General features: G+C 42.7%; 1 protein-coding gene across 1 annotated transcript; it reads right to left on the bottom strand.

The window, feature by feature from the left end:
• Positions 1-29,443: 29,443 nt before the first annotated feature.
• CRISPLD2 (cysteine rich secretory protein LCCL domain containing 2) lies at positions 29,444-71,352 on the bottom strand. The gene is made up of 15 exons (XM_042438747.1): positions 71,197-71,352; positions 59,323-59,648; positions 52,318-52,436; positions 49,661-49,793; positions 49,137-49,252; positions 47,260-47,360; positions 46,103-46,231; positions 45,388-45,448; positions 42,862-42,928; positions 42,617-42,747; positions 41,575-41,618; positions 39,277-39,349; positions 38,338-38,413; positions 32,806-32,939; positions 29,444-31,432 (listed from the first exon to the last, which is right to left on the bottom strand). Exons 2-15 carry the CDS (start codon positions 59,569-59,571, stop codon positions 31,378-31,380), a joined length of 1,488 nt encoding a protein of 495 aa, XP_042294681.1. The 5' UTR covers positions 59,572-59,648; positions 71,197-71,352; the 3' UTR covers positions 29,444-31,377.
• Between the last annotated feature and the right edge of the window lie 737 nt (positions 71,353-72,089).

Raw genomic sequence — 72,089 nt, 5'->3', positions numbered from 1 at the left:
CTTCCATGCCAGCATTCTCTGAATGCTGGCACATATATATACTGCGCACACACACATATATACTGTGTGACCCCTTTCCAGATCCTCAGGAGTCACACAATACACACACACACCCCACTCTCTTCCATGCCAGCATTCTCTGAAGAGGCCAGCCACAGATCTTGCCAAAACACCAGTAATAAACTCTTCTAGAACATAGTCACATAGCCCCAAAACCCCACAAAAAGCGATGGGTGTTGGCCATGAAAGCCTTTGACTTCACAGTGATACCTTTATTGGCCAACTGAAATGCACCAAATACTTGTTGCAAGCTTTCGAAGCTCCACTGGCTCCTTCATCAGGCAAGATGTTACAAATCAAACAGGAGAAAAATTGGAGATGTTTGTAAGATGCCTGCATGCTGCTGTTTCTGTCTTTAGTTAAGATAGTATGGGGAGGGCATCTTTTGCAAGCCTTGACTTATTTATTGCCAAGGATGCTCCAGTATCCGGCAATCTTGGAACGTTCCCCAGACCCATTTCAAGATGATGGTTTTTCTAACTAGTCAAAGCCAGGAAATTCATTTCCATGTACAAAATTTGACCGGCCATGGAGCATTTCACAAGCCATGGCCACATCTGTTGTTTGACCTTTCGTTGCTGAGTCCAGCTTTCCTTTAGTATTAACAAAGCCATTGAGGAACAGGGGTATTATATCGGGGGAAAGGAAACATCATTTTGAGAGGAGGGGAAATACTGCATCAGATCTCACTTACAATGTTTCTCTGTTTAAAAACACAAAGAAATAAACACCTTTTTATTCAGTAAAACCACAGAGCCTCCAACACAATTGGTTCAGTTTTTCCGAGAGACTGGTTTCTTTTGTTAACTTGGAGAGCAATCAAAGGACGAGAGGCTGTGGACAAATTTGTATATTTCTCTCTTCTTCTTCTTCTTCTTCTTCTTCTTCTTCTTCTTCTCTCAATCCTTTATTCTTTCTTTTTCCATCCCTCACTTCTCTCTCCAGTTTTTAAAAGATGGATTGTATCTTGGAATCTAAGTGGAGAGGATGCTTTCTCCCCCATTTTTATCATCTTTCCTCTTATAGAGTAGTGTTTCTACTCACTTTTCAGTTAAGCAACATAGGATGGTTTATATACATCTATATATGTTAAATTAGTTTAACCTAAGTATTTTATATTTTACATGATATTTTATATATGATATTTTATATATTATATATTTTATAGTTGTTTCTCCAGCATTTCATATATATATCCTAGTCATCTGGTATAAAATATCACCACTAATTCTTTGTAAGAGTCTATCTAGTTTTCCATGTCCAACAATGCTATATCATGGAATGACTGGTGGCTCTTTTATGCCCATTTCTTTTAATAATAATAATAATAATAATAATAATAATAATAATAATAATAATAACTGGAAAACAAAATAAAATAAGTGCTTAATATTCAAAGTGGACGTTTCCATATGATCCTCATGACTGATGATTCTCAGATCCTAAGAAAATTCATAGCCAAGACTATGGGTGCATCTACACTGTAGAAATAATGCAGTTTGCCACCACTTTAACTGCCACGGTTCCATCTTACTGAACCTTGGGATTTGTAGTTTTGTGTGGCAGGCACCAGCACTCTTTGGCAAAGGAAGCAGAAGACTTTGTAAAACTGCAAACCACAGGGCTCCAGGGGATGGAGGTACAACACTTAAGTTGGTATCAAACTGCAGTATTTCTGTGATGTACTACTGGGGAACATCAGCAACTGAATCTGGGATCCTCTGCAGGGCAAAGTACATGAGCTTTTTCAAAAATGAAATGCTGTTTGTACTCATGTATAAGTCTAGAAATCTTAGTACAGTGGTACCCCGGGATACGAATTACCCAGCTTACGAATTTTTCGGGATACGAAAAAATCCCATAGGGATTTATTGTTTCGGCTTACGAAGGTTTTTTCGGGTTACGAAAAAACCTCGGCGCTATTTTCCGCCACCGGAGGGCAGCAGAGAGCTATTTTTTCCATTAGCGCCTATGGCAATTCAGGTTACGAAGGTTTTTCGGGTTACGAAATTAGCCGCGGAACGAATTAATTTCGTAACCCGAGGTACCACTGTAAAAAAAATTGACCCCAAAATCCAGAGTTGACTTATCAATGGGTCGGTGTATGTATTGCATTTTAATTCATATTAAAAAATGAGCTATCCCCTGGTGAAAGGCAAGAGTGATATCTGTCCTGGAAGCACTGACCCTCCTCTACTTTCTCATCCATCCAAGTTTATTGTGAGCTTGCTGGAATCTTGTAAATTCTTTAGCGTTCTTTTCCTTGCTCCATCCTTTAAGATCCATTGTTACATGCCTTTAGGTTTTACCCTTGACTTATCCATGAGTCATATCAAAATCCATCATTTTGGGCCCCAAAGCCTGCTCTCGACTTATACATGAGGTTGACTTATAGTTGTGTATATACAGTACTAATAGGAAGAGGACTATCATTCCTAGCACTTTGGGCTGCTTCCGCACTGGGCAGCAATGTGGAATAGCTGTGCACTTTTCAGTGCTGTTTAAGCACCCAAGGAAACATGATCTCCTTCAAACAGAAGGACCTCTTTGAGGGATGACATCTGGAACTCATGCAGTGAATTAGGGGAAAGAAACACCTTTGCATCTCTTGTGTTATAAAGGGACCATCTGGAGTGACCACAGGCTTTTACAAAATCTAAGCTACATCCATTATGGCAGGAAACGTTAACAGCAAGGTAACTTAAGAGAGACTCGTAAAGCATTATCTTCATTATTTTGCTGTTCCAAGTTAGAAGAACCAGAGACAGAGTGAACATTTATCTTCTCTTTAATCTCATCTCTAGCGTAAAGGTTCACGCTTTGGAGCGTTTCCGTCTCCAGACTTGGCTGAGCAGGCACTTTCCTCTCTTAAGCTTGGGAGGTTATTTTTTCATGCAAACAGATTAAAAATGCTATTGTTCCTTTCCCTGCTGGAACTTTTCCTGCAGAGGATTAAACCTCAACACGGATGTATTAAACCACGGATCCAGCTTTGAGGGTTCTTTTATGGAGGTTGACATGAATGGAACGGAAAAGGACACTGATATCCGATTCTCATTCAGCAGATAAATATACACCCCTGCTAAGTTGTGTTTTGGTCAACCTGTTATATGACGAATGGGTTGGAAGACGCACTGTTTGTTACAGGAATAACAAAGAGGTAGTGGCAGCTTAAGGCCTAACACATTGTAATTGGCAAAAGCATGGTTGGTTTTGTTTTCCTGTGTGGTTTGCAGCCCATTTTATCAGATGCGTGTTGCCTCACTTCATAAAACATAGCCCTGTGACTCTAACATCATCACTCTTCTTCTCCTGCATGAGTTTAAACATCTTTTCCTGCTAAAGAAGACATTGAAGCTTGGAAAGATTGCATGGTGTATTTTGTGCATTTTGCTTGGCCAACAAAGGCCGTGCTGTTTTGCATTTGGATTTTGTTGTGTTTCACTTCCCAATATTTACGCTTGAGTGGGAAGGGGATGTGGTGGGTTTGTAACAAAAAGGGTGCAAACATCTTGATAGTGATCATCTAACAGCCAGCCTTTGGGAAGTAACCTAAGCAGATTCACACATCTATTGTGATGAAAAGCTTGGGTCTAATCCAAGCATCAGAGACAGAGTTTAAACTTTGCATGAACTTTTGTGGGATGGTAGTCCACAGGAACAGGCAGAATGTAAAAATAACAATGAAATTGTCTAAATCATAGTCATTTAGCAAAGAAAAAATGGTGTGCTATTCTGACATTCCTGAACAGATGAGCTGTCGTTTTTGTTCTTGTGTGCCTTCAAGTCATTTCTGACTTATGACAGCCCAAAGTCATGAGGTTTCTTTGGCAAGATTTGTTGAGAGAGTGTGACTTGCCCAAGGTAACCTAATGGGTTCCCATGACCAAGTAGAGACTCTAACCTTCCAAGACCTGCCAGTATCCCTGCTATCAACATCCTTGCTCAGGTCTTACAAACTTAGGGTTCATTCTTTGAGTCTATCCATCTGGAAGTTAATCTTCCTCTTTTCCTTCTGCCTTCTCCTTTGCCTTTTTTAAAACAAGTCAAGTCTCTTCATGATATGTCCAAAGTATGACCATCTCAGTTTAGTCATCTTGGCTTCGAGGGAGAGTTCAGGCTTGATTTGCGCTCATACGCATTGATGTTGGTCTTAGTGGAACTTCCCACCTGCACAACAGAAGAGCCAACCATAGATTTCACATGATCCAACATCACTCCCTGTCTCCATTTTGTGAGGGACTACAGAGGAAAATGGAGATATTTGAGCTTGCTGGGGAAGGGCTGCAGAAGAATTGGCCTCTGGGCCCCATGCAGTTGTCCATCCGTGATGTAAAGGAACAACACTGCATGCCACATTGACATGGCTCCTTTTCAGAGGCTCTCAACCTTTGATCCTCCAGCTGTTTTGAACTTCAATACCTAGAAGTCTTTGCCAGCATGACCAATGATGAGGGAATCTGGGAAATGAAGTCAAAAGCATCTGAGAACCAGATGTTGAGAACCACTGCTTTACATGGGCATTCCCAGAGCAATGGAGAATCACACCATAGAGAAGTGGACTCCCCACACATCCAAGTCTGAGCATCAGTGTGGTTTTTGGAGAAGTTTAATGAGATCACTGCGATGGAAACTGAACTACTCATCCTTGGGAGAAACCATGTGCTGAACAACCAGCTTAGTCTGCACCAGTCATCATGTGGGTTTAATCATCTAAAAGCAACGTTGAGCTCAAAAGGCCATAATCTTCCCCTAAGTGTTCTGAGTCATGCGGCTGAACATCATCCATGGTGAACTATGGGGCCTCTTTCTTGTAACGTAAGCAGTGGAGGCTCACAAGAGAATCCCAGGGAAAATGAGAGAAGCCTCTAAAGACTAGGAATATTTCATTTTAATCATCTGTCATGTTTATGGAGAAATTATGACACCAAGGAATTATCGAATGCACATTTTCCAGGAGCAACGATGAGTTTTTCCTCCCTAGCAGTTTCTCAATACCTCTTGTTCAAGAACCATACTGTTTGGTGCCTTAAAAAAAAAGTAGTATATCTCTTTCTTTCTTCTCATTCTAGTTCTTTCCGGACTCTTCTCTCTTCTCTCCATTCCCCCCCTAGAAGATGAATTATTGTATAGAAGAGAGACAATACATCCAATCCATGAAGGCCGCAGGATTCTGTGAGTTGCAGTATCATTTTTCCAGGATGTGTCCTCAAATCATTTCTGACCTATGGAAACCCTAAGGTTTCCTATCATGGTGTTTTCTTGGCGGGATTTGTTCAGAGGGGGTTGTTTGCCTTCCTCTGAGAGAGTGTGACCTGCCCAAAGTCACCCAATGGGTTTCCATGGTTGAGTGGGAATTCGAACCCAGGTTTCGTGGTGTTCTGGTCCAACACTCATGACACTGGCTCTCTTAACAGTATATCATGCAATTCTCCAAATGCTATAGCCAGTTCTTAAGGAAGCTTGGTTTTCCCTGGAGACTATGGTGCTGAATGGACAGCTCAGCTTTGCCTTCACTCTGGCAACTGCAACCTTTACATGAGTGAATAGTCATGTATTTTGTCATCTTCAGTGAGTCTTTTCAGCAGAAAAGAGAATATGAACAGTTTTGCAAAAAACACAGCTCATACCAATGTGCAGCCCTGGCTAGCTGCTAATAACCCTGATGTTGTCATGTAACCAGTCTGACTTGGATATATGATGATTCTGACTCTGTATAAAATAAATCTAATTTAGAATGAGAGAAATGAGTCTTCAGGATTGGTCTTACTCTGAAACAGTTTCGGTTTGTCCTTCGAGGCATCATGATATAGTCAGACTGGCTACATATTACACTCGTCCCTCCATATTCACTAGGGTTAGGGGCATAAGACCACCGTGAATATAGAAAAACTGCAAATAACAAAAACACCATGTTTTTACCTGAGAGGACACCTCTCTAGGAGTCTTTAGGTCCTCCAGGACAACTCTGTGGTCAACATCAGCCAGACATTGACCATAGAACTGCACCGGAGGAGCTACAAAGGCCTAGTAGAGTCTTCTCTCTAGGAATCTCTAGGTCTTTCAGTGCAACTTTTAGTTAAAGTTGACCATAGAGTTGCACTGGAGGACCTAGATATTCCTAGAGAGAACATATAATAATATAATAATAATCTTTATTTGTATACCGCCCTCTGGCAAACCAATCCGGGCGGTTAACAACAGTAAAATATAAAATATGACAATTAAAAACACTTTATCCCTCCCCCCCTTAAGACAGTATTAAACAGTATAACATATTAAAAACACAATGTCAATGCATAAAAACAACAATTAAAAACTAAAAACCCTGATATCCCTCTGTTGATCCTCAACCATCTCTAAGATGGGGCCACGGGAGGAATGAGGGAATCAGGGAACCTGGGAACCTGGGCCGGGATGGTTAATCTGGAAAGGCCTGCCGGAAGAGATCCGTCTTGATCGCTTTTTTAAAGCTGTCTAATGATGTTATCTGACGAATCTCATCCGGCAGATCGTTCCAGAGTTTGGGGGCGACAGCAGAGAACGCCCTCTGGGAGGTCGCCGCAAGCCTAGATTTTAGAGGCTGTAGTAAGTTCCTCCCAGAGGACCGGAGAGCACGGGGAGGATTGTACGGGAGGAGGCGGTCCCTAAGATAGCTTGGACCCAAGCCACTTAGGGCTTTAAAGGTGATAACCAACACCTTGTACTGGGCCCGGAATCAAAGCCATGAATAATCAAATCCGCAAATATCAAATCTGCAAATACTGTTATTTCTCTAACTGAGCCAGCACAGTCTAGAGGTTTGAGCATCAGACTCCGACTCCGGACGGAGCAGGGTCTGATTCTCCATTTGGCCATGGAAGCCCACCGAATGGCCTTGGGCAAGTCACACACTCTCAGCCCCAGAAAACCCCATGACAGGTTTGCCTGAGGGTTGCCCTAAGTCAGAAACACACAACAACAACAACAACAACAACAACAATGCTGTCTTACAGCCAAGATTCAGCTGCTAGTCTGGTCTGGTTTGAGCCATCCAGTGATAGCGGGTGCCATCTTGCTCTTTGTCTTAAAGAGAAAAATAACTTGCTCCTGAACACCCCCCTCAAAAATGTGATTTACCAATTTATACTGCAATAATTACCAATCTCTTGCAATCAGGCCATATTTTATGTAAATATACATCACAGTAGATCTTGAATACTTCTCTTTTTCTTTCTCTATGTCTCTATCTCTCTTTCTTTCTTTTGTTACTAATGTTGATGCAAGTATGTGGTTTGGGGTTTGGTCTTTTTTTCTTTACCATGGTTGGAAGGTGGAAAAATTTAACTGAATCGCCCATATAGATTTCTAAGAAAAGATTCGGAAGGCTCCAAGATGCTGCCGTCAGAGTCCTCAAAAAGATCATTTCAGCCTCTGCCAGACCACCATGAATAAAGTGCTATTGAAAGAACAGAATTCCCCAACCCACCTCTTGCATTCTGCCAGTTGGAGTGGATCAGATATTCCCGGAACATGTCTAGGATTCAAAGGAAATATAGAAATGTGTTTTTTAACCTCGGTGCTATTGTAGAGAGACATTTCTCCACATCATGGGTTTCCATTCCAGAAGCTAGAAGAATTTAATTCAACAGCTGCTCCCCTGGAAAGAAAGGATTTAACTGAAGCTGAGTTCACACATGCATGATCCATGTTTGCCAGCTTCAAGAAAGGCTTTACGTGTCTACGGTAGCCATGCCTGACCAAATTTTACAAACAGAGCTTCCCTGATGTCTTTGAAAGCTGAGCCAAACCATTTGTCCATGTAGCCGAACATTGTCAACATACATAAGACACAGGTTGTCAGCCATGTTGCTCAAATGATGTTGAAGATGCCAGCCACAGATGCTGGCAAAACATCAGGAATGAACTCTTCTAGAACATGTCTACTTAGCCCCCAAACCCTACAAAAAACTATGGATGCCAGCCATGAAAGCCTTTGACTTCACTTAACCCATTAGTTAGTCTTTGTGACCATCCAACCTCAGCACTCTTCTCCAGCACCGCATCTCAAACTCAAAGGGTCACCATAATTCAAGGCTGACTTGAAGGCAGTTAGCATACACTCATGCTTCTTCATGCCAGATACTTGAGCACAATAACAGGCATAGTGCTCCTGTCCTCCTTGTGGGATTCCTAGGGGCATCTAGCTGGCTACTGAGAAGAAGAGAATGCTGAACTAAAAAGATTGCGTTGAACCACCAACATGATCCACAGGCTGCATATGGTGCTCAGGCTGTATTTGTAGCCTCCAGAGTCACTCACCAGCCTTTGCCACTGAAATCAGTGGCAGATTTGCCCCAGGATTTGGCATCAAACAACCCTGGTGAATAAGGAAGGGGGAAATATGTAGAAGCAAGCATTGCTTGTAGCAATCTGTCACCAAAAGTTGGCAACCTAGAGGAAAGTTCCATGGCTGTTTTCAATGGCTTGTTGTGCTTTCTCTCCCTGCAGATATTGGTAATGGTGGGTGAATTTGGGGAGAGCAAATTAGCTCCCAGATTCATAACATTGTGCACCCTGTGACAGATCTCTGGACTTCATCCAAGCAAGTTCTTTCATGATGTGAATTCCAGTGGCTGAGAGGAGCCATGACTCACGAAAGGCCATTCACAAGGCTTCCATTTCTCCATCAGCAAGAGGCAATGTTATTCCAAATCATCCAAGCACATGTCTGTCATGATTTATCAAGGGAGCAGTGATGGTGGGGAGTTGTCCCATGGCCAAGACTTTCGAACTGGTTGATTCAAAGTCCTTGTCATAGGTTGGTGTCCTTCATCTTACAGGTGTTTGTGAGGATGCTACATATTTGCACTTCTGTGCTCTGTCATGAGAGGAGGACATCACAAAACCACTTGGAAAAGAATATTCCCCCATGGAGACACTGGAAATGAAAAATCAACATGTTCTTCTTTACTTGCTAACAGCTGTGCTAACCATCTGCAGCATTATTGGGAAGGTTTAGAATTGCCATTCCAAACTGTGCACTCATGGAAAGAAGGGGGGAATTTTCTGCAAGTATTCATATATTTTGGTAATATTTTTTTTAAAGTTGGAAAATAATAAATATTGCAAAGCAAAATAATTGCATTTGATTTTGCAAATAAATGTAGAAACCTCAGAGGAAGAAAGGAAGGACATTTATCATCACTGCACAAAGCCTTTTGCAAAGAGTAATGTTGTTTCCTTTGCAGCACAGACATAGTTCATCAGAGACAAAGCCTGGAAAAGTTACTTAAGGAGGATCTTGTCCTAGATCCCTTTGTTAGTCCTGACTAAAGTGAGTTGTTAACTGCCTTCAAGTCGACTTTGACAAACTGCGAACAGTGGGAAAGGAAGAAGGAGAAAGAGAAGGAGAATCTATCAGTTAGTTAGTTAGATAAATCCCATTGAGCTAATAGGTTTACTTTAGTTGGGGCTAGCCAACAGGATTCCATTCATTATTATTATTAGTCTGCAAAAATAAAATTTGGCACAAAATTTTTAAAATGTGAACAGCTAAAAAGAGATGCAGTATTTAAATATCCAAACAACCTACAAATATTTCCAGATCAAGGCAGAAACCATTCTTGGACATTTCATTCTATTCTAGAAACCATTATAAAAATCATTCTGGAGCAGAATGAAATGGAAAATAATTCTGTTGGCACTGAGAGTCTCGTAGAAGGTATCTCTTTTAAATCTGCCAAGATGTATTGAGAGAAGAAAGGTGTGCCTTACCTTTGAAAGTCCCATGAACAGCCATAGTTGTGGAAGTGGAAGGGCACATGCAGTGCTTTTGCACATGGCTCTGCTGCTGCACATGGCAGCACCTAAACATTTGTTGGTGCATTTGTTTGCACATTGACATCCTGGTTCAGTTGTGCAACCTTACCATTCACCAGCACAAGAGTTGCATAGCACAAGTAACACCTATTTCCACGTGTGGGGATATATGTTATGGCACCGGATGTAGGATCTCAGCCTATCTGTCTCAATCCGAAATGAGCAAAGCGTGGGAAAATAATTCAGGTAGGATTCTGTGAAATTCAACACGGTTAAGACTGAGAAATTTTTCTGTCTCTAATCCAGAGTTTTGGCTGACTGGCATTTATTTGATCTGGAGGTCTGCCTGGGCTGCATCTGCACTAGAATCAATGTAGTTTGACACTGCTTTTATTGCCATGGAATCCTGAAATTGGTAGTTTGTTGTGGCACCAGAGCTGTCTGACTCTATATCTCACCAAACTACAGTTCCCAGAATTCCATAGCATTATGCCATGGTTGATAAAGCAATGTCAAGCTGCATCATTTCTGCAGTGCATATGCAGCCATAATCTTCCACCAACCTATTCCTGATCCACTCAGTTATCAAATGGGAAATGTATTTTGGTGTCTATCCATGCCAACAAGCATCCCGACCTTAGGTTTTAGTCAGTCCGATTATTGATGCTTTATCAGGTTCCTAGCAGCCGTTTGTTTTCATCAGCAAGGGATGGTTGTGTAATCCATCACAATCTGACACCGTCAAGCCTGCTGAGGACCATTATTCAACTTTATGAACATAGTCCCTCTTAACATTTTGTTCACAAAAGCATGTGCATGACTTTCCTCTCCCTCCGCGCCCCACTCCTTTCCACACAAGAACAACATTCATAAGAACAAAAAGAGAACTTTGAGCAGATGTTGAGGAGAAACGCTTGGAGCCAATAATACAAAAATTACGCAAATGCCATAAATCCAGCAAGAAACGAGGCATAAAATGCACTGTTAAGAAAACATCATTGAAGCTATAACCGACCTGAATTTATGGGTGGTTACTTCTGCAAATGATTAAATGCATGAATCTTACATCAAATGCTACCCAAAGCTGTATATCCATGCAGAGTGCGGCCGTAAAACCTCTCGCTCTGTGTATATATTTCACAGATTGAAAGAGTTTGCATGTGAAAACAAGGGATTTTTTCCCCTCCCGAACTGCCACAGAAAGAAATATACATGAGTGGAAAGGACATCTGAAAATGGGGGGAAAGGACACCCTGTAAAATAAATAAAGTGACAGAACATTTGCAAGGTTTCTGTGGAAGAGCTGCTAATGAAACCTCTGGCTGACTTGCACAGGCTGGAAGGCCGCATTGGTGTTTTATGGCAAATTAAGCTCTATGGCCGAAATCCAAGCTGTGTGTACATACAAAACAGCCGGACCTGCGCATGGGTTTTGTTTGTTGTTGTGTGCCTTCGAGTCATTTCTGACTTAGGGCGACCCTAAGGCAAACCTCTCATGGAGTTTTCTCTGCACTGTGGGTGCAGTGCTAAAATAATACCCAAAACCTTTCTAAAATTATTATTCAGAAGCATGTGAATATAGACACATAGGACATCTCCTCCACTACTCTCTCCTCATATCTAACTGCAGAGAAAACATGCTTTTTGTTACGTCAGACTAGGTCCAGGTTGCTCTTCAAGATCTACAGCAGATACAGGGCAACCTCAGAAAGAGGAACGTCAAGGCTTGGTATATACAATCAGACCTTCATATCCATGGATTCAACCATCCATGCCTTAAAAGTATTCCCATAAGACATAAATTCCGGAAAGCAAATCTTGATATTGCTATTTTATATAAGGATACCATTTCATTACACCATCATATTTAATGGGACTTGGGCATCTACAAATTTTGGTATCCACAGAAGGTCCTGGAACCGAACCTCATCAGATACCAAGGGCCCACTGTAATAAGTGCCTCTTGGCTGCTTCTAAACTGTCATGAGCTGAACTATTTTGTGTCTTTTCTGCTGCTGTTACTCATTATTTCCTTTATTCCTGAAATGTATTATTTCCTTTATTCCTTTATTATTTCCTTTAGGTACATCCATTCCTCACCTGGAACACCGTATCCAGCTCTAGGCACCACTGTTCAAGAAGGATATCAACAAGCTGGAATGGGAAGTCGAAGGCTTTCATGGCCGGCAGCCATAGCTTTGTGTGGGTTTTTCAGGCTATGTTGCCATGTTCTAGAAGAGTTTATTCCTGACGTTTCGCCAGCATCTGTGGCTGGCATCCATCTCACAAAAAGACTAAGCTGCAATGTGTCCAGAGGAAGGAGACCAAGATGATCTGGAAATTGCAACCTTCTGAAGAACAAGTGAGGGAGCTGGATATGTTTAATTTGGAGAAATCTGAGAGATGGCGTGACAGCCTCCTTTTAATATTTGAAGGGATGATATGTAGAAGATGTAGTAAGCATGATTTCTTCTGCTCCAGAGACTAGAACATGGACTAATGGATGCAAAGTACTGTACAAGGGAGGAGATTTCACCTAAATTTTGCTGCTCAGTGCCTTCAAATCATTTCTGACTTATGGTGAACCTAAAGTGAACTTATCACAAGGTTTTCTTGGCTGAGAGCCTGTGACTTGCCCAAGGTTACCCAGTGCCTAAACATTGCCAAGAACCTTTTTACTGTAAGGGCTGTGTAACACTGAAATAAACTGCCTCAGAAGGTTGTGGACTGTCCCTCTTTGGAGATCTTTAAACTGAGATTGAATGGGCATTTTTCCAGAACGTTTTAGTTGTCTGTCCCTGCATGGAAGGGCTTTGACTTGACAGCCTTTGTGTCCGCTTCCATCTCTAAGGAGATTATCAGATGGGGGATGAAACATCCTTGTCCCGTCCTTTTCCCATTCTCGTAGCCTGATCGCAAGAAGGTTTTAATATGATGTTGTGCTCATGTGGGCTTTATCCCATCCAGAAAACACGTTTGACCACAACCACATGAAAGACTTTGGAATGACGTCGCACGGATCCCATCATTTTCCCGTCACTGAAGCATTTTGCATTAACAGGAGTTTGCATTAATGCAATGCCACTTCAGTGGCAGGACAATAGCACTACAATCTGAAAGCCTTTTGCAGATTGCAGTCAAAGATGGGATAAGGACAGGGGAGTGATCCCATCCGTCTCCCATCCCCATGCGATAATCTCCTAAGATTCTGTGATTCTGTAAAGAAAAAGATGAAAATGTGCTCTCCCTTCTGTTCACTCCCGCCTCCAAAGATATAAAGAAGGAAGTCAAAGGCAAGAGAAAAGAGAGGTGCCTGCTCTTCCAACAGTCTGCCAAAAGCAATCCCTCCTTTTCATTTCATAGTACGGTCGCCTTGCTCCATTTGATCTCTTATGGCCAGCATGGAAGCTTCTTCACAAAGTCATCTCTTTTGCTTGATCAAACTCCGTGTGGCCTCCAGGCTTTATTTTTCATACAGCAGATAATAATAATAATAATAATCCTGCCATCCGTCATTTGCAATTGCTTTTACATGACAGATCTCTCCCTCGCTGGGCGTCAGTGGTTTGGCGCAAAGCCTTGCAGAACACATTCTTGTGCACAACCGCATTCCCACTGGAGCAATTCCTAATTTTAGCAGATGGACAGAATGTACCGCTTTGCTGTCCAATTCAATATTTTGGGCACAAACCGGTGCCCGAATTTTATCCTGAACTGAATGAATGGAACCCCCTTTTCTCCTTTCCAACCCACTTTTCCCATTTCCTTCCCACATTTTTAAAATTTTAGGCAAGAATGGGAATCTTTTCAGGTGCTGTTGGGCTGCACCTTCCAGTGGCCTTATTTAGGTTAGCATAGGATGCTGGGAGCTGCAATCCAATGACTTCAGGAAGGATGCATGACTTCCACCTGTGATTTACAGACATAGGAACCTGGCTTGAACATTCAGGATGAGCAAAACTGACAAGAAAGGCTGCAGTGTGTAGCACACAAACCTTACAATGGTCTCCTCCAGTCTGTGTATATGTATCAGAAGGGTCCAGTATTTGGCTCTGTAGTTCTTGGGAACTGTTAAAAAAATATACCCAAAGAAAACTGGACCTAGATTGTCTTCTGGAAATTCCCAGCACCAGCTGCAGCATTTCATTCCCACCATCAAGTGAGTTTCCTTTTTAATTCTGAGACATATGACAACAACAAAAAATATCCTTCTCTTCCTCTCGTTTCTTCTTTTTAATTTTTCTTAGAGTTGCAGCAGATGTTGTACAACTGTTCAGTTGCTACTTGCATTCACAAGTCCACTTATGAAGGTCTAAGGGCTGCATATGCACTGCAGAAATGACACCACTTTGACTGCCATGGCTCAATACTATGAAATTCTGGGAACTGCCAGTTTGCGAGACATTAAGCCTTCTCTGTCAGAGAGCTCTAGCTCTACAAGAAACTACAAATCCCAGAATTCTATAGCATTGAGCCATGGCAATTAGAGTCGTGTCCAAATGGATTATTTTTGCAGTGCGGATGCGGCTTAAGTCCCATACTGCATTCCAACTATTACTTTTTGTATTATTTGATAGGGATTTTGTTTTTTGTTTTTTAAATGTAAGTGATAGGAGAATAGCAAAAAATATGGAAAATTCAGGTCAAAATGATATACCTTTACAAGTAACTTTAACAAGTAACGAAAAACACAATGGCTAGCAATGGATTATAGGTAGGATCTATTGCACCACTCAGGCTCAGCATCATGGTTCATCACAAATGGCCATTTTGTTCCTCTGTGCTTGTTTTCCATGACTTTTAAGGACAGAAGCAACATGTCCCTTGGTGCTGTTTTTGTCCCTTGGCTTTTCTTTCCATCGACTGATCTTTCCAGATTCCTGTTGTGCAATTGGGTTTGATTTCAGAACATTATAAAACCAATTTCCTTCTTTTGGGGGACTTGCTCTTTGCTGTGTCAAGGCTCAGCCGTGACAAAGCAAATTGAAAACAAAGTTGTTGTTGATGAGTTATTTGTTGTAAAATGGGTGATGACTCTTTATTTATCCTAAAGTTATCTCTATGAAATGAGATGATACAACAGATGAGTGGAAGAAGGTCAGTGTTGTGCAAATAACTATCTTCTTTGTCATGAGTTACAGAAATCCAACTAACAATACACCAAAACAAGTAGCTCTTCAGGACTGTACCAAAAGGATATATATACTGTATTTCCTTTTATTGTAACCCACCTCCATCCATAGGGAAAGGCAGGCTAAAAATAAACATCATTATTATTATTATTATTATTATTATTATTATTAAGAGAAATCATGGAATGGAACTTCAAGAGGTAATTGATATGGAAAACAGTATTAAAATACTAAGAATATTCACTTCAGTTTTTAGAATCTGGGGTTTATCTTCACATGGCTCTTTGTTCCATGGGTCCTTCGTGTTGCCATCTCTTTTATATAACTCTTCTCTGTCTTTTATCCAACGTCTTTTTATTCCTTCCTGGTCTTGAATTGTGTTATTGATATTGTCATAGACCATCCTTTTTAAATAAGAATTAAAGTACAGTACTTGCATTGATCCGTGGATAAGTCGAATCAGGTTTTTACTGTTGTTAACCGCCCGGATTGGTTTGCCAGAGGGCGGTATACAAATAAATATTATTATTATTATTATTATTATTATTATTATTATTATTATTATTATTATTATTATTATTATTATTTATTATTGAGGTCAATTTTTTGACTAATATTTCTAGACTTATGCATGAGCATACAACGTAGTTACTACTTTCTTAAACAAGGTTAAGTGTGCCACGTTCTTAACTATGGCTAAGTTTACTTCTTTCTTAAGGTTAAGTGTGCTACATTCTTCGAAATGTTTAATGTGCCCTATTCCTTTACATACAAGCCATCCTGATCGCAGCTTGAACTCAGCTTTGACATTGACTCCTGGAGGCTGAGAGACTGAATATACATATAAACTAGAAGTAAAATAAATTAAAATACCCAATTATTCTATATGTGGACAAATAACCATGTGTCTCCCCTGGATGTGAACCCTCATGCTCCCTGCTTCTACTCTTTGTCCCTGCGAAATGTCAAGCTCCAAGCAATGCTCCCAACCTGTGGATTCCCGAGCACCTGTTTGTCGGGATTAATCTGATCCCAGTTTTGATTACATGCATCTTCTATGCGCCTTGGGCTATACTGGCCTATGTTTCAGAGCTAGATGGCCCTGGCTTCGGAGGGACAATGCAACCAAAGCTGGCAGGTGCAAGAAAAAGACACCTGAGCTGGGGAAAAATAAGATTTCAGAAATATTAGAAAACAAATCCTTGGAGCTTAAGCCCAGCTCTGCAGGCAGCTGGAAGGGAGCACAAAGGAAGCTGAAGAATCCAGGGATCTTAGCGGAGCAGCTGTGCAAAGAAAGGTGAGTGAATGACTGAGCAGACCTTAAGGAAGAGTGTAAGTAGCAGAAAGCTATACTTGACTTGAGAATATATTTGCCACATCGTCCCGTATCTCGATAGGCTATTTCCATGCCTCCATCAGTGATTTGGAAAGCTATTTTCTAGATCACAAATCTCAGGATCCCCAAGCGTGATGGCCATTTGGCACACAGGTTTAGGATTTCTGGGACCTGGAATCCAGAAAAATAACCTTTTTGCAAATTCTATACCCAACAATTCCTATAGTAGAAAGTAATGCAAATAAGCCAAATCATATGTTATTGAAATAAACACATACTCTTCTCTTGCTTACCCATGTTCACCCATGCTGCCATCTATGCTTTCTCCCTCTTAAGGGATTTTCTTGGCAGAATTTGTTCAAAGGTGGTTTGCTTTTGCCTTCTTCTGAGAATGACAGAGCGGGTCACCCAATGGGTTTCTGTGGCTAAGCAGCGATTCGAATCCTGGTCTCCCAGTTTAGTAATAATAATAATAATAATAATAATAATAATAATACAGTGGACCCTTATCTTACGCGGGGGATCCATTCCAGACCCCACCCCCAACATTAGCCGAAAAACATGTATGCTCGATATAATGGGGCTCATGCTTGCGGTGCAGCAGAGCACATGTGCCTTGGGTGTGTGTGCGCCATTCATTCCTTTGTTGCCACGTATAGTGCGCCCACATAAGGCATGGGCGCACTGTAATATGTATTTATATCCCGCTCCTCCGAGCGATCAAAGCGTCTTACATTAAAATAAACCAATGAAATACAATATCAATACAATATCATCTAATAACATTATAACCCTAACTCTCCCATTGGTAATGATAAAATACAATTAAATTATCAATTATTAAAACAAGCATTAATAATTAAATAATTAACAATTGTTGACAATAACCAGAGCAGAGGAAACTAGGTGTTCGTCAACAACCAGTCACAGATTGTTGGGATATTGATCTTACACTTAGTCCAACGCTCAGACCCCTACACCAATTTGGCTCTGGAAAAGACAAGATTCATTAGAAAAGACAATATTACTTGTTAAGATGGAAGGCATCAGGAAAAGAGGAAGACTGCATTCCAGATGAATAGATTCAATCGAGAAAGCCATGGCCCTGAATTTGCAAGGCCTGTTGATGACTGTATGACCTGGAAGTCTCTCATTCATGGGTCCAAAGCTGACTTGAGGGCAAATAACAACAATTATTATTACTATTACTATTATTTTCTTATATCCCGCCTTTCTCCCAGTATAGGGACTCAAGGTGACAAATGTGTCCAGCTATAGGAAAATAGCTTTACGCTTTGCTACTGTTCCACATTCTTCCACCAGCCAGGAATGGATGGGAGATTATTGTGAATATGTCTCTAAGCTACATCTCCTGATGCAGGATCACAGTCTATGTTTAAGAAGCTACAGCTGTCTTCAACCAAAATATTAACAGAGAATCCTTTAATATATATATATATATATAATTTCTTCTGCCACATTTCAACTGGCCTGACTGTGTCAGTTTGCATACCAAACACAGCTTAGGAATTTGGTTGAAATGCAACTATTATCAAAAGCACCCCGTAACACGGCCCTGTGCCAAAAGCAATGCCACAAAATACTTTATAAGTTTTACATACGCACACATACACACGTAAAGTAAACTGGGAGCAGAGGAAGGTTAGGCTTCTTTAGCTGGAATAATCAACAAAGCCGGTGTGATGTGAAGTCGAAGGCTTTCATGGCCAGCATCCATAGTTTTTTGTGGTTATGTGCCCATGTTCTAGAAGGGTTTGCTCCTGGTGTGACTCATTTGAGCGGAGCTGGGGGATTCCTCCTTAACTGGAAAAAATAAACACGGTGGGAAATACTTTAAATATTAAAAAAAGGGGGACTGCCAAATTATACGTAACCCTCCATGATATTTCACGCTTTGTCGGCTCTGCAAATAATATTTGCGCCGGGTTTTTTTATGGGGTTATTCTAGAAGACCCTAGCCGACTGACGGAGACACACAAACACATCTCTTTTCTTTCAGCTCCACAAAAAAAATGTGGAACTCTTCTGTTCTTGAACCCCTTTGCTGACCTTTTAGAAAGAAAAAAAGCAGACACTGACCTTCTAAAATATCACCTAAGCTAATATTGGGAAGTCTACTTCACTAATAACACACACAACACCACCCTTCAAAAAAAGCGTATGCCAGATCTAATTTGACAAACCTGGGGAAACGATCATGTTCAGACATGTCCAGACAAATCAGGGACCAAAGTTATGATCAGTTATTTATTTTAATGAATTTTGTTTGGTAACCTATTTTTGAATAGGACTTCTTAGTCACCCTTTACATCATTTCATCCATTTTGGACAAATCTGCTCTAATGAGGCTAAACTGGATTTAACACTATCGACCCATTCCCACTTACTGTTAAATCGGTGTGCAATCCGACGTCGATGATCGATTCAACAGCTGGCGTAGTTCCCACCACTTTTGCCCCGATCTCATTTCTTACCTCTAAATAATCCACTTGTGGTTCCTTCCTGACTGAATCCTTCAAAAGTTCCGTTCACGCCGGCCGAAATTAAATCGATTCGATCTGCATCGGTTCACGCTTGCGCAGATTCGATTTATCGAAAAAGAAGCAGGGGGAAATCCGCAATCAAAAAAGACGCGGAAATTAAATGGGTCTAGTGCATGGCCCCCAATTGTCCGAATCGCTCATTGATTGCAGTTTAGTGGAACCCAGGGTTGTCTGAACCAGTTCAAACCAAGTCACGATCCAGTTTAAAAATGAGTGGGAATGGGCCTAGAGTTTCGTTTTAACGTTTACACATATCTGCAACTCTGGCTGCAACCCAACACATAAAATTTTAAATGGCATGCATCCTCTGGATTCGGTTGTTTCACTAAAAATGTAGAGTGGCATGGGCTGGACAGTGTCGTGTAGTGGTTTTGAGCATTGGGCTATGCACCAGGGTTCGATCACCCGCACAGTCATGAAAACCCCACTGGATGACATTTCATTTGTCAACAGTCTCTTCCTCCTTGTGTTCCAATTGAGGACAATCCTTTCACCCGAACTCCCTTGGCCTGCAGGGTGACACAGAGGAGCACACTTGCTCCGGAGTTCCCTTGTGGTATGGTTTATTTGTCTGGAAGAAGTCTATCTCTTTTGGCTGTCCAAACACAGTCACACCCGGGCCTTGTCCCAGCGTACATTGGTTTATCATATCTGGTACTGGAGGAGAGGTCAGGAAAACCTACAGATATGAGTGATGGAAGGAAAGATGGGGGAGATGTTCAACCAACCCACATTCATCTTTTCCTGCACTCTTGTCCTCTTGAGATTTTGAGAAAGGAAAGAATTATCCTTCCGAGCCCAATATGCTGCTCTGGTTGATAACGTCAACGACTGCCGACGAATACGCCCGTTCTTCATTTCTTAATCCTGTCCCTCTTTCAGGACAGAACATGCCAAAAGATGGTTGTTTCGTAGCCGGGACAGGCGCATGGCTGATGTATCATTCCACACCGAGCTTTACGTCAGTGTACTTAAAAGGGAAACCCCCGCGGCTGAATTTCACCCAGGAAAATTTCCACGAATAGCATCTTTCTCGACATGTTGACCATCTACTGTCCTGAAGTTGACTGTTCCAACCTCTGTGTCCAAACAGACTTTGGGATCATTAATCTGGCCAGCAGAGAAGTGAAAAACTTACCAAGCTCCAAAAAAGGCTGTAACCACGTCGTTCTGAATGTATCATATGTTTAAAAACCTAAAAGAGCTTTTTAAGAGTGGGGAACTTATGTAACCCAAGGGCCCCTCTGCTGTAGGCAAGCGATCATCTATCCATTAAAATGCACGATTATCAAACTCAGCTGAAGAGTAGTTTTGTACAGCTGGCCCTCCATATCACGGATCCTTTATCCAGGCTTTCAACTACCCATGGCTTGAAATATTCCAAAACTATATAAATTACAAAAAGCAAACTTTGATTTCTTATTTCATAAGGGACCGCATCTGACTAAGTTATTTAATATAATTGAACCTGAGCATCTATGGACTTGGTATCCGCAGGGAGTCCTGGAACCAAACCCCAGCGGATACCAAGGTCCCACTGTATTCAAATCCTGAAAGAAGATGCCTAATTTGAATCTTCTAGAATAAAGAAACATGGGAGAGATTCCACACATGTAGTCAGAGGTTCTCCAACCTTTGGTCCTCCAGATGTTTGGGACTTCAGTTCCCATAATTCCTGATTATTTGGCCATGTTGGCTGAGGCTTCTGGGATCTGAAGTCCAAAACAAATGGAGGACCAAAGTTGAGAACTACTGCTGTAGGTATTCTAAGCCCATTGTATACAGGAATGTTCTTAGGATCCTTAGGTCTATGCAGTGAATCTTTCACCGCTGAGTAGCTCTAAAGTTCTTTCTTGCTGGGGCTGCCTCTTTCTCCATTTAGACCCCAAAATGATGGGTTTCCATCCTGCTGGCCCAACCCAGACGTTTATAACCTGCCCTGTAAATCAATCACGGAAATTTTTGCGAACCAAAAACACACAGTGAAGGCCAAATTCTTCCCTCCCTCTACTAACTCATCCCTCAGTTGGGCCATCCAACCTGCAGCAATGCGCCAGAGGTAGAAAACAAGTCAGTTGTGGAAAGGTGCCCACAAAAGATCATGCTGAATCATGGGGAAGAGATTGCAGAAAGGTGTTTGCAACTGCTCCAGCTGACTCACGCAAGGCGATTGTGGAGAGCTTGCAATGGCTTGTGTCACTCATGCAAAGTCAGTTGAATAATGTTGTCTTTCAACCTATTCTGAGTTGCTAGAATAAACACTAGAAGACAGAGTCTCTATTGGCAGCCTTACCTGACTCAGATTTCAGAGAAAAAACTGAAAGCACATACAGAAGGAGGCAGCCACTTGTGCATTACAAGCTGTAATGCAAACCCATGCTCCAATCCTCATCTTCGCTGAATCACAACATCACTTCTGGCCTACAAGCTACTCAAAAAAGATTGGGACCAAGAGGAGATTTTGGGCATATCCAGAAAATTCTGAAATTTGTAAGGAATCCACAGAGAGAGAGAGAGAGAGAAAGGAAAGCTAATTCGGAGAGATGAAGCATTTGCTGTGACTTCTCCGGGTATTACATCTGACATGTGAATATCAAGGGAAACAAGTATGGAGAATGGCTTATGGCAGAACTGTGAACAGGTCCTAACGTTTACATCCACTGTCTGAGACAGACAAAGACAAGGGCAGTTTTGAAAAAGGCCCTACTAGAAATTGAAAAAGTTACTTTTGGGACTATAGTTCCCACAATTCCCAGGCTTGCCATGCTGGGGAGGATTCTGGGAGTCTTGTAATAAAGTAGGTTTTCCAAGTCCCCCTAAGAACAACACATCCCTGGGACAGACGAAAAGGCCGGATCACCCTCCACTCTCTGTTTCATGGGCTCGTCCTACCGTTTTATCGAATTAAGTCCCGTGGAGTGCAGTGGGACTGTTGTTGTTGTTATTGTTGTTGATGTGGCCGCAAAGTCGTTTTAGACATATGCCGAAACTAGGGGGAAATAGAGTTTCCCTTGGCAAATTCCTCACAGAGGATTGCCATTGTCATCCTTTGCGGATGAGGCGCATGACTTGTCCAAGGTCACCCAGTGGGATTTGAACCCGGGTCTCCAAAGTCATGGTCCAACACTCAACCACTACACCATGCTGGCCTTTCCCAGATAAGAGGGTTAGGAGTTCAGCCAAAAAGTTACATTTTCGGAACATAAGAGCCACCTTGAAGCTGGATCCGACCAAACTCCTGTGTAATCTGACAATAAGTCCCTTGCACTTCAACGGTATTTTTAAACATAAGCTAATCGAAGGTGGGAATTGTGCAGCCTCCCAAAAATGGAAGGGTTGCAGTTCCCAGCATTCTTCACATTGGCTATGCTAGCTAGGACTGTGGAAGCTGCAGTACCACAACAAGAAGTCTGCAAAGAGTGCCATCTCTGCCCTTAAATACATTGCTAATTCCAACGTAGGCACACTAAACAAGCGGGATTTCCATATGAGTTGCTTGCCATCCATCCAGCGATTGATTCAATAAGTCTACGCTGGTTGGGACAAGCAACTGGGTGTAGGCCTGAGACATCAAATGCCTTCTTCAAAAGGCAACAGTCCTCCATCTCAAATCCCAGACTGAAATCTGGTCATGGCCACCATCGCCATAATGAAAGCAGGGTGGCAACTGGCAAGTCGTCGTCTGCAGATGTTCTCAATAAAGAGTCACCCCATTTGTCTCTGCTTGATTCCCACATTTCTAGTCCTAGGAATCTGGAATGAGAGAAACATTGACTGAAGACCTGGCATGGTGCCTTCGCCAGAAGCTCTACTGGTTCCTGTCCTCAATTCACTCCAACCTTTTTTAATTTTCCGGTGCTCACTGACGTCAATGTCCATCCCGATCATGCAGAACTGCCTTCTCTTTGTCTACCTACCAAGTTGCCCTTAGGATCTGTGACAAGGTCTGCCAAATTTGATAAATGCCTTGAGCAAAGGGAAAGAGGAAGAGAAGGAGGACCAGATGATCCTTTTTTTAAAATGGAGAGGCCCAGCCTTGGGCACTCTGTTGGAAAGGGCAAACAAAGAAGGTCAAGTTGTACTGGCTGGCAATGGACTGTACTTGTCAAATGAGTTTTGAAGGAGCCAGAAGCTGCGTTATCATGAAAAGTCCCGCAAAGATTTCTGCCTTGGTCTAAGAGAGTTTATGGGGTCGTTCCAATGATGTTTTGGCAAGGAAAGCCTAATTGGAAAGCATAAGTAATAACTAATGCTTGGCAGTGGATTCCATGAGGCTTTCTCTTCTCCTTCTGCCTCTCCCAAGCTCTTCTCCTCTTCTCCTCCCTACCTCTTTCTTTCCCTCCTACTCTTCTTTATGTTGCAATGGCTAAGTAGGCAGTGAACTGAAGTATCTCCTATGATGTTAAATTGGAATTCCCATTAAACTAGATGATATAAGAGGATCATGTGGGTCAGATCAAGGGCTTCGTGTTTCTGTGGCTGGCATCTTCAGAGGTAGGATGATGCTGGCGCAAGTTCAGGAATAAACTCTACTAGAACATGGCCCCCTAGCCAAAAAGCCCACTAAAAACTATGGATGCTGGCCATGAAAGCCTTCACCACATTATATTAATAATATCCTTCTGTTCATACATGGGCTAACAAGCTGTTTCTGGAAGATCTCCAGAAGAATGGGAGGTCTACTGCATCCTCCTATTCATGCTCCTCAGGATGGATAGGGACAGGTATCCTGCTTCTGAGAACTGATGGTGATTTGTAGTCATCTGCTGACTTGGAGACGTTGACGCTATCCTCCAGGAATATATCCGCTTTTCATTTATGGCCATCAGGGCTGGGAGGATGGGAGTGAAATCCACCGCTTAACTTGTGCTTGTTGGTACCCCCAACATTGCGCCATTCAACTCAAGGGACATGTAACATGCTCAGAGCATGCTACACATGTGGAAATTTAGGGGGTGCGTCTTGGCCATGATAGCTATGGAATCATAGAATCCTAGACAATGGAAGCTATTGTGGGGTCATCTAGTTCCATTCCCTACCATGCAGGAATGCAAAGCTACAGCGCTTCTGAAGATGCCCATCCAAACTCAGTTTAAAGACCTCCAAAGGAAATCGAGGAACAGTTCTTAAAGTAAGAAGTTTAGGTGGGATTTCTTTTCTGTAATTTGCATCCATTGAATCCGGTTAATTTTACATAACTGTGCTACCCTCAGGATGAGGAAGAGTATGCATAAACTTCTTAGACGTTTCTCTACTGCATTTCATTTTATAAGCCAGATATTTGAGGGGGGAACGTACTTTTATTTAGAATCCCCGTTTTGATTTGCTAATATTTAGCTTCGGGGAATCGCGTGGTTTATTTGGGGATGACCTTTTTATAAACGTAGACCTGTCTCCCCAGCGGCAGTCCTGAAGGCAGCTTTTTCTGCCACAGTCAAGGGAACCCTCACTGGACAATCCTCCTTAGTTTCTCTTTAAACAGACCTTTTTCGAGCCACACGCTTTAAATGGCGCAGCCTTCGAAACTGGCAGCCCCATTCGCTCTGGGGTTCTGCTAGTGTATTTAAAAAGCCTGGATCAAAAATGCAAAAAGGGGGGCAGGCGGAAAAAAACCCCCAGAGGTTTTCCGCGCAGGTCTGCCGTCCTTGAATGCCACCTTCCGAGAACACGGCCACACAAAACCCTTTCCTTTATTTATAGAGATTGTAGTTATATAAAAATTTTGGCATATTTCTGTCTGATAAATAAAGCGCTCTATTACATCTTGTTAGACTGGGATTTTGGATGATTAATTTTTTAGATGAGTGTAATGTTGGGATACAGGGGCTGCAAAAGGAACGGTAGGGGGCTGCCGTTTTATTAGGCTCCTTCGAGACCAACTCCTGCCGTTGCCAGTTTTAAAAGGCGTTGTGCGTCTATTCCATTTCTGTTTCCTTGACTGTGCATTTGTGTCAAGGAAAAGAAATATGGAAGAAGTATAGGAAGGTTAGGAATGGAAACAGCAGCAGCCAGACCTCTTGTAAAATTCCATGACTGAAGAAAGGCAATTGCACAATAAAAGCGTTGTCTGGAACACTTGTTAACGTTTGTTCCTATGCAATTATGACACTTTCAAGCCATGCAAGATGCTTTGGTCAAGAGGAATCAAAAGTACTCCTGCTCCCAGAGCAAAATTGTATTATCAGGAATCCTGCATTCAGTTCTAGTGAGGATGATAAGAGGTGCTGAATGTCTTCATTTGTCCAAATTGCCTTACAAGGATAACACCTTCTAGTTCTTCTAAGGAGAGATTGCCTCAACTTACTTCCCACCTGGATCCTTCTGTCTTTCTCACTTTGCTTCCCTGCCCCAACAGGCCTGTTGCATACAATCGTGTTGCTGGAAGACAAAGAAGAAAAGGCGGAGGACAACACGGTGACTGCATGTATTCTTAACTAAGCCCTTCTTGGAATTTGAAACACAAATTAGGATATATGACCCCCTGAACTCCAGACAAGGTGCATGAGAAGAGTACATAGTGTCAGCGTTAGGCTGTTGCAATCTCAAAGGAAATGAATGCATGCCTTACACCTGTCATGGCTTCTGAAAATATGTTTGCAAGGGGTTATGATATCTCTGGGAAATTTGTGGATACATGAATAACCAGGAGTGCTGTTACATGCTAATTTTCTTCTAGATCAGTGGTTCTCAACTTTTGGCCTTCCAGATGTTTTGGACACCAGTTCCCATAGGGCTTGGCAGATGAGCAGCTCCATGCTGCCCGTCTTTGCCCCGCATCGTTGCCGTAGCTACCAAACAGTGCAGTAATGATGCACTGCAGGAAAGAAGCTGCCTAGAGTGGCTTCTTTTTTGTGGTGCTTCTTTTTTGTGGTGCCAAATGGCACCACCATGATGCCACTTTCTGCGAGTGACATGTGCACACTGCACGGCACATGCGTTATGCCATGATGGTGGCATCCTCGTGGACTAGGACTGCTGGGCATATAAATGCCCAGCCTTGTCTAGCCCTATTTCTCCGGGAGGACGCTGCTAATCGCCTGTCTGTACCGGGCCCATAATTCCTGACTATTGGCCAAGTTGGCTGAGGCTTCTGGGATCTGAAGTCCAAAGCAAATGGAGGACCAAAGGTTGAGAACCACTGTTCTATATTAAACACTCACAAACCCTGAAAGTGCCCAAAGCCCTCCTACTACAAAAATCCCAGCCCCAAATAGTTTTGTTGTTCTTCACTGCTACCAAGTTGACTTTGGCCTATGGTGACCCTATGAACAAAGGACCTCCAAGCTGCCCTATCCTCAACCGCTTAGGTCTTGTAGACTCAGGGCCACGTCCTCTTTGGTTATGTCTATCCATCTGTAATGTGGTCCTCCTCTCTTCCTACCTTTCCAAGCATTATCATCTTTTCTAAGTGAGTCCTGCCTTCTCATCATGTGGCCAAAGTATGACAGCCTCAATTTTGTCATCTTGGCTTCTAGAGAGATTTCATGCTTCATTTTTTCTAGGACCCATTTGTTTCTCTTTTTAGCAGTCCATGGTATTCGTAGAACTCTTCTCCATCACTGCATCTCAAATGACTTGATTTCCTTCCTATCAGCTTTCTTCACTGTCCAACTTTCACAACCATAGATAGAAATGGGGAACTACTATGGCTTGGACTGTCCTAACTTTAGTATTCGGTGATATATCTTTGTACTTCAGGATCTTGTCTAGTACCTCCAAGTCCTAGTCTTGTTCTGAAATCTTGACCACAATCTCCTCTTTGATTCGTGATTTAACACAGAAAATCTTGAACTATTTCAGAAACCGAAACCAGAAGTGGCATCACATCCCTTGCTTACTGGTTTCATTCAGAAGGCTTTTGACCCTTAAAGCCTTCTGAACAAAACCATTGAGGCAGATCTAGCCCAAGCCAACAAACAAACAAACAAATGATAGGCTGAAAGTCAGGTTTCATTCTCAAAGTTTTTATTTCCACAAATGTCATAAATCAAAAATAGCAAGAAACTGGGCTTCTTGTTTTTGTTTTTGGTATTGCTATTTTGCCGGAGGGCGAAAGGAAAAATCAGATTGGAAACCCAGAAACCCAGCCAATGAAGGAAAATACGATCATGCAAAGCTAAAACAAAGCCATTTACAGTCAACTTTCTTTTTACAGAGCAAGTAGTAAAAAATACACCATTTTTCATAGAAAAAAAAAACAAAGCAAATATACAAAAACTGCAGGCTCTTACTGCCCACACATAAGGTCTACGCAGTTTACTATAGGCTTAAGAAAGAGTAACCTGAAAGGAGAATGGCTGTTCTTGGCACAAATGGTTTCATATTGGAATGCACCCACTAGGATATTCTTGATAAAATGATGGCTGTCTCTCCATTTACCCCTTTCCTATAGAAAATGCAAATGAAACAAAGGGAGGTATTGTGGTTTTATATTAATTGGCACTGGGAGGTAATGACTTCTGCTAAGCCCAAATGCACTATTGATGCCACAAAAGACTCTATGGAGTTTATCACACAGGACAGACCCCATGCAGAAATGGGATTTAAAAATCTGGGAAAAACCCACAAAAATGGGTTGATTGTCAGACATGTCAGGCTTAATAAGCAACAACGCAACATTAACCCGGATGGAAACTCGGCAAAGCCCGCTCCTTTTTACTTTTGGGGATTTTCCAAAAGTAAAAAGGAGTTTCGTCTACTTTCTATTCGGGTTAATGTTGCATTAATGCTCATTAACCCTTACGTCATGTGAAAATCAACCCACTTTTGCAGGTTTTGTCCACATTCTGTTTGGGTTAACCCTGACGTTGTCTGAAAATCTACCTGCTTTTACATTTTTTTCCAGTTTAAATTCATTTTCTGCATGGGATCTGTCCCGTGTGATAAACTCCTATTTCATGTTTGTATTCCAAACAATTTAGGGATCCAGTTTTAAAAAAGAAATAAATAAATCTGAAATCCTTTAGCACACCCTTAAAGGCCTCACTGTATACCACAATGGCACCATCACCATGGACCAAAGTTTGTTGACCCCTGGTCTTTGGTAAGGCCCTTCTGTGGCATCATACCACCCAGACGCATCCAATCTCATTTGGTTTTACAAGCTAAGCAGCATCAGGCCTGGTTGGTATTTGGATGAGAGACCCCTGAGGAAGACCAGGGATGTGCAAATAGGCAAGGATCCTGCCTGAAACTCCAGAAAGCCATGGTACACTGTCCAACTTTTCCTGATTTGGTGGGGCGAGTCCCAATTAATCCTCTGCCATCCCACTTTTCCAGCTGCCTTTAAAATGTCCCAGTTTCTCTCTCCCCTTGCCCTCAGCTTACTTCAATTCCTGCAAAAGTGCAAAAGTAGTTTGCACTCAACTAACTCAGTAGAAGGTAGAGAAGAGTAGGGGCCATTATCTTGCCCTTCCCAGTAGGCTCATGCAAAAGCAAACTTCTGCAGCATCTCCGACTTTGTCTATCTTTCCTCATCAATAACTTTTCCCATCGGACCACACTCTGATGTTTCTTGGCCACATATATCCCACTCTTCATCTGTGAAATGTTGGAGAGTATGCCATGGCTTCCAGTCAGAGCTGACCATACTGTACTAGGACTGAAGGTTTGATTCACTGTTAACACAACTTCCTGCATTTCTATGCTTAGCGACTTCCACTAAAAAGTCCAAGTTACTTAGGAAATGAATCAATTCCTTTGGGATAATTCCTTGAGCAAAATGAAGGTGGGCAGAAGACTGTCCATCCCAAAGTAGCACCATTGGAGCATGCAGCATGGCTGACAATTTGTCCCTTATGTCCATAACAAAACTTATCTCAGACAATTTGATCACTGGGGTGAGAAAATGCATGTCTGGGTTTTTAAAAAAGACAAACCAACAATGACAACAACGACATTTTACACTGTAAAGCATCCATTTCAATAAATAGCAATTTTACGTTCAAATCCTAGTGTTTTGTCGTTTTGTAATATGGCTTGAAATCAGAGTTTGGTATTGAACAAAAATATATCCAGACTTGCCCTGAAACAGATGCATACGCAAGCTCTTTGGATCTCAGTTATGGAAAGATTTCTCAAGGTTTCATAAGGAAAATGGAATGATAAAATTGTTGAAATCAAAAGCAGAGGTTGGTAAACTCCAGAGGTCCAGGGCCACAATGAGTCACACACAGACACACAAAACTGGAAGTGGCTGAGGGTACACATCTGGTCTTAAAAACAGGCTTGGAGGAAGAGGAAAAAACAAGGTACATGGGAAACCTGAGCCTTGCTTCTACAGCAAAATCATTGCTTCTCAAGGCTTCCAGGATTGGGAATATACCATATATCAGTGATGGTGAACCTTTTAGAGGCAGAGTGCCCAAACTGCAACCCAAAACCCACTGTGTCATGTCCCTCTGGCTTTCTAGTAGCAAACTCTGTGCTGGGGTGACGGCACATGTGCCCACAGAGAGGGCTCCGAGTGCCACCTCTGGCACGCGTGCCATAGGTTCACCATCACTGAGTCTATAAGTTTAAAAAATTATGCCCCAAAATTGACCCCAAGATCCCAGATCGCCTTATTTATGGGTCACTATAGTAATGTGATAGCAGCTCTTTCAGATTTCCCCATGTAGTGCGGCGAGGGGTTTATTTCTCTCTGGAGCCAAGCAGAAAGAGTCCTGGGTGAATGATTGATATTACTGTTTGTTCAAAAGCCCATCGAAGCTGAAATGATGAAGCAAAAAGCCTCAATGAGAGTTTCTTTTCCCATACACACACAAATACACACACTAAGGGAGCTTCCAAGTTTTACCCTCGACCTATCCACGGATCATGGCAAAATCCATAATTTTGGCCGCAAAACCTGACCTCGACTTATACATGAGGTCGACTTATGGTTGAGTATATACGGTATATGTTTTATATATATATGTCTTGATGTCTAGAAGCATCTTTGGAGCTGTAAAAAAAGCTTCAATGGGTTTTGTTTCACCCAGATCTGGTCAAAACCCTGGAATAACCTGACCAGGAGTTCACAGTTGGGGTGCAAAATACAATTTCAGGGGGTGCAACAAAGAGCGGCTTGTATCCTTGATAGATGACTTACAAGTGATAACTCAGGTTTTTCCTGAATATATTTATTTATTTATTATTTTCTTAATTTTATTGGAGTCCAATTGCTCAATTTAGATTTTGCACGTTACGCTCTTGAGTTAAAAGCTTGTCTTTGTAAGTTGAATTTGTTCACCCAACGTTTGTGGTTCAAAAATGAGGAATCAGACTGCCTTTGAATGTGATATTACTTTTGTAATATGGGGTGGGAACAATAATCAAATATTTCCTATGGTGCAGGCAATAGAAAAGGTTGAGAACCATTGAACAGGACTATTGGACATTGATCATTACAGAGGCACTTGGGACCTGCATTTCAGATAGACTACATCCAGGAAAACCAAGCCGCTTCAAGAGCTCTCTGTAACATGGATGCTGTGGTTAACTCCAACATAGATAGCCAGACAGATAAGCCCTAATTCTGTACAAACAAAAAAGGCCAAGCAAAACACCTTTTACGTGTACAATAAAATAAAGACCAACATTTAAAGATCACTGCATAGCTAGGTTACGATCAGCTCCGCTGAATAAAATAAATTGCATTAAATTGTAAGTTATATCAGGCTCTCTAATGTACTACTGAGCAAAATGTGCCCAAACAGAATCCCAGTTCCTCGATTTCTTGTGAACCAGATCCCCACCTTCCTAACTTTCTGCAGTTGTTTGGCCAGCAAACACAACCATCCCACATTTTCTGTTCAAGGTAAATCCCTTGTTTCCAGAGACGATGCCCTTTTATAAAATAGTTTCCTTTTCAACAACTTCCTAGTTAGTCCCTTTCCGAGGTCCACAAAATGTCTGCCCATATTGCTTCGGCATTATGCTCAATGGCCGAAACCCGTCCAGCTGTGGACTTCCCAGAGCAACTTGGATTCACACAGAGAGACAAACAAAAAAGACATTTCTGAAACACTGAGATGGTTTACTTTTCCAAAGGAGCTGCCTCGGAGTTGACTTTATTGCTTCCCTACCTACCTATCCCACCTAACAACATCCACACTTCTACCTTCAGAAACAATGCACTGCTATCTTTGGACAAATGTGAGAGACCTGTCTTTGGGAAATCATAGCTGTTTGCCAGGAGGAGGACAAGGACAAGGTGTCAAATGCCTCTCACGCACACACAGTGCGGACCAACAACCTTCGCCGAATGACCCCAAGCATTTGATAGCAAAAGAAAACCTAATAAAACATGATGCCAGTGACACATGGGTAGTCCAAACACAATTCCTGCAGCCATCTTTTTTTTTTCCTCCCTTGCTTTCAAGAGGTTTAACTAATAGGGCTTTGTCGTACTACATGCCAGGACAAATGTCATCTGGTCCCGTCGCTTAGGTACAGTGCAGCATGTTCCTCCTGACAGAAGGGCTCATTTCTTCTTGGAGACCTATTGCTTCACAGCAAAGATTCGGAAGGCTTTCCCTTCTCTTGGCGTCTTTACGCTGGAAAGGAAGAAGAAGGAAAAAAATATAAGTCATGGGAAAGAATGGTGACTTAAAATCATGGAGACGCTCTAGCTGGAGATCCTGCATTGAGCAGGAGGTTGGACTTGTTGGCCAACAGGATTCCTTCCAACTCTATAATTCAATGGGTGCATCTACACTGTAGGAATAATGCAAGTTGACACCACTCGAAGTGCTGTGTAGAATCCTGGGATTTGCAGTTTTACAAACTGCAGTTTTACAAACAGTTTTACAAACTGCCAAAGTGTGCTGGTGCCTCACAAAACTACAAATCCCAGGATTCTGTAGGCTGGTGTCATGGCAGTTAAAGTGGTGTCAAACTTCATTGTTTCTACAGTGTCGATGCACCCTCTATGAGCAATTCACCATCTATCTGGAAATGGACGCATTGAAAAGAGTCTGGGGTCCTATCCTGTCAATGCATGGGATTTCTCCCTCTTCAATAGTTGTCCTGAAAGATCCCTTTTCCTCCCATTTCTGTTCTGCAGCAAAGCCAAGGACCAAAAATAAATAAATATATATATCTGCAATCCTGGGACTTTCTGTTCCTACAAAAAAAACCCAGCTATCTTGGGATATTCCCAGCAGCTTTTTCCGCCTGAGAAAGGATGCAGGCAAGGTTCACATAGAACTGAAAAGAAAAGAGCAATACAGTACAGGCAATACTTTCCCCAGAAGGTCCCATGGGACCAGCGTTTTATTCGGCAGAGGTCTTGGGCAATGCTTAGTGGCACCATGAGAACGGACTCCAAGGGAAGGAGGGCTCACTTGCCACTTACTGAAGTCAGATGATGGGATTCGCATTCCCATCTAGAAGAGTGTCACCTGTAAGACTATTGCATCCAGGGTCTAATGGTGATTTAACTACACTACTGCGTGAGACATTATGCCTGGTATGTTAGAAATCCAAGGGAGTCTTCAAAACTAACAGAGCATTATAGAGAATGTACACACCTACGAAGGTACATCTCATTCTATTGTAGGTATGTCAAAGCAGAAAAACCTGGTAATGTTTTGCAACTCCGTGACAGGAATGGAATCTAATGATGAAGAGGAAGGCATCACTTGGATTCCAGAAAACTGCCACTAACGCTGACGGAAATGTCCCCATGAGATGATCTATGCATCTACAAGTCCTTCGTCTCACCAACAATCTTCTCAGATGGAGCCACAGATGGAACGTGTCCCAATGACCCTACTTTCTCTACATTGGAAATCCCCAAGATGGTGCACTCCAGACCTGCTGGACTACAACTTCCAAAAACTCAGAAACCATATCTGTTGTGACAGAGAAAATAAGAGGCAAAGAATCTTTTAAGAGTCTCCTGCAAACGAAGAGATGACCGTCCTACCTTTCAGATCGAATCCCATTCTTCAAAGAACCGCTGTAGTATTTCTTCTTGTCCACAGGCATCACATCCACATAACCCCCTTCAGCCTCTGTAAGGACCCCTGCATGCACAGCAGTTTTGCAAATACTGGAGTTCTGAAACAACAAAGAACAGTTGCCATTACCAAGGGTGCTAGAGGTTCCTACAACAATCCCATCTTCCCTTTCCAGATGTAGTGAACAAAAGGAAGTCTTTGCATGCTCAGAGGCCCATATTATGACTCTGTTATTGTTGGATGCAGCCCAAGGTTGAGGCCCAGCATTCAAAGCCAGCATCAGGCCCCAGTCCTGGTCCAAAATGATTGCCCAAGTCTGTTTGTATGAGAAATGACTGAACTTTTTGTAATGTACCAATCTGGCAAAGCATTTCTAAAGTGGATGACAAATCATCTCAAAGACAAAACCAGAATACTATGTGGGTTCTTTCATCCCAGTTTATCCTAGATCCTATTAAATTTTCCTGAAATGACAAATCTGAGTTTACAGCTACACAACAGCCCTTGATGGATGACTCTGTCCCCAGACTATTCAGGAAACACACAATTGTCCAGAACACCAAGGCTGCAGTGAAACCCAGGCTTGGGTTCCTAGTGGCTTTATGGACACACAGTTTCAGAGAAACAAAGAAAAATGGTGGTGTTTTTTCCCCTTCTCTCTTACAAGTACTATACACACACACACACACACACACACACACACACACACTTACAAACAAGTGCATATTGTAGACCCTGTTCTCTCCTCTCTCTCCCACCCGAGCCATAAAAGGCAGGTTCTCCTTGATTTCCTTTTTCATTTATCACTGCCTCTGTGTTGGCAGCTTGCACAATTTCAATTGCCAGTGTGATTTCTTGAGTTTCTATATATGGTCAAGGGAGCGACACTGCGAGCGAAGATATGCGCTGCATTTCCCGTAGTGTGCAACAGCAAAGCTTCTAGAAATTGGCTCATTAAAAAAAAAAACAGCCTGCGCTCAAGGAACTCAAGACAAATCATGCTGTAACACCCCTTCCAGCCAAAAGAAAGCCTGCCTTTCCAATGTTTCTTCTAGGCTACGCTACTCCTGCCGGGTGAAATCCATCAGCAGATGCTGCAGCAGTTTGCTTTTGCCTAAGCCTGCTGGGAAGGGTGAGACGTCTTCCCTCTCCCTCCTGCTAAGTAAACTAAGCGCAAAATATAATTGTACTTTGGACTCAGTTTTCAGGGAATGAAGAAAGCTAAGGACAAAGTGGGAGGAGGAGAGAGAAACGCAGCTGAAAAAATGAGATGACAGAGGACTGCGCAGGATTATCCTCTCCGAATCGGGACAGTTGGAGGGTATGCATGGCTCGCCACAACCCTGCCGCAACCTCAGTCCATTTTATGTTCCCAGCCTCTCATTTTTCCCCCATCTTCCAGCAGAAGCCTCTTATCTTTGTTAGCAATTTGCAGAGCCATTTCGAGAGGATCAGCCCAGGAAAAAAGGAGCAGAAGGAATTTCCTCCCTCCACTTAAAAGGAGGGCAATTATACAACAGGACTGCCAAGCAGCAGATGTTCTTAACAACCAGGGTCACAGTGCTTGGCCTTCCTCGACTGGATCCAAGGACATATTAAGATGGTCTCCAGGGCAGGATTCCCTTTGTGTGTATGTGTGTATAATTGTATCCTTTTTGTGTTGTGGTGCATGGAGCCTGTAGGTGTTTGCTGGGCCAAGAGGATCCCTTCCTGGATCCCAGAAGCATACTATTATTGCTCTTATTAATATATATTATTTCTACAGTGTAGATTCACTCCTAGACAAGCTAGACTCACTCTGCGCCTTCTCTGCCAAATAATGCTGGTCCATCACCAAACTGTAAATCCCAGGACTCTGTAGGATGGAGCCATGGCAGTTAAAGTGGTGTCAAACTGCACTGTTTCTGCCGTGCAGATGAGGCCACAGTCCAGCTCTGTCCACATAAAAGCCAACTCAAGACAGCTCACTGGCTCCTTTCTGAAACGTTGATGGAAGCCAGTAGCACACTGAGTGCCAAAGGTTGTGCATTTGTTCCATTGCGAGGGCCAATAGATTGTGTCCTTCATTGCTGGCATTTGGAAAGATGCTGGTTAAGGCACAGAGGCAAGGAAGAGATTACTAGGACCACCAGAGCTGAGGTTTCCTCTCTTTGTAAGCAGATTCTGATGACTTTGTGCAGCTGCCCAAAAGAAAGTAAATAAGATCACTAGGGATCCCTTATTATATAAGAGATGTCTCCTCTTTGAGGGTTAGAAAGCTTGTCCCTTCTGGAGCTGGTAGGTGTCATTTATTATGAGAAATGTCCCCTATTTGAGGGTTGGAAAACACTTACACACACACACACACACACAAACATAGAACAAGATGCCAAAAAATCTCATATTTGGTGTGTGGGTCAAGACAGAGGCATGTGCATCATATAATTTAGGAATCTGCACACTGTGTTAATATTACCAAGAAATACATGACACGGTGAACAAATGCTTTCATTTGATATTTCAGAAGAAAGCAGATTTCTTAATAGCTATTTCCTAATTGTCGATGCTGCATGTTATGCATTTTGTCAGCCTTAGGGATGCTTTGAAATCCTGGCAACACTAGGAGCAACTAACTGCATATGCGTATCTTCAAATCACCTGCTGGTTTATGGCAACCCTATGAATTTCTGAGGGTTTTCTTATGCAAGGGATACTCAGAGGAGATTTTCCCAATCCCTTCCTTTGAAATAAAGCCTACAACACTGGATTTTCATTGGTGATCTCCCATCCAAGTAACCAGCAAGGCTTCCAAGATCAAATGGGATCTGGTGCCTTTAGGGTCTTTAGGCCCATATATCATAGGAGGAGGTTAATTTGGCATTTGTTATTTCTTTTCGACAGAGAAAAAATGTCATGTTTGGTGTCTTCTGCAAAAAATCTGTTTTCTTCTGAAATATCAAATGAAAGCATTGAGCTTAGCTCACTGCGTCATGTATTTCTCTGTAATATTAACACAGTGTCCGCATTCATAAATTATATGATGCACATGCCTCTATCTTGATGGGGGACCCACACACCTAATATGGTTTTTTTTGGATCTCTATCTATCTATCTATCTATCTATCTATCTGCATGCGCACACACATACATACACAGGCCCTGTTCCAAAGGCTAGTCCTAACTGAAGTAGACCCATTGGATTAAAGGTGTTTTACGTAAGTGCTGGCTCGCCATTCAGCATTTGATGTATCTGAGGAAGTAGACTGACATCAAGGAAAGCTCATGCTGCCAATTTCTTTCTTTCAGTTAGTCTCAAAGGTGCTACAAGAACTCTCTACCTACTGGGTCTACAAATCCTAGACTCCCATAGCATTGAACCATGGCAGTTAAAGCGGTGTCAAACTGCATTATTTCTGCAATGCAGATGCAACCAGAGTTAGCACATACACAAATCTGTATCCTCATTCTTTTTGGTGATGGATGACTGCCCACCACCAGAGCTCCTAAAATCTTCTTACCCTTCCACTAGATTTTAAAACACTTCCTTACTTAATGGAAAACCGAGCCGGATAAGATCTCTAGCACACAAGGAAATAGGGTGTGTGCATTTCTATATTTTAATAGGGATTTCTTTTCTTCCATCTCCTTCTCCCTGTCTATTTTAGAAACCATTGCCCACCACGCCTCATTCCCTGCGGGGCTTCCAGAATGATATTTCTATGCTGGAAACAACTTCTATGTTGCATTCTGGTCCATCTGGCTTTGATGATAAGCTTTTGCCGCTCCGAACTGTTTTGCTTTCTCAGTGCGCTCAGTGCTTTCCAAAGGTCTGGGAAGCAGCTCCGACATGTTTGCGGTCTCATTATTTTGCCATTGATTTCAAGCACCTTGGCGCTTGGGGTTTTTTTCGAGAGGGTTTGCAAAACTACCGTGACCTCATTCCTTGCAAACATACCTTTCCCAAGACCTCAGTGTGGAAAGCATTAAAATAGCCCTGGCGATTTCTATGGGAAGAAAAGCGAGCAATTTTTTTTCCATACAAGCCCCACAGGCCAGAATTTGTAGGTCTCGATCTCTACGGATGAAAGCACAGCAAACTGGGTGCACTAACTAAAAAAACCCTCCTCTTTACAGGGATTGAGGAATGGCCGATGCAAAAACCAGCTCCTATTTTGTCTAGTCTGTATGGTGAATCATGGCCCAAATGGCTCATTTGGGGGTTCTTCAACAAAAAAAGCATTAGCTTTGTCAAGGGGTGCACCCCCAAATAAGAATTCTGCATCTTTCAATGCCCAAATTTCTAGCATTGCAGAAAGTGAGACGTTGAAATCATTACACTTAGAACTCTTCTATTTGCTATATTCACATTCACCTGCCTCTTTCTTTGCAGGCCTAAGCTGGGTTTCTTAAATGCTAACTGGATATCTTAAATGCTCAACTAAAGTTTCAAGATACAGCAAGGCTAGAAATTTGGGGACTGGAGGAAAATTTCATTGGGGTGTAGAATTCTTAAATGGGGAAAAATGCCCTTATTTTGCCCATCTACATACTCTTGCTTGTAGCCAAGAAGTGACCCACACAAGTGAAACTGGCTTATATCAAATCTAAATAGGGAGGAAGTGAAAAATCTCATTCAAAAGCAAAGAGTGATCCCCTTTTGCAAAACTCATCCACCAGATTCTACAACCAAGGGCCAGTTTGCTCATGCATATGCTCACTTGATCTTTATGCATTGTAATGGTATACCAGAAGTAGGCAACTGTGTCATGTCTCGGGGTCAATTTTCTGCCCCAGAGACCTTTCAGGGACCACATGGACTGGAACAATGCAAAACACGGGGAGAGAATCAAAACCAGCATTGGCTGGAAGTCCACTGCTGGTTTTGGCAATCTTTTAACTAAATTGCAGATGGTTCTGCATTTTGCAATCTGGCCAAAAGGGGATATCCCTATAGTTTTTGGTGGGTCCATGTTCTAGAAGAGTTTGTTTCTGACATTCCGCCAGCATCTTTCTCTGAAGATGCCAGCCACGGATGCTGGCGAAATGTCAGAAACAAACTCTTCTAGTACAGGGTCACATAGCCCAAAAAAACCACAAATAACTATGGATGCCGGCCATGAAAGCCTTTGACTTCACATTGAAGATATCACTGTTTACGAATTGGGAGGGATCTAGAGCCACAAAGGCAGTTTTGGAGGACCACACATGGCTCCAGGGCTTCTATGCCCATCCCCTTGCTGTGTACTTTAGGAGAGCCACTGGCTTACATTTTGGATACTATTTGTGCCATGAGCAATTTGGAAAAGCCCTTAATTTCTAGTTTAGAATATAATCCCCCAGCCAAATAGCATGACCACTGCTCAGGTTTAAGCTGACTCTTCAGTTTCACAGTCTGCAGAAGGAACATGCCACAGTCTTGGAATAAGCAGGGAGCTATAATACCACATCAGCCCTGCTGTTTCCGATAGCCCACTTTGCCAAGTAAAAAAAAAAAAAAAGGGGGGGGGAGAATTACTCACATCTGCATAAACATTGGTCCCATATACAGGCGCCCAGTAGGATGGCTCATCCTTGCAATAAGCTGGACAGTATGACCTAAAAGGCAAGAAACACAATGAAATGTATGTAGAATTCAAAGATATAGCCGTGTTAGTCTGTAGAATCAATACGTAGGGAGTTCTTGCAGCTCCTTTGAGACTAACTGTTACAAGATCTCACTACATACTGAAATGGATCTGTTACACTGCTTCTCATGCAAACCCTGGTTACTCATGGTCCATAAAGGTAAGAACATCTTTCTTAGATCAGACCATGAGTCAATAACAGGTGATGATCTGACGGGACTCATTGGCCACTGAAGTGTATATATCCTTCCCGACAAAGGTGGCCAAGCGCTTTGCTTTTAAGTGGGATGGCAAAGCCACTGTGGGTTTTAACTTGAACTCCAAAGGACCCCTGCAAGATGCTGAACCCTGTCCCAAAAATATGTGTAACACCTCAGATCGCTCCTCTTATGGTCGGACTAAAACCTGGAAAGGATTCACCACCCCACTGGCATGGAAATCACTAACTACCACTGCTTCCTAGTAAACATATCGGCAACAATAGGAATCAGAGGTGGTTCAACCAGTCCTGTACAAACACTGCAGATGCTGGATCACTAGCAGACCCAGCTGATGGTAATAGGGCTAGCCAATCATTTGTTAGCCAGTCAGCAACTGTATACTTGTCTACTGTGGACTGAAACATCCCCTGTCTTCATTCTTGCATCCCAAGGGTTACCAGTAAAGGAGCAGCTGTGGTTGGTCATTCCCACTAGGGAACCACTTCGCTCACAAAGTGTTGTTGTGTTTGTTGCTCAACTATCCCATCCATCATCCTGTATGATTTCAATTGAGCTCCTGCCAGGAGGAATTCCAAGCAATTTCTTACCCACCCAGTAAAGCCCAATGCCATACCTTGGGCAATGAGTGGCTGGCTTCTTGAATGGACAGAGTTCCTCTACTGTCGTGTAGCAATCCAATGTCTGCACTGTGGAAAGAAATGCATCAGAGTGAACTGGGAAACCCATGGGATAGAAGAAGACACTCAAAACAGACTCCCTCTCCCCACCTTCACATAACCAGTGTGTTTAGCAGTGAACTGTACTCCAAAAAAACTAACTTTTCCAAGCTCTGGTCTGGATATAGATGCTGGTTGGGAGATTCACTCCAAAAACTAGCTAACCCTTCTCTTCCAAAGCTTTGCCCCAAAGAGACATTTCAAGGCATTTCTTCCTCCCCTCCCCCAAAAAAAGATCTGTCAAATCACAAAATGATGTTTTCATTTAAAATGGGGCCGATTCCAGGCTTTTTGAGCTGGCCTCTCTCTGCCCTCCCAGTGTCCTTCCTGGCAGCTTTTAAATCAAATCCCAACTTTCAAAAGCTCTCCATGGCATGGCTTCTGAAACTTTCCGCTTTGACTTCCTAATGCCTTTTGTTCGAGCAAACAGAGGTCTGGCAAAGAAGCAGTGTTTTGCCTGGATCGCAGCAGAAATTAGATTGGAAATGGCTCCTTTTGGGGGACAATATCGGTCCTGTTTTATTTTTGGAGATGTCTTGCTTTGCTCCTCTTGTAAGCAGAAAGATTGTTTTTAGAAGCATATAAAAGCTCTCTGTGGATGAAAGGTGCTGGTGGGGAGCACAAGAAGAAGAAGTCATATAACTTGAAACTAAATTGGAGGATACATTTTGGACCAACCTAAATTAAAGTGTTTCTTTTTCTTTTTAAGATTGGGTTGTCTCTTTGAGGTTGATGGCTTTTTGGAAGGACAGACAAGGAGGAAGGAAACTCAAACTGTTTAGGTAACCTAAAACCCTGCTACTTTGATTTAGATGACAATTTTAACATACAACATTCAGGCAATGTTTATGGCATGCCTTTAAAACATCTCTCCAAGGAGTTTGTCACACTGGGGCTAATTTCAGCATTAAAGAGAGGTTAAAGCACATTCAAAGCATCCCCAAAGAAAGCAAAAATGGCAAGTATGATTATCACATGCAATTGTGCAAATAAAGTGATATCGAAAATGCATTGTCGTTGAAACCCCATAAGTAAAAAGATGTGCATTAATGCTTCTGTGTGAGCATTTTAATGGTGAGTTTTGTGTGATGTTGTGTGAAATCATTTTGCGTAATTACGCTATTTTTCCAGGATATTCACAGGATAAACTGCCAATCTACTTTGTGTGATAAAGTCCCAAGACTGGACCTTGCTGAACCCATTTTACAGATGAAGAACTGACTCAGACAGTCAGAAAAACATTAAATGGCGAAGGACTATATAAAACTGGACTAACACTGCCGAAACCAGGTTCCTAGAGGAATAAGATGGTTCAGGGTTGCCAGAGGTCTAGGAAAAGTGACCAGGCTTCCCAGCTCTTACAAAAATTTGTGGTTAAAGGGAGGGAAAGTCTGAAGAAAGTAAGGTAAGCAGAGATTTGCTTCCTCCTTTACTTAAGACCCAAGATAGGGAAACAATTTGCAGTCTGGTGAGCATATTTGCTCTCATGTTGGACCTGGCATGCCAATGGAGGAAGATGACCAAAGACAAAAGTGAACACATCTAAGGCCACCTTCTTTACTTTCTCCTCCTCCCAACTTGCTCTATCTTCCATTCTTCCCCACCTCCTTCTCTTTAGCCTCTTGTCTTTTCTTGCCTTCCTTCTCTCTCTCTTCACTTCCTAAAAACAAGAACTGTTTGACAGCAGAACAGACTGTGTGTGTTTTGGATGGAACCCAAGGAACTGATTCCATCATTACAATATATGTGTCCAAGAGGCCTGTCCATGCCGTAGGTTACGAAAGAGATCCTTTAAGTGATGTATTTCTTGAAGAGCAGGACAAAGGTCCTTTTTGTTCTTTTCACTACAGCACCTAGAAATTTCTAGGGTTTTTTGTGGGTTTTTCAGACTATGAAGCCATGTTCTAGAAGAGTTTATTCCTGATGTTTCACCAGCATCTGTGGCTGGCATCTTAAGAGAAATTCTCTGAAGATGCCAGTCGCAGATGCTGGTGAAACATCAGGAATAAACTTTTCTAGAACATGGCCTCATAGCTCGAAGAACCCACAAAAAGCATTGGATCTTGGCTGTGAAAGCCTTCGACTTCACAACTCACAGAAGGTTTTTTGGAAGCTAAAATCCTCCCACAAAAGAAACTTCTCCAAACTATTTTCTTTCCAATTATTATTCAACTTGTTGGGCTGGGAGGACTTACCTGTGACTTTTGAAACAACGAAGGAATTGGAAGGCTTGAATTTACTGTGAAATATAAAACAAAGAAAGCATTAATTCACCAGAGTAGAATGAGGACCAGTATTTTAGAAACTGTCACAGGTAAGACAAAGGACTGAGAATATTTTCTTAATCCGCACAACTTTTAATTGAAAGTGAATTAATTTACTGAAAGTTAATTAATTATTTTATGAGTGTTCGTAAGTTGCTTTGTCTCAGTCTTTTGTTTCCAAAATGGCTTAACAGGGCATATGCCCACACTTTACAGTTATAAAAGTCTGATACCATGCCATGGCTCCTTCCTACAGAATCTGGGGATGTGTAGTTTGCTGTGGCATTCACATTTCTCTGCCACAGAGCTCTCATGCTGTCCTTCGGAGGAGTGCACTGGGCAATTCTAAGTACCTCACCAAACTACAAATCCCAGGATTCTGTAGGGGGAAGCCATGGTATATAAAGTAATAGTTACATGGAGTATGGGCATATCGACAGCCTCATTCCCACTACATTTTAAATCAGATCGTGAATCGGTTTGAACTGGTTCAAATGACCCTGGTTCCCACTTAATCCAAATCCCTGAAGCGATTCTGAGAGGGAGGCCATTTAACCCGCATCTTTTTGACACTGATTTTGTCTGCTTCTTTTTCGATAAATCAAATCTGTGCAAGTGAGAACCACATGAGGATCAGAATCAATTTAAATTTCTCCTTCGGACGGCTGGAACAGAATCATTTTGAATCAATTCATCCATGAATGGAAACCACGAGTGGATTATTTTAGAGGGAAATAGTGCAACCAGGGCAAATGTAGCAGGAACCATGCTCCGCTGTCAAATTGACCCATTGATTCAGATCGCCCACCGATTTATTTATAGGTGGGAATAAGGCCAATACTGTTTGTGGAAGCAAAACAAAAATCAAACGGACATCAATAGATCAACTGGGAGACCTGATCCTGGCCATTATCTGAATGCACATAAGCCCAAATAACCCAAATAAATGCACCTTCCCAGGGGAGGAAATTACCTTAAGGATTCAACTCCATTTCTTGTCGACTTGATAAAGAAATCCGATCTTCCCTTCCTAGTGATATCAACCAGGCCTCCTCGGTTATCCAGCACCCCAGAATGAATGGCAGCCCGACATATACTGGATGACTGTAAGGAACATGTTAAAAAAAGTTTAATCCAGTTACTTCTAATTAAGTTCCTTGCTAATAATTAATTTGTTTTGTTTCAATTTGTTATAAGCAGTATGCTTTTATTACTTACACTCTCGTAGTTAAAGGTCCCAAACACTTTTGCCTTGCTGTTCAGACAGCCAGCAGGGCAGAGGTATCTAAGCAAAATAAAGATTTTTGTCGATTAGTGAGGTATTGGGATGGAAAATATTTGTGTGGTATTGACAGAGACTAGACTGATCCATCCTAAGTCTGTCCCTGACTTATCGCTCCAGCAAATGGATCCGAGCGAGTGGACATAAGACTACGACAGTTCATGCTGCCAACTTCTTTCTTTCAGTTAGTCTCAAAGGTGCTACAAGACAGTCTTTTGTGGGTTTTTCAGGCTATGTGACCATGTTCTAGAAGAGTTTATTCCTGACACTTCGCCAGCATCTGTGGTTGGCATCTTCAGAGAATGTTCTCTGCATTCAGCATTCTCTGAAGATGCCAGCCACAGATGCTGGCAAAACATCAGGAATAAACTCTTCTAGAACATGGCCACAGAGCCTGCAAAACCCACAAAAGACTATGGATGCCAGCCATGAAAGCCTTCGACTTCACATTGCTACAAAATATTCTAAGCTCTGATTTCAACCAAATAGGCCAATGGTTGTATACCATCCGGACTTCTGACCAAGTCAACACTGCCTTAATTTCTGTGACTTTGCATTATGAAAGGCACCAGATCACTCACAGAAATTCTTACATTGCGTTAGTAAATGCCATGTTTTCCCCACAGATATGTCTGTTGGATTCTAGGACACAGTTTTGTTTGTTGATGTTACTTGTCATTAAGGCAACTATGTCCCTATGAACAAAAGACCTCCAAAAGCCTTGGTTATCAACTGCCCTGCTTAAGTCTTGCAGATTCAAGCTTCTTTGATTGAATAAATCCATCTTGTAGTGTGGTCTTCCTCTTTTCCTATTGCCTTCCGCTTTACTGAACATCATTGCATTTTCCAATGAGGCATAGTCTTAAGGTGCACCAAAGGTGCATTCATCCTATTAAAGTAAAACAAGTCTGGTGCCTGGACTGTATACAGGAATCCTGGATATATCACCCTGGACCGCTATACTACCCCATATAAATGGAATATACACACTCAATCACAGATGTCCCCAGGCTTATGTTGGCTGGAGAAGATGGCTGTTGTAATCCAGTCGCTCCCATACATTGGTCTTCCAAATGTTTTGGACTTTAACTCCCAGAATTCCTGAATGTTGGTCAAGCTGGGTAGGGCTTCTGGGAGTTGAAGTCCAAAAGACTTAGAGGACCAGAGTTTGGGAATCACTGCAATAACCCAACACCGATGGACGGCACCAGCTTGGGACTGGCTGTTCTAGAACAAGAGTGGTGAACTTGAAGCCTGTAGGTGGTTCTTGGACTACATTTCCCATCATCCCTGACATAGGCCAAGCTGGCTGGGTCTGATGGGATGTTGAGCCCAAAAACACCTGGAATGGGAGACAGATTCTCTGTCCCTGTTCAAGAACCTTCTGTACAGTAGACCCTCAAGTCAACTATCTGACACAGAGAAGGGCAAAATTATGGAAAATCACCCCGTTGGGTCATCAAACCCAGCAAAAGAGAGGAGATGTTTTACAAGCATCTAATGCACCACAAACTTGCTCGCCTCCTTTAAGCTGCCCACGTTTCATAAAAGAATTTTCTTTTTAGAAAAGCAACACAGTGGTAGGAAATTAAGAAAAACAAATACCACCCCCACTCTGCATTTCCAAACAGCCTTCTCTTTAAGAAGCTGTCCAATGTTTGATTTGGGTTTGGCCAGCTTCTCTTCCTCCCCCTTAAGCACCCCACCGCCAGCACCGCAAAGTGATCAACTGTACTCTTAATTTCAGCTAAAAAGCCATTGCACACAGGTTGGGAGGAGGCATCCGATGGTCCAGCTGAGATAAGTAAACATTGGAGGAGTGGGATGCTGAAAGGTCATTGCCAGCCTTAGCCAAACATGGCCAAAACATTGTGGGTTATCATGGATGGTCACCCTTTGGGGCATAAATTCAGCTTGATCCCCACATACACAAACCTTCTATACCAAACTGGGGGAGCATCATTTATAAGAAGGGGCTTGGCTTCAAAACCAAAAGGCTTCTACTTGGCCATTGGACCAATGTCACGAGAAACATAACAAAATTGGCCTGGCACTAGCAAATAGACAGAGATGCCACCAAGGCTGGGGCCTTCTATTTTCATAGGACCTTATCACACTAGATAAATCCCACTCAGAAATGGGATTTAAAAGTAGAAAAGAAAACTCCCGCAAACGCGGAAGGTTTTTCAGATGACGTTTCTTCCAAATAGCAAAAATAAAGCCAATGGAAAGTGGACAGAAATGACACCTTTTTACTTTCAGGAACTTCCCAAAAGTTTCTGTTCGCTTTATTTTCGGGTTATTGCTGTTTGGTGCAAACATGTCTGAAAAACTTCCTGCATTTGCGGGTTTTTTCCTACTTTTAAAATCCTGTTTCTGAGCGGGATTCGTCTAGTGTGATAAGGCTCATAGAGAAGTAGGGGCAGGTGGGAAGAAGGAACCGAGGGAGCAAAATTACTTACCTGTTACATGTCGACCCTTTGCATTTATCCCTCATTTTGGTATCACACTTGATCACTTGTGCTAGAAAAAGGAGCAAAGGCAGAACCATGAGCTGAGGTTGGCCATGAAATGCATCAGGGGAAGGGGACATGAAATCTGGAAACATTAAAACGTTTAGAACCTTTACGGTCCAGGTTTTATTCTGCAAGAAAAATATATGTGGATTTTTGAGTGCAGAAAATGGCATTTTCTGTGCAAAAAAACCAATGTAAAGAGATTTTGTAGCGTCTTTGAGACTAACTCAAAGAAAGCCGAAAGTCTCAAAGGCGCTACAAGCTCTTTACATACTGATTCTACAGACTAATATAACTATGTCTTTGGAAAAAAAAAAACTAGGGTAAGAAATGACATTTTTGTTCACAAAATGGTGTTTTCTGCACAGGAAATTCATTTCCTTCATAGAAAAATACTTTTTTCCATGCAAAAGAACACAGATCTTTTTTTGTAGACAGAAATCCTGACCTGCAAGCAGTCTTGAAAAACTGCACAGCGAAATGAAACGTACCAAGATTTCCATCCCTATCCTAAGCATTTTTAACTTGCATTTTCTACCCGACCACATTCTCGTGTCATTTCCCCATCGCAAATGAAGAGAGCTACCCATGCCATAAAATTCCCCAACGTGTTAAAATTGAAACTGCTTTTAATCTCAGGAGACAAAGTTGCTTTTCTTACTCATGTAAGTCGCTGCCGTCGGCTTCTTCTTTTCCTTCACAGGTTTCGTGGGTTGAGGTTTCACCCGCTCTTGCGGCATTTCCACTTCATTCGTCTCCTCTCTCTCAGGCTTCTGAACATTTGTGCCGTCTTCATATTTTTTCCAAAGGGTTACAAAGAAGAAGCATTTTAGTATTTCAGGTCAGTGGCAAGGAGGGTACAGTAAGTGGTGAAGGATGGATGGCATGCTTTCATTTGCTTTAGGGGGACTGGGCACACAAGTTCACTTCTAGTTTAAAGCTTAAAATACAAAGTCAACAGAGAGTGGGCCATTCTCAGCTCAGGTTGGCAATAGCAAACAAGACCTGAATGTGACAAATCTCAGAATTGCCCTCCTGAATTAGATCAAGGACTATAATCATGTCCAATATTTGGTTTCTGGGGGCAGGATGTTAAATGCTCTTTTGAAAATGCATTACAGTAGGCACTTGTTATCCGCTGGGGGTTTGGTTTCAGGACCCCCGTGGATAACAAAATCCATGGATGCTCATGTCCCATTAAATACAATGGCATAGTAAAATGGTGTCCCTTATATAAAATGGAAAATCAAGGTTTGCTATTCAGAATGTATACTTTTTTTTTTGGGGGGGGGGGATATTTTCAAGCTGTGGATGCTTGAATCAGTGGATAAAAATCCATGGATAAGGAGGGCTGACTGTACAATCCCCTTCCTTATTCTTTGTCTGTAGCATTTGTTACAAAGTGATATACTAACCCAGAACATGGTAGTTTCATTTAGCATTCACAGCTCATAATGTTTTTCTGATCCAGGAGCAACTAGGGCATGCCATGTCTCCAATTGGCTCCAAATTTAAATTGATTCTCATCCACACTTGCGGTTCACACTTGCGCAGAATCAATTTATCCAAAAAGACGCAGAAAACATCAGCATCAAAAAGACGTGGGTTAAATGGGTCTAGCGCGTGGCCCCCCTCTCCGAATCATTTCAGCAAATCAATTCAAGTAGGAACCAGGATCATTTGAACCGGTCCAAAGCAATTTGCGATCCAATTTAAAAGGTAGTAGGAATGAGGCCAAGGATTGACATCCCTAAACTGGAACATAAGTGTGCTCTCCAGTCAGGAAGAAGGCCTGGATCACAGGTTACTAAGACATACCTTTGTAACAGAGGTTGTTCTGGCAGCCTCCTCCATAGCTAGGCGGGCATTCGGAACAAGGCCTGCCATTCTTATACGGAGCTTCTCCAATCCAATTGCCTCTGAAAAATCGTGTAGGGAAAATGTTCTATATTTTGCTTTTGAAACATCCACTGTTCAGCGCATAACACAGAGTCACTTCACCGGACTGTTCTAGGCCCAGTGCCTGAATCGTCGCCCTCCAAGCAGAGCAAAGCTGAATATCCCTGCTATATTTACACTTTGATAGATTACTGTAAATATGGGAAAAGACGACTCGTGCCACAAATGTATATTTCTGTAGCCTTCCAGCAATCGCTTGGTGGATGAAAGAAGCGAAGCAAACTTCTTCCCATTTTGGGATATTTTCACAGCCAAGCAGTTGCCTGGACTAGGTTTGGCCACCGGATCCTTCTGTCTGTCTGAAATATCAGCACGCAAAGGGATCTTGTAGCACCTTTGACTGTGTGGAAAAAAATGGTAGTATAAGCTTTCACAGACTTGGTCTACTCCATGCATCTGAAGGAGTAGACTGAACCTATGAAAGCTTATGCTGCAACTTCTTTTGCACAGTCTCAAAGGTGCTAGAAGATCCTTTTACTTAAAGTCATCCAGGTGGCTGGTTTTCCAGGTGTTTCCTTCTCAGCAACATGTTCCCTTTTCCCAACCTGGAGAGATCCCAAAGAGTTTTCCAAAGAGATCCAGATATATTAGCCGTGATGTTTTGTCCAGAGAATTTGCCAGCATCTGGGAACATTCACCTCACACAGTGCTTTCCAGATGCTAACCACTCATTCTTAATGGGCACAAATCACTCGGCACCAAATTTATCTTCTCGGTCGAGGAGAGGCCTACGTTTTTGGCCTTAACTGACCGGGAACATGCTTGTTTTCAAAACATTCCCAAGGAGCAAAGGACCTGCCATTCTGAGACAAACATGTCTCAAACCTGCTCTGCCAAGCAAGACCTTTGAAAAACAAGACCACCAAAGTAGACCCATTGGATGAAGAAGTTTGAAATTCAGGGGAGGAAAGCACCTGTGGGATCCAAATCAGGGTCTTTCCCCTATATGAAGAGTGCATCTTACTGGGGGCCACATTTCAGCGATGAAAGGACGAAAGTCAAATGGTTCATAAATACTGGTATATAGTCCATATTTGCATGGGATATGTTCCCGAACTTACTGCAGAGAGTGAGAACCGTAGATAATGGTGAATACTACTTATCTGCTGGAAGGTACCATAGAGTCTTGCTGGAGGACCTCCACATGCCTACAGAGACCATAGAGTCACACTAGAAAACATCCACATGTCTAGAAAGATGGTCTTTCTAAAATATGGAGGTTCTCCAGTGCCACTCAATGGTCAACATCAATTGGAGGTTCCCCATAGGGTTGTGCTGGAGGACCTCCACATGCCTACAGAGACCAAAGAGTAACACTGGAAAACCTCAACATGTCTAGAGAGATGGTCTTTCTAAGTGTATGGAGGTTCTCCAGTGCCACTCAATGGTCAACGTCTACTGGAGGTTCACCATAGGGTTGTACTGGAGGACCTCCACATGCCTAGAGCGATCTTTTTTTCTGGACATGGATAAGTGAAACTACAGTTCTTAATCCTGCAGAAATGGCAGTCGAGCTGTATTTTGATTTAAAGCTCTTATTGTCAGTAACTATGAGGGGCACTCGTAATGGGTATGAAACACATGTGGCTTATGGACCACGTGTCACCCATCTCATGCTTTAGATACCATCCACTTGGCCATTGTGGCTATCACCACTAGTACAAACGCAGCCTCTGCTGATAGCAGCTGAGACAGCAAGACACACAGATGACATCTTCTTGGCCTGGCATACTTACTTGGGAGAATAGTTGCAGACGAGATAAACAGCATTCTCCCAGATCTGTCCCCAGACATCCATCCTCTGGCAGACATTCACGGCACAGCCAACCTTATTTGTCGTGGCCCAGACTATCTGGAAAGGGCAACAATTAATTAATTCTCAAATGCACCAAAAGACTCTTTACCTGCAGCAGAAGAAAACAGGTAGGAGGCCAGTCTAACCCCCCTTGGAAAGTAGTTCTGCAGCCACAGACCATCCACCAAAAAGAACTTCTCTTGTGTCTCCATCAAAGCTGACTGATGAGACATAGAGGAACAGCTCCTTTGCAAATGTGAATGCCTGGACAGGCTCATATTGGAAGAGACTCTTTAAACTGCCTAGATCCAAAATGTACAAGCTTGCTTCCATGCAAGATCCATTTCCTTCCAAATCTATGATCGCTTCACAGCTGTTCACATCTGGCAGACATGTACAAAGACAGCAAGGCAGGTAACTGCAAAGTCTGCAACTCAAAACTCTGCAAACTAAGGTTTTCCTTACCTGTGTGTAATGTGTGCACATGGGTCCTGTGCATCTGTCTGGACACCAGGGGTTGCATTCATGAGGATACGGATAGGTATAGTCTTTCACTTCATCATACCAAGACTGGACATGGAAAGATGGAGGGCGATACCTAAGCAAAGCAGAGACATTGTCTGGTTCATGGCACAACTCTACAGTCAGCTTCCAGCAGATTTGTACTGGAAGATCTAGAGATTCCTAGAGAAAACATATTGATCAAATCTGCAAATAAGCAGATTTGCAGAAGGCAAAGCCACAAATGTGGAGGGATGAGTATCAATAGCCATCATGACCCATAAATAAGAAAGGTACTGACATTTCAGCTTTTACTTTTTACCTAGTCCTCATGAATCCCAAGGGCCACTTAAAAAACTAAGACCCAGGCCTCCTAAAATCTAATCATTCATTTTTTTAAAAAAAATGAAGTCCTAAATAATGTAAAGGTTTGTTCAAGTTGTGGAAGCAACACCTAGTCCTTCTAAACATAGAGATCTACTTATAAGTGTGCTGGCAAGGTCCTAGCCCTCATGAATGCAATATCTGCTCCAAAGTGTGTGAGCAAAACCAGAGGAACGTAACTGAATGGAATTCCAAATCTGGAGAGAGAGAGATCTTGCTCTTCTCAGCCAAAACTTGAGTAAATTATGCAAATTATTTTAACACATGGTTGAAGCATTGTGCAAAATGGAAATAAAAAATCCATGCCAATGCACAGCGTTCATATTCAAGACAGAATCTGGTGGCTGTGCTACAACATTCTTTGAACCCATCTTTTTCACATTAACTAAGGCATAACAAAGTTACGTAACAATAAAACAGGTTTGCTACAGGGCTGTGTGCTTTCACTACTAAGATGTGTTTTCTACACAAGGCCAGGAGCTTGTAACTTTCCCCTTTTAATAAAGAAACTAAAAGTAGCCATGCATTTGCTTTGGAACAGGAAAGAAAAACAATATATAAGTCTTACTTTCTTTCCTGTTCAGGAAGAAACCGAATAGCTACTTTTAGTTACTTATTAAGATAGTGACTAGGAATCCTAATCAACTATAATGCTGGTTAATAACTGGGGATTGTGGGATAACTAACCACAGGTAATTACTTTTTAAAAAGTAACTTGCTGAGCTATGCTTATTCATCTTTGGGGTTGGCGAGGAATAAGCACTCTTTGCAAACTCAGAGGCTCTCGCTTTTCCAGCCAGCTCACAGGTGTAAAACAAAAAAAAACAACGCTTGGGCACATTGTAGTGTTGGAGATATAAATCCTGGACTGAAAATGTGTATGGGACCTCGGCCAAAACTCCAATTAAGGTGCATGGGCAACCAGTTCTTGCCACTGAGGGCTGGCAAAAACACCCAGCTGGATAAACAAGCATCATTTCTTACTCTGGCTAGAGAGTTCAGATGAAGCCTTCCCTTAGGATTATGTAAAGTAAACCCGTTCTTAACTCGGGTATGTGCTCCTAAATGAAGCTTGGGCGTCAGGCACTTTGTTTTGCGGGTGGGGAGGAAAATCTAACCATATGGAGAAAGACAGTAAGATATATATGGAAAATTAAGGAGCAGAGTAACGTCGACATTGCATTCGGTAGCCAAATATGGGTTTTCAGCACCGTGCCAGAGCTTCTGTTTTGTTAGCAAGAATGCATACCCTTCCAACGTTTCGCAAATTAAAATGCGAGCGTCCAAGTGACATCAGAAAGTAGTCAACATGGCAAATGTTATTAAGGGGGAAGAACAGACAAGCTTGGAGATGTGGATGCAGTTTGCTTTTGCTTGAGCCTACTGGGAAGAACAAGAGTCTGACCCCGCTCCTATCGTCTCTGAGTGAAGTGAATGCAAACTACATTTGCAGTTTGCTCTCAGTTTGCAGGAACTGAAGGATGCTGGAGACAAAAGGGAGGGAGTGGGAAGATGAGAGGGAAGCTAGGACATTTTAAAAGCAGCTGAGAAAAGTGGGATGACAGAGGATGAATTGGGACTGTCCTTGGTTGATCAGGACATTAGGAAGGCATGATGTTCTGTGGTCACATTGGGCAGGTGCATCTAAATAGCTTACTGTATATACTCATGTATAGGTCTAGAAATTTTAGTCAAAAAAGTGACCCCAAAAACCTGAGTCGGACTATCCATGGGCCAATGTAAGTATTGTACTTTAACTCGATAGATAGATAGATAGATAGATAGATAGATAGATAGATAGAGATAGATATGAAAAGGAACCATCCCCTGGTGAAAAGCAAGAGAATAATCTGTCCTGGAAGCACTGACTTCCCTCTATTCTCTCATCAGCCCAGCTTTTAATATGAGCACAAACTGTTGCGTCTCCTGTAATTCTGTAAATTCTTTGGTATTGTTTTCCTTGGCTTCATCCTTTGCATCCTTTATTACAGGGCCCTAAATCTTACCCTTGACTTATCTATGGGTCATATAAAAAATCCATAATGTTTGCCCTCGACTTGTACATGAGGTCGACTTATAGTCGAGTATATATGGTACCTTTCCAAGGTCTGGTTTTGATCAGGTATGTTTCAGGAAGAGCTCTATCACCCAACAATTTCTAAACCCAGATCCCATCCCAGAAAAAGACTCCCTGGAAGTCATGCTGGCTTCCACCATGTTGCTCCCCCAGCTCATACCTGCCCCAGTGAACCCCCAGGTTTTGGCCAATAGACATCAGGAGGCTTTGAGGTCCATGATCCCAAATGCATTGATGGGCCCAGGACTCGGCCGATCTCTCCAGCTCATCATCCCACGTCTGGAAGAGAAGAAAACGGAAGAGTTACAGTACATGCCACTCCAACATCGCTGTGTCCACAGCGAAGAAAGCAAACCTTGATTTGGTTATTTTATATAAGGGATACCATTTTAACATGTCATTATATTTCATGGGACTTGAGCATCCATGCATTCTGGTATCCATGGCAAGTCCTGCAACCTAACCTCAAATGCCCACTGTACTAGATGATTGATTGATTGATTGATTGATTGATTGATTGATTTTCAAGTATTTGTACTCTAGCTTCTATCCAGAGATATTGTATTGGTAAAACTGTTTGTTAATGCAATGTTTAATATAATTTTAATAGCGCTATGTTAAGTTATGTAGGGGACAGGGATATAATTCAGATTTATTGTATTGTTTTGTGAATTTGTATGTATTTCGTTGTATCGTCGTATTTTTATAATTGTTTGTTAATGCAGTGTTTAATATAATTTTAATAGCGCTATGTTGATGGATGTAAGGGATAGGGATAGGAATTTAATTCAGATTTATTGTATCGCTTTGTGAATTGTTATGTATTTCATTTGTACTTATTGTAACCCGCCTTGATTCCTTTGGGAAAAGGCAGGATACAAATAAATAAATAAATAAATCTTTTTATTTCAAGGCAGAGTATAATAAAACCAATCTGATAAATTGAAACCAGCATGCATAATACAAACTATTTCAAAGGTTAAAAACGGATTGAGCAATTTAACAAAGCACAATCTGTGGGTGATTTTCATGCCATTCCCATCATACCAAAACTCTTCCAAACAGAAACATTTTCACAAAAATACTACCACACTTTTCTTTGTTGGGCATATCCATCCCCATCAAAATGACTAATGGACATTTTGGCTGCGATCCCGATGAAAGGAGGGTAGTTTCTCATGCTGTCTGGGGTGAGGAGAGCATCCCATGGCAGGATTGGGGGGAAAGTTAACCTTGACCATAATGGATTGTGGTCAGAGTGCTGAAGAATTGGAAACATGTCTTGGGATTTTGCGCATTGGCTCAAGACTAGAGTTTTTCTTATAATGCAATATCACTCAAGAGCAAGGTTTTCCATGGTGTTGTGTAAACACCATGTGCTCTCAGCTCTGTATTGCCAGTGTCTGTCCATATGTGTGTTGGCAGTGTTGTTTAGTCGAGATGATTGTGATAATGATGATAAACCTGAGATCTTTCTGTTCATAAGCAAAGTATTATTACCATTATTATTATTATTAATATCCCACTCTTCTCCCAAGACTGGGGCTCAGGGTGGCTTACACCATTAAAAAACACAGCATACTGTTAAAAACATACAAGAGCAATACTTTAAAAGCATCCTGCAAAGTAGCCAAACTGATGGGGGGGAAATGAATATTGGGAAAAGGAGGAAGCAGGGAACAGATGAGAAGATTGTCTTCAAAAGAAGAAAAAAGGACAGGCCCCCGAATCATAGAAGTTTATCATGTGAAGGAGATCGGGAGTTTTTCCTATGAATATCCTGGAAAAATCACGTAATTACACGATACAATTTCACACAATGTCGCACAATTTCAGCGACAATGCATTTCTGATATCACTTTATTTGCACAATTGCGTGGGATAATCATTTGTGCAATTGCTCTCCATTTTTGCTTTATTTGCAGCATGCTTTCAATGCACTTTAATCCCCCTTTAATGCCAAAATTAGCCCCAGTGTGATAAACTCCATAGAGAATTAATGGAATAGTTCAGGGATTAGCAAGATATTTTCCCTAATGATGGCTGAGCAGAAACATCACAGCGAGTGTTTATTTTACAGAGTACTGTACAGACTTGGGCACCAACAGAATGAGAGGAAACACCATGGACTTAGGCATGTTTTCCCTTTCGACAAAAGTGCGTGTTTATTGTGCCTATTCACACAATGACATGTGCTAACATGCCGATAAAATTGGGGATGGAATTTGTCATGCATCCTTTTCAAACAGCTTTTAGTTGTTGCTGTATGTCTTCAAGTCATTTCAGATTTACAGACACTAGAAGAGCAATAATAATAATAATAATAATAATAATTTATTTCTATCCCACCTCTCCAGTAGGATCGAGGCGGCTTACAACAATAATAAAATTTATACAATATAAAAATACATATAGATGAGCTATCAGAGGGGTTTCTGGGCAAGATTTCTCAGATGAGGTTTGCAATTGCCTTCCTCTGAGGCAGAGAGAGTGTACCTTATCCAAGGTAAACCAGTGGGTTTCCATGGCTTAATGAGGATTTGGACCCAGGCCTCCCAGAGTCCTAGCACAACACTCAAACCATTGCACTGAATCTTTTCCAACTGTTTTTAGACTGAACTTTAAATCAGGACAGAGCTGGCTCAAGGAGCCTATGAGTTATCATCCTTTTCCACATTCAGGTCTGTTGCACGGCTTGACTGGCAACCTTGAGTGGAACGCAGGTCATCTAAGTCCACCCACGCTTGGGTGGCACAGCTCTGCATGCCCAAATCATAGCATGGAGCGAGAGGGAAAGTGCAAAATGGAGCCAAGAACACACGTTCTCGCAACTTGCTTCACATTAGCACCGGCTCCAGCTTGGAAACATTCAAGCAAAAGAAGAAAACCATTTTCTAATAGTCTCTCAAGAGCCGTCCCTGATCTTAAAAGCATCCAACTCAGGGGATGCGAGGTGACCCCCATGTCACACTGCAAAAAAGGAAAGAAAAGGACCTCTGAGCACCATTTGTATCCGGAAGGTGCGCACGCCGTGATTTCCAAGCCCTATTAGGTAAATATGATCCGATGAAAGGCAGATTATGAGCTGTTCCCAGGAGAGCCATTTAATGCTAGGTCTGTGAGGTTCTTTTATAAGTCCCACGGCTCCCCAAAAAAAGAAGACGAAGAAGAAAAGAAAAACACAGATGAGACAAGCGCATTGAGCAAAGCCAAACATGAGGCAGTAGCCATGCTGGACAAGTAAATAGACTTTGGCCAGGAGAGGCCCATGGCAGCTGCGGCAAGAGGCGCAGGGGCACCGAAGGCCAAGGAAAATACATCCAGGTTCTTTGCTTAGGATTGTGTTTACTTTCAAAGTAAAACAGGGCCATTTGCCACCCGGGCAAGTTTTTGGAACAGCTTGTCTGTCCGGCAGTTGCAGAAGATCTGATCCTCAGGAGCTAAGGAGGCAGCTCCTTACGAATAGGAGCTGCCCAAGATTTCAAGCAGCTGCCATTGGTGTTATTTGAAACTACAACTCCCACAGGTTCCTCGCTAGCATGGCCAGGGATTTGGGGAGCTGTAGTTCAAAGAGCCAGTGTAGCGCAGTGGTTTGAGTGTTGGACCAGGACACTAGAGTCCAGGGTTCGATTCCCAGCTTGCCCATGAAACTCACTGGATGGTCTTGGGTAAGCCACATACATGGGAGCGCATCCCCATTATAACCAATGGGGCTTGAATAGCTGTGATATTTCTGATTCATGGAGGAGGGGGTCCAGTACAGATCCCCCACGAATCGGGAAGGACGAGTGTAGTTTTTAATCTGTTGTTGTTTTGTGCCTTCCAGTCATTTCCGATAAGGCTTATGGTGATCATGGGGTGTCCTTGGCAAGTTTCTTCAGAAAGAGTTTGCGGTTGCCATCCTCTTAGGCTTGTGACTTTCCCAAGGTCACCCAATGGGTTTCCATGGCCGAGCTGGGAATTGAACCCAGCTCTCTGCAGTCATAGTTGGTACTGTTATACCAATACTGTACTGCACTGTTATGTGTGTACATAATCTGTACTGATTTTAAATATGTGGTATGTATGTCACCTTGAGTGCCATAACTGGCAGAAAATCAGGATATATTGTATATATTCATGTATCAGTCTAGAAATTTAGCTCAAAAAATTAAGCCGAAACACCTGAGTCGACTTATCCGCAGGTCAATGTATCTTAACTCTTCTTTAAAAGAAGGAACCATCCCCTGGTGTAAAGCAAGAGTATAATCTGTCCTGGAAGCACTGACACCTTCTGCTCTCTCATCCATCTTGCCTTAGGAGTAAGTACAAGTTATGTCTGCTGGAATTTTGTAAGTTCTTTGACACTGTTTCCCTTTGCTTCATCCTTAAGATCCTTTGCTATATGCCCCTACGTTTTGCCCTCAACTTATCCATGGGTCATGTCAAAATCCATAATTTTGGCCCCCAAACTTGTCCTCGACTTATACATGAGGTCAACTTATAGTCGAGTATATAGGATAAATAAACATCCTCATCATGCAAAATAACCAAGAACAGTTCCCCCCCCCCAAGCTTTACCACCCCAAATTGCTCCCCAGTATCCTTTCAAATGCATTTCTGTCTTGGTAGATAGGTATTGGCACCTAGGGTAGCACTTCTCAGCTTCACACCAAAAGCCAAAGTGGATTGATCGCTCCACCAACATGGGCACCAACACCACCTGTTCTTGCAAGGATCCCATTCATGCAAGAAGATCATCCTCCGCACACTTTTTTTGGTCACCTTCTCGCAGACGTTAGGCTTCACATTCACTGACCCTTAATTCGTATTTATTGGTCTGCGGAAAACTGGCCCTCAGTCAAGAGCACGTTCCATGAAAAGCCATGGGATTTCCACATAAATATGCTAGGATCTTTAAAAAGGGAAGGAAAAAAGAGAGAGCAGGGACAGCAAATGCTAACTTCTCAGAAAGGATTTATAAGTCCTCTTGTTGACAGAACCAGGATGACAAATAGCAAAGGACTGGGAACAGTGAGAAGCTAGATATGTTTCCGTCCCCTCTCCTCCTTGCTTCTCTCTTTTAAGGTGCTGTTTTTCAGGAAAGTAAGGATTCTGGTTCTCCTTCTCCTACACCTCCAGTATATGGAGAAATAGTTTATAATACACCATTTTTTCCTGCTCAGATTTCTCAAATCATAGTGATCAGTTTTGCCAACTTACCCCTCCAATTGTCTGATCAAAGTGAACAATGGCAACGCTTGGAAAGGTGACTTTGGGGAACTGTAATTCCCAGAATCCCCAAGGCAGCATGGGGATTGTGGGGATTATTGTCACAAAGGTCACTTGTCCAAGCTCCGAGTGAACATAAATGGCAAAATAGTGCCTTTGATATGCACAAATACCCCATTTCAGGCCAACGGGATGCTTCCATCTCCATTGTTATGAGTTTTGCCTAGTAAGCTCAGTTCAGAGTCACGTTGGCTCCCAGTGACAAGATAGTCATATTTAAATATTTGAAAGGATGTCATACGGAAGAAGGCAAAAGTTTGTTTTCTGCTGCTCTAGAGACTAGGAGAGGGAGCAATGGATTCAAGCTACAGGAAAAGAGATTCCGCCTAAATCCTAGGAAGAACGTCCTGATGGTAAGAAACGTTGGACAGTGCAATGAGATGTCTTGGAAGCCATCTTTGGAGGCTTTTAAACAGAGGCTGGATGGCCATCTGTCAGGGTGCTTTGATTATGTATTCCTGGTGGCAAAAAGGGGATGGACTGGATGACCCTTGGGGGTCTCTTCCAACTCTAGGATTCTAAGAAGTGAAAGAGAGGACTTTAGAAGTGAATCCCAACAGAACCCTGCCTCCTTATCTACAAGTCCTTGCCCTTGCTTCTATGTTTGAGTTGTATGAGGTGGCAACAGAATCCCAGGAATGGTCTGGTTTTGTGTGAGGGGTGTGTGTGTGTGTGTGTGTGTGTGTGTGTATATATATATATATAGAGAGAGAGATGTGTTGAGTAAATAATTCAAATATGCAAAGGGCAGCCCTGGGCTGACCTGACCTACTAAGAGTTCCTTTCCAGCTGCCATGACTCAAGAAACTGCAACGTGAGCTGAATTTGCTGCAGGAAATCACTCGAAAGAACCACTGGAATTTGTCCTGGAATTTGTTATAAAGCTCATAAAGAAGGCAAAAGGAGGGCCACGTCTCAGGAGGGACTCCAGAGGCATGGCACCCAAAATGGAAGCCCCCATGCTATCTGCCCCCCCCCCCCATTTACAGGATGCAAAAAATGTAGAAAGGTCCTGTTTCTATTGCTATGTGTCTTCTCCAAGGGCCAATTGAGGTTGTATGGGACGTGAAAGAGATGTAAAGCCAACTGAGACCATGCGTGCATCTACATTGTCAAAAGGATGCGGTTTGACATCACTTTCACTGTCAGGGCTAAATCCTACAGAATCCTGGGAGTTGTCGTTTTGTGAGGCACCCACACATTTTGGCAGAGAAGGCTAAAGGGCTTGTAAGACTATCAATAGGATGGAGCTACAGGACTTAAAGTGGTGTCACACTGCATTATTTCTACAGTGTAGATGCAGGGTTTGATTCCCAACTCAGCCATGAAACCCACTGGGTAGTCTTGGGCATGTTTCCAATTTATGGCAACCCTAGATCTGTTCAGAGGAGGTTTGCCATTGACTTCCCCTGAAGCTGAGAGAGTGTGATTTGCCCAGCCATTTTGATGGCTGAGCTGAGAATCGAAGCCTAGTCTCCAGAGTCATAATCCAACACCCAAATCATGATACCATGCCGGCTCTGGTTTGATTGTTTTAACCGTCCTTTGGAACGGCCTTTTCTCATTTTGACTGTACGTTTTAAATTGTTGCTGTTGCCAGTTCAGTTCCATTTTAACTTGGTCCTTTGAAGGTTTCAGCTTCGTTGTATCTTAATTTCTAAGCCGCCTTGAGCCCCAGTTTTGTGGGGAAATGGAAAGCAACTGAAGTGAATGACAATACAGTTAATAATAGATATCTAGATACAAGGGGTTTCAGTATGTGGTCTAATCTGGGGGGGAAATGCACAGGCCAAAGTTGGAAAAGTAAAATCACAGGGACATATTGCAAATTATAATACAACACAATGGCAGTGGAGGAACAAGTCAAAGACTTGACTCACTATTTTGGACTCACCATGTATTCCATGTTGGATGCTGATGGATAGACTTGGCCTCTCAGCTTGTTATGAAGGGCCAAGATCTCTTCTTTGTCCGATAGGGAAATAGCTCTCCTGGTCCTGGAGTGAGGTTGCTCATCTCGGTATCGGTTGAGGATTTTTTCCAAATGGGTAGCATTGGGCAACAAAAAGGAATGGATTCCCTGGATGAGAAACAGGAGCCCAAATGGTACGACAGTCCAAGCCAGAGTGGGATTTCGAGCCATTCTGTCCTCTGGCAAAATCAGATGAGAGCAAACACTTCCTTTTAACGGATCTTCCTCTAAAGATTCGCTCTACAAATCTAGAGAATATAAAAAGAAGAAATATAGTTATCCTAAATCCCAGTTCTCTAAGCTCAGGTTGCATCTGCACTGCAGAACTAATGCAGTTTGGCACTGTTTTAACTGCCATGGCTCCATGCTATAAAACTCTCGGGTTTGTAGTATTGTGAGATTATTTAGCCTTCTTGGTTGGAGAGTTCTGATGCCACAACAAACCACAAATCCCAGGGTCCCATAGCAGTGAGCCAAGTGGTGTCAAACTGCATTATTTCTGCAGTGCAGATGCAGTCCTGCTGACAAATAAGTGCATTATATATAACTCAACTTGTTTAAATTCTGTCCCGGATGCTTTAGACTATAAGACTCGATCTCTCAGAGACGCGGGGGGAAATAAACTATTATTATTATTATTATTATTATTATTATTATTATTATTCCTGGTATTCCTAAACACTGCCTATGCTGGCTGAGCATTCTGGATGTTGGAGTCCATGAACATCTTCTGGAGATCCAAGGCTACTTCAGCCAAGAAAATAATACCCTTCAAAGATTTTGCAAAGGCCTGTAATATAATATCCTCAAGGCTTTAAGTCACCCCAAACTCACTATGTTTCAAGCAGGTATGGATGGGAGACATGAAATTGCAAAGCACCACTATGGATGCAGCACCAGGAGTTATTATTATATTTATTTGCATCGCACTTTCCCCCCAAAAAATTGGAATTCAAAGTGACTCTAATACTAAAGAGTTCCCAGATTGCAGGGCTGAGAAGGTCAGCTATGAGCTGTTTCTGCCTGGCAGAAAACAGAAGCTTTGCTCCTTGCCAGCTCCCAAGAGCTTTTGCTGTTTATATAAAGTGTCACCAGAAATACTGCAGCAATTGGAACAAGGCTATTTATATGCTGGCTTTTCTGGGGAAAGCAGCCTAGTTAGAAAAGCACTGGACCGATTCCCTAATATTGCCAGTGGGGAGGCGAGGAAAAACTTGGTATTGGGTTTTAATTTTTTAGGTTGGCAGTGGACATGAGAAACAGAGCCTTCTTGGTAATGGTCCCTTGCTTGCTGAATTATTTTGCAACATTATTCGGGCCCTAAAGATTTCCATGTTCACCTAGGCTTATGCTCAGGCTACGATTTTATCACTGGGTGCATCAATGCTGTAGAAATAATGCCTTTTGACACCACTTTAAGTACTGTAACTCCATCCTACAGAATCCTGGGATTTGTAGTTTGGTGAAGCACCAGCACTCTTTGGCAAAGAAAGCTGAAGACCTTGGAAAACTACAGGTTCCAAGGATTCCATATGATGGAGCAACATCACTTAAAGTGGTGCCAAATTGCATTACTTCTACAGTGTAGACGCACCTATAGGGCAATATTGCAGGAGTGGCCAAAGTGCTGTTTTATTGTTTTATATGTTTTATTGTTCAGATATACTCTACCTTTGGAAAGCCCATCTGGGGGGAAAAGCACTTTTAAACCTTTTAACCTTTTAAATAAATACTAATAAAACAATGAATCACACAGTGTTTGAGATTTGTTCGGTTGATTCTTTGTTGAATATGTGGTCGGTCAAATATGGGGGATATAGAGGGGATGTTTAATACAAAGATGGGATTCGGTACACATACATTTTTGTACTAGCAAGGCCATGCCTGGCGTTACACTCTAAAAAAAGGAATTTTCTCAAAACGTTGGAGTGCATCACACAGTGGGTGTATATATAGACACGCATGCCAATAGCCATGCCAACCGGGGCCATGTTGGCAGCATTAGTCCAAAAAAAGGCATTTTCCAAAACTTGGGGTTTAATCTCACCGTTTTCCAGTGAGCTGAATGAGCGAGGCACCTGTATCTATACAAGGCAAGCATTTGCAAGAAACATTACAATCTCAAGGCAATAGAGAAAGATCACTTTTAGAGAGGAGCGCAGAACAGGAAAGGTGGAGAGGGCTTTTCATTGTTTGCCATGGAAATCTCTTGGAAAGGGGATCCTTTCCAAGGGATGTGGCAATGAGGCATCCCCTCCATGCATCCTCTCCACATCCAACAGCCAAAGAGGAACCCAGAAGGGACCAATATGGCATCATCTATTCTTCCTTCTTTCTCCAAACTATGCATCCATCAGCTGCCTGGAAGATGACTTCAGAATCCAGCAGACAAATATTGCCTTAACCTCGTTCTCAGCTCCCTTCCCCGGCCTTTCTCTCATGCTCAGGGGCCCCCATGCCACCGCCTTTCGAGCAAGAGGCCGCCTTGGTGTGGCTAACCTCAAGCTGTTACTTTTGTAGACTGTCTGACCCACTTGAAGGGGGAAACAATCCCGACTTTCAGAGGCTGCTCCGAAGGGGGTTATAAATAGATGCGCTTCTTCTCTCCGGCCTCCACAATGCGGCCCTTTTAGCCCATGCCATTTTTCCTAACTGTGGCCTGCTTTTCAGGGACAGTGCGCATGGAAGCAGACGCTGCTTCTTCGCCTATAGACAGGCTCTCAGCCAGAGCTGCCCATGCGCAGGTTTTTGACTTGCTTTTTTGCCAATGGGGAAAACAGGCCTCTCTATGCTTCTTCCCTCCTTCCCTTTCTGGAAACAGTACAGATGCAGAGGAATCCATGCGCTAGTCTGATGCTGGCACTGAGAAGGCATGGAAGTGGTGGCAAAATGGGATTCTATCCCCAGATGCTCCAACTGTCCCAGTTTGGAAGGGACCATCCCAGTGAAACCTCGATATCCTCACTTCTTCACCTGCTTTGAAAACATCCAGATTTCTCTGTCCTCGATCCGCTTTCTCCCGCTTCAACTACAAACCCCAGATTTCTGTAGCATGGAGCCATGGCAGTTAAAGTGATGTCAAACTGGATTATTTCTGCAGTGCAGATGCAACCTCTATTGCCAGATATTGAAGCTAGGGCAAAGAAGGAAGTGGGAAGGGGATGGGGAAGGTGGCATATTTTTAAAGCAGCTGCAAAACTGGGACGACAGAGGATTTATCAGGGCTGCCCCTGCCAAATTGGGAGACAGTCGAAAAGGGTATGTGTCTTGAGAGCGCTGAGTGACTTGCAGTTTCCTGCATGAGCCATTGCCAAGATCCATGAAGTGCCTCCCTGAAAGAAGAGGCCTTCGATAAAAATCAGTGGAAGAGGAGATGTAAACATCAGGCTTGGCCAAAGCTGTCCAGAAGATTCCTCCTGATGCTCCATTCCCTCCCCACCTCCCCAAAAAATGATCCAGCTTCCTGTTACTGGATGTGGCCAAAGCCAGATGTTTTGGCCTCAAGATGATTTAAATGAATAAATGCAATGACACGCCAAAGCAAGCGCAGATACGGTCAGCCAGCCTCGCATTCCTTGGCAGAACGCTGCAGAATCCAAAGGATCAGGGGATCAAACTGAGGTTGCAGCCTGGTTCTTGGCCTTGCTAGCAAAGACCCCCCCAATTTCTGCTGCAAAGTGAGAGGTGGGTTGTTACCAGCTGCTGGTCTGTTTCAAGGAACCATTCAAAGTGATGGCTGTGACCTATAAACGCTCATGTGTTCCCAGTCCAGGCTATTTGAAGGACTTCCCATACAGTCCTTCCCATATGATCCCAGAGAAACGTGCCTCCTCTATCTCATTGCATTCATGGCAAATTTTGCTCCACAACAATGATGAGTAATGATTTGCACCAAAAATTAGTAAAATAACTATCATGTCCCCTCTCAACCTTCTCTTCTCCAGGCAAAACATACCCAGCTCCCTAAGTCTCTCCTCATAAGGCATGGTTTCCAGACCCTTCGCCATTTTGGTTGCCCTCCTCTGGACACGCTTCAGCTTGTCAACATCCTTTTTGAATTGTGGTGCCCAGAACTGGATGCAGGATTCCATATATTCTGCTCTGAGAAAGTTGAAGAGAATGGAAGAAAAGCCTTTGGTAAGACCAAAGGTCTATTTGGGTCAGCATCTCTTCTGACATAGTTGTAGAAGACAAGTATGCCATGACACAACATTCTCATTTTTGTTCCCCAGCAGCTGGTATTCACATGCTTCTGGTATATATTTGATGGCATATACAGTCATCCTAGCTAGTAGCCACTGATGGGCCCATCCTCCACCAATTTCTCCAAACTTCTTTTAAAGTTATCTCCACTGGGGACTACAACGACATCCTTTGGCCATGAATTCCATAGGCACCATGGATTTCCTTTTGTCTCTCCTAACCTTCCCAACTACTCAGCTTTATTGGATGGACCCCTAAGTTCGATTATTATGAGGAAAAGCCAGTAGCGCCAATATCGGTGAAGCCGTGCCAAGTTTTACTCTGAATTTTACAAGAGCCATCCAATGTGCCAAATCTATTCGGGGGGAGAGTTCCGACTTTAAAAGAGGTATGAAAAGGTGCAACTGTAGTGTAGAAATAATGCAGTCAGACACCAGTTTATCTGCAATGGAATCCTGAGATCTGTAGTTTGATGAGACACCAGCACACTTTGGCAGAGACAGCAAATCCCAGGATCCCAAAGGATGGAGCTGCAGCACTTTCTGGTGTTGACCTACATCATTACTACAGTGTATATTGGTGCTTCCCAAACTTTGATCCTTTAAGTGTTTTGTACTTCAACTCCCAGAAGCCTCAGCTGGCTTGGCTAACAGTCAGGGATTCTGGGAGCTGAAGTCTAAAACACCCAGAGTACCAAAATGGAGCCAGAGAAGTCAAAGGTATATCCCTGTTAGTCTGTAGAATCAGTATGTAAAGGGATCTTGTAGCACCTTTGGGACTAACTGAAAGAGAGACGTTGGTAGCATGAAGTTGCGTAGACTTAAATCTACTTCCTCAGATGCATCTGAGGAAGTAGACTTTAGTCTACGGAAGCTCGTGCTACCAACTTCTATCGTTCAGTTAGTCCCTAAGATATACATAATAGGTTCAGCCATCTTGGACAGGTTTTTTAAAATATGGATCCAAACCCAGAACAGATTCACCGTCTCTTGCAGACATCACAGCCACTGCTGAGAGAGGGATTCAAACTACCTTGAATCCTATTTTGGGAGAAAGGTGAGATACAAATCCAATAAATAAACCATGGATAGATTCATATGTCTATAGTGCACCCCTCTATTTTCTTCCCCTAGACTAAAAGAGCTAAGAGTGAAATAAAGAGATCCATGCTTGCTCATGCTCCACTTCTTTTCCAGACCTGGGCACACATACAATGCTTAAACTATCTCCTTATCCCCATCCCCGGCACACAAGGAACCGTCTGCTCTTTACACTGCTTAAGCTAACAACAGCGTCTAGCTTTTGCTTCCAGCTGGGAACTTGGCCACTACTTTTCCATCTTGTGATAAAGCAGCAGATGACGCTGCTGGTCTCTCCCTCCTGGCTCAGAAATTTCAAGATGCTCCAATGCAGAGAAGAGGCAACCACAATGTCCCACTTTTTAGGCAGACTTTGGATCATTAAGGCCCAGCAGGGTGTCCTTTGAACAATACGGTGACACAGATAGACGCGCATGCATGCACACCCTGAGTCTATGTCTTTTCTTTCACAGCTGGATTCTCTCTCAAGGGCTTGAGGCACCAAGAAAGGTCCCTTCCTCCAAAAGTGGCTGATTTGCAAAGGGATTTATAGGCATCTGTAGTCCAAAATCCTCCTAAGATTTAGATGGTGTTGTAGCACTGACTGCGTGCCAATGACTGTCTGAAGAAATTCGTTCTGTCGGGAAGCCGTTCTGCTGTGCCTCTGCTATCTTCTACTGAGGGATCTTGTAGCACCTTTGAGATTAGCTGTTTGTTGTTATGTGGTGTCAAGTCGTTTCCAACTTATGGTGACCCTAAGGCAGACCTATCACAGGGTTTTCTGAGCAAGTTTCTTCAGACTGGGTTTGCCATTGCCATCCTCAGAGGCTGAGAGAGTGTGACTTGCCCAAGATCACTCAGTGCGTTTACACGGCTGTGCCAGGATTTAAATCCTGGTCTCCAGAGACATCGTTCAATGCCCCACGCTGAGATCAATTCCTTTATCTCTGAGACTAACATTGTAGACGCATCCTAGGACCCTGGGAGACCAGAGTTTGAATCCCCACTCCACCATGCAAACCCATTGGGGGACCTTGGACAAGTCACACTCTCTCAGCCTCAGAAGAAGACAATGGCAAACCCGCTCTAAACAAACCTTGCCAGCAAAACTCTGTAACAGGGTTATACTGTAAATCAGAAATTATTGGAACAAGAAGCCCCAAAAGTAACTTTTCCTCACTCAAGTTAATACTTTTAGGGTAGGCAAATGCAATAGGATGAAGCATGGTATAAGCCAGCACTTGAACCATGTGATATTCCTCCTCTGCCACTTTATGTAGAAAAGCAACTAGTAAGCAACTAAAAAGCTACAATTATGAACAAAATGAATAATGCAAATCCTCAGCAAATTATAACTGCTGTATATTTGGGTTATATAGTTGTTAGGAGGGAAGGGAATAAATTGCAAACAACCCCTTATCTGTCACTTTCCAACACACGGCCTAAACTCTGATTTTTAGTCCTGACTAAAGGCAACCTATTGAATCAATAGGTCTAGAGTAGTCCTCTTGAATCAATGGCAACTTAAGAAGGCCAGTCTTCTCTCGCTGGGACTAACAATGGATTCTGGGCTGTAGCCCTTGAGATGCCGTCCAAAAATCCCAACGAAGATTGTATTTGAGTTGGAAGAGAGTTCTTGGGATGTGCCTTCAGCTGCTTTGAAAGGAACTTGCTGTCATCTGGGCAGCTGAGTAAACTTTGCTTTTGTTTCAGGCAAGAGGGAGGGAGAGGGGAGGAAGGGAGGCACAGCCGAGAGTGACCTCCTTTTGAATCTGGCTTGTGTGCTACAGATGCTGCTTGAACACCTGGGATGGCTCAGAAATCCATGAGTCCACAAAAAGAAAGAGGGTTGGGGAGGGATCCTCCTGGTGCAGACACAGGAGAAGATGCAGAAAAAGTAATCTGGAGGGGTGGAACAAAAGGGAAATCCTTTGGAGGTCCAGCCGATGTTGGAGTTAGTTTTCAGTTTGGAAAGAGGAAACCAGAGTAGACATCTGGAGGCACAAGAGAAAGACTGGGCAACCAAACAGCTCCAACAAACAGCCTTGTATCAAGTTGCATGTACAGTTGTGGTTAAGCCTCAGTCTGCAAGACCAAAATCAGGCTCATTGCAAGCAAGAAAAGTTTGCAGTGAGCCCACAATCTGTGGATAGGTGCAGCACATTCATTGTGTGAAGGGTTTGCTAGGTTGCACAGTCATCAAAATGGCACATTGGGGAGAGTCATGAGTAGATATTTTTTGTGGGTTTTTTGGGCTATGTGGCCATGTTCTAGAAAAAACCACAAAAAACTATGGATGCCAGCCATGAAAGCCTTTGACTTCACATTGGTCATGAGTTTGGAAACTTTTGTAAAATGATACCTCCCAGCATCCATCCCCAGCACAGCCAGTCATGTCCAGCAACTTGAATTCCCTAGCTTGCCCAGAAATATGTGGCCCTGGAGATGCATATGGTCCATGGGCTGTTTTTGTGGCCCTCAGATTCCCCCAAACCATGCCCAGTCCCCCCTTGCACTCTTTAATCCTGGAAAACAGTTCAGGTTCAGTTCAGGTCCGGAAGTGCACAGTACTTCCTACCACTTCTGGATGGTGGTGATGGTGGGCAGCCATTGTAGGGGATCCAGAGGCATCCCATTGTAGAGGATCCAGGGGCACAAACATCCCAGATATGCTGAATTATCCCACCCCATTTGCTTTGACTCTAAAAGCCTGGCTTTGCACAGCTTGTAAAAGTGGAGTTAGGAAAGGGGGTGGAATGACCATTAATGGGAGAAACAGAGCAAGACCAGCTTACCCTCCAGTTGTCCAGATTGCAGAATTAATGGAGTTTGCAGAATTAATGGAGTTTGACACTGCTTTAACTGTCATGGCTCCATCTTCTAGATTTGTAGCTTGTTGTGGCACCAGAGTTATCTGCCAGAGTAGGTTAAACATCACACTAAACTACAAATCCCAGAATTCCACAGCATCATGCCCTGGCAGTTAAAGCAGTATCAAATGGCATTAATTCTGCAATGTCTTGGAAAAGGGAATGCCACTCTGTACAAAGCCAGATCTGTAGATGCAGCCATAGTATTATCCATACAAGTCAAATGCAACCATGAAGAAAGGAACTGATTCTTATCTATGCCCACTTTCTTGGCATGCTTCAACACCTACCAATTATTCGCCCTGCTGCTCAAGAGGGAAGGGTTCGGCTGCACTTGCAATCCAAAAGTGTGATGAGTTAATCCCACAGACATCACGCGGCGCATGATGTGCTCCAATCTCAGCCTTCAGTCTTGTTTCATGTTAATCAGCCAATATCATCTAATAATAATCTTTGAAATGGAAGTTGATCATTCATTTTACTAATGGCTTAAACTAAAGGCATGCATTATTTCCCAAGTGCAGAGTGGGACTTAAGTGTGCATGAGATACCGCAAGGAAGGACTGATTTCACAATATTATGTCTGCCTTTGCCTTTAGCAATCGCACAGTTCGGATGCCGAACAATGTGTTCTCCAGCTGCTCCGTAGTGTTAACCATGCTCCTGCCACAGATGTTTCACACAGATGTCGTGAAAGCTGCTATTTCCTCAGGAGTTTGTCCCATTGAACTTTTATGACTGGAGTTAAACCTGGAGAGGACTGGAGAGCACTCCTATGCATCTCTACTAAAAAATTAATCCCTAGTAAATTAAATGGTAGTCCTTCTTAAGAGCAGGAGGGACTTTGGCCCTTAAACCACAGCCATTAACAGAAGGGCTGAGTAAACTGGGGAGTGTTAATACATGCCCCCATTCACAGAATGAACCCAAAGGGTGCAAGGGAAATACATTTGAACCAGGCTCCCTGCCAGAGATCATGGACTATGCACCCCATCAGCCCCAGACAGCTTGCTGAGTGGTCTGGGGATTATGGGACTTTATTTTTTTAGACACATCTGGAGCGATCAATGCTGAGAACACTGTTGGGTTCAGCTGCTCGTCACTCACCTTTTGGGGCATGTTTTCTATTGCATTTATCCAGCAATGTGGCCCTGCTAAGTGAGCATTTGAAATTTCGTCCCATATTTTTTGCAGCACTACTTGATGTCTCTGCTACAGTCTGGTATTTGAACAGTTCCCGTCCCATTTCATTTCCCTATTCGGCTACAGTGCTCTCTTATTTCAGAAAGCACTGCTTCTTGTCAAGATTGTGGTGCGCACACACACCCCTTCTCTCTCATTTTCTTGGAAAAGGAACACAAGTGCCATTGCATCTACGAATGATGAACTCTAAGGGATGCAAGATTGCTTCTTAGGACATATTCAAGAGGTTTGTGAAGGAGCTGGGAGTGATCAGGTCAGAAACAACCTTGCCCTCCTTGCCCTCTAGCTACAAAACAGGCATTTGCAGGGGAAATTGTCAAGGTGTCTGGGCTGAACAGGTGAGACTGTGCAATTGGACTACGAAAGGAGAAGAGAAGTCCTAGACCGAGACAATGAAGTGGAAAACAGATGAACACTGCACAAGTGCAAAGTCAGCTTGTAAAAGTGGAGTTAGGAAAAGGGGTGGAATGACCATTAATGGGAGAAACAGAGCAAGACCAGCTTACCCTCCAGTTGTCCGGATTTAACCAAGATGGTTCTGATTAAACCTCTATCCTTCCACTTTTCCAGCTGCTTTTAAAAAGTCCCAGTTTCTCTCTCCTCCTCTCACTTCTCCCTTTTGTTCTCAGATTACTTCCATTCCTGTAAACTATGTTCAAAAGTAGTTTGCACTTGGTTAACTCAGCAAGGGAGGAGATGAGAGGAAGAAGGTCAAATCTTGCTCTTCCCAGTAGCCTCAGGCAAAAGCAAACTGCTGCAGCCTCTCCTAGTTTGTACCCCCCCCCCCTTTCATTACTAACTTAATCACTACTAATGATGTTCATTACTAACATTGACATCTTCATCACACTCTGATGTTGCTTGGCCATACGCATGCCAGTATTCGTCTGTGAAATATTGGATAGCATGGGCAAAGTCAGTAAGTAAGAGCAAGATCATTAGTGCCAAGTTTTCAGGCATCCTCATGCAAAGCAAACAGCGATCAAAGACAAGCAAGAGAAGCAGAATGAGAGCAACAACAACAAATATTGTGACACTTTGAAAGACTAGCAGGTTTTGTTCAGAATAAGGCTGTGATGCATCTGCTCTGAATTGGGCTGAAGTCCAGAATAGCTGGTGCCAAGCAAAACTGGTCAGTCTTCAATGATGCCACAAGACACTTGGACAGTTTGCTCCAACAGACGCACAAGGCTAATCGCCCGCCTGCAAACCGTCTCACAATTTCCACTTTTCAGAACAAATTAGACAATAAAAACAATATAGCTCCGATATGGACAAGAGCCAAACTTGGGATAGGGATCTTGCATCAGATGGAATGGGTTAGATTCCTCATCCTTTTGCAACTTGATGCTATGCAACTGGGCAAGTTGGCCACGCTCCTTTTCACACAGAGCTTGCATTTGCAGGGTGAGGGGTAAGGGGACAGCCCTACTTTAAATCAAATCAAATCAATCAATCAATGAGGCCACTTTGTCATTAAAAATAACATACACACAAATACTGTAGACAGAAAGTGGCGTGGCAGAAATGTATCGTTCACATTGCTGGTCATTATGCGCCTTGACATCAACTTGACATCCTAGGATTTTCTTGGCAAGATATAGGAGATTTGCCATCATTCTTCCCAAATGCTGAAAGAATGTGGCTTGCCTAAGGTCACCCAGTGGGTTTCCATAGCTGAATGAGCATTCGAACCCTAGTTTCCTGGAGTCTTTAGGGAATTTATCACACAAAGGAGATTGGGAGTTTATTCCATGAATATCCCGGAAATGACGTATAATTACACGAAACGATTTCACACAACGTTGCACAAAGGACACCCTTAAAGTGGTCACCAAGAAGCATTAACACGCATCTTTTGACTTTCTGGACTTTAAGCGTCAATTGCATTCCCAATATCACTTTATTTGTGCAATTATTGGAAGTGATAATTATTCGTGCAATTATTCCTGCCTTATTTGTGGGACGCTTTCAATGTGCTTTAATTGCTCTTTAATGCCAAAATTAGCCCCAGTGTGATAAACTCCCTTGTCTGTTTCTCGATTCGAACCACTAAACCATGCTGGCTTTGCACTTCCAAATACTGTACTGTTAATTCAGTCTCAGGACCATTGCTGGGCCATTTGATTCTAGCATGATATCTAGACCAGCTGTATCTATGTATTCCTCAAGAAAGAAAGAAAGAAAGAAAGAAAGAAAGAAAGAGACAGGTCAAAGGCTTCATCTAAAATAAATCTCTCCTATCTCATCAGGTTGATGAAAGTCAATGAGTTTCCTTTCCAGAGGGGAAAAGAATGCCAAAAAGAAACCCCAAAACCATAGGATAGGAAAGTCATCTTGCAAAATGGGTGGGAAGCAATTGGAATCTCTCTCTTTCTCTGTTACATCCAGATATATATCCCCATCTCTCAACAAAAGGCAGACCAAGACATTGCACTTACCCTTGCCAAGGGATGGGAGAGAGATCCTGGTGCTGCACTCCTTTGAATGCTCCTGGTATCGAAGAAAGAAAGATCTGTCCTGAATTTCAAAACTGGGAAGCAGGAGAAGAGAGAAAGAGAAGGGGAAGGAAAAAGGATCTGCCTCCTTCTCCCTAGATTCTCAGAGCAGCTATGGCAGAACAGTATCTGGTCTGTTGCCTTTATAGCATCCTCTCTCCTCCCCTTTGCTTGCTTGCCCAGCCCTTTGGAGTAGATTGGAGGAGCTCCTTGCATGAAATTTCCCTGGAAGCTGCCTTTTATTTAACCACTATTGATGCTTGGGTTTGGGATGGGTTTATTTCCAAGAAGAGAAGAGAGAGAGCAAAGTTGATCTGAAGTTGTAGTTCAAGAGTTTGAATGCAATACTCTGCCACACTTTTCTTTAACAAATTTTCTTTCAGTCCTCACCAAACTCTGTCGCTTCACCAAACTACAAATCCCAGGATTCTGTAGGATGAAGCCATGGCTGTTGAAGTGGTGTCAAACTGCTTTATTTCTACAGTGTGGTAGCCACCCAAGCGATCATCAAAATGTTCCCGAAGTCCCCAGCATCTTGGTTAATATTCTAGTTTGTTGTGGCACCAATGCTCTCTGACAGAGGCGTCTAAATATCTCAACAAAACTTCAGATCCCAGGATTCTGTTGGAGAGAGAGCCATGGCTGTCAAAGCGGTGTCAAAACTGCAGCATTGATGCAGCCTTGGAGAGCGAATGTTTGTTGCCTTTCTCTGCTATGTCTTTTGCTGCTTGTTGTTATTACTGTAGGATGTTTTACTTTTGGGACAGTGTTGCAGGTCTGAGCTGCAGCAAAACTGAGCAGGTTATTCTTACTAGAAAGGTGGTATATCAATGCTT

Source organism: Sceloporus undulatus, chromosome 8 (genome assembly GCF_019175285.1).
Source record: "Sceloporus undulatus isolate JIND9_A2432 ecotype Alabama chromosome 8, SceUnd_v1.1, whole genome shotgun sequence".
NCBI classification, from domain to species: domain Eukaryota; kingdom Metazoa; phylum Chordata; class Lepidosauria; order Squamata; family Phrynosomatidae; genus Sceloporus; species Sceloporus undulatus.
Note: the sequence above shows the minus strand (reverse complement) of the source record. Positions and strands in the feature narration are given on the sequence as shown.

Coding starts and splice junctions, on each gene's coding strand:
- CRISPLD2 (XM_042438747.1), bottom strand. CDS start 59,571: ATGGCTCGAAATCCCACTCTGGCTTGGACTGTCGTACCATTTGGGCTC. Junction 42,929..45,387: donor AAAGGGTCGACATGTAACAG/GTAAGTAATTTT, acceptor TATTTTGCTTAG/ATACCTCTGCCCTGCTGGCT. Junction 31,433..32,805: donor AATGGGATTCGATCTGAAAG/GTAGGACGGTCA, acceptor CTTCCTTTCCAG/CGTAAAGACGCCAAGAGAAG.